This window comes from Lepidochelys kempii, chromosome 6 (genome assembly GCF_965140265.1).
Source record: "Lepidochelys kempii isolate rLepKem1 chromosome 6, rLepKem1.hap2, whole genome shotgun sequence".
Classification (NCBI taxonomy): domain Eukaryota; kingdom Metazoa; phylum Chordata; order Testudines; family Cheloniidae; genus Lepidochelys; species Lepidochelys kempii.
In genome coordinates, this window is record NC_133261.1 from 108,253,839 (window position 1) to 108,325,927 (window position 72,089).

The 72,089-nt window shown below is 40.3% G+C and overlaps 1 long non-coding RNA gene across 1 annotated transcript; it reads right to left on the reverse strand.

The window, feature by feature from the left end:
- Nucleotides 1-7,128: 7,128 nt before the first annotated feature.
- LOC140913911 (uncharacterized) lies at nucleotides 7,129-39,497 on the reverse strand. The gene is made up of 5 exons (XR_012159692.1): nucleotides 39,348-39,497; nucleotides 17,511-17,561; nucleotides 12,987-13,131; nucleotides 9,898-10,074; nucleotides 7,129-7,207 (listed from the first exon to the last, which is right to left on the reverse strand). It is a non-coding gene; the product is annotated as an uncharacterized lncRNA (long non-coding RNA).
- Between the last annotated feature and the right edge of the window lie 32,592 nt (nucleotides 39,498-72,089).

Sequence of the window (72,089 nt, forward strand, 5' to 3'; positions counted from 1 at the left end):
AATACCATGCAAATAAACACACCATGCAGCCCAATGGTTTTAAAAATTGCCATATTTGTACTGTCACCAAAAAAGTAGCTTTTTAAAGAACTAAAGAGCATGTCAAGACCGGTTAATATTAAATATTAAAGTATACTGGCTCAACTTCAAACCTAGTGTAACTCCGCTGAAGTCAATAAAGTTACATCCCAGATGATCTTTTACTAGAACTTTTTCATGACTGATAGCTCTGGGTTTTTTTTACTATGGTGGTAAGTATGGAAGCCGAATTATTCTCGTGATAAGAATGGGACTAATTTATATCTAAACCAAAGTTAGCATAGAAAAGCATAATGCTGGTTGCAATGAACCTGAGCCCTGGATAACTAGAGAACAGGATATTTCTCACTTCTCTTGGGCACTCAAATCAAAACATAATGCATGTCTCATTATTTTTAAAAGAGCTCCTACTGGAAATTCTCCATGTAGCACAGATTTGCATGCTGGGTGTAAATTTTCTAGGACATTTTCCCAGAAATCTGCATTTAGATAGAAGTATTTTACGAACTCTAAAACCTGAGATTTTATGTGTATCCTATTTTTGTGTGTGTGCTCTGGATAGGGAAAGAGAGGATGATTTTTTGTACAGTCTTAGATAAGGAAGAATCCTACAAAATTCCAGCATATTATAAAGATTGAAAAATACATAATCCTTTCTCAAACCAAAAACCCCACTAAAATGAGCCTCTGTGATCCATCAGACACATACATGATGGGGTTCCGGAAGACCCCATTCACTTGAGCCTTAAACAATTGGAAACCGTCCTCTTCTTTATCTGTACATAGACTGAGGGAAGCTAGGTTAATACATTAGTCTCTTTATGTTTAAACTCCTGATCTTTGTTACTTATACCTTTCAGGTGTTTAAAGAACTAGATCTTTCTCTGCTTAATTAGCTGCTCAGAGATTTTTGAATGCGGGAAGGTGAAAAAGGAAGGACAAATGGACCTTGATCAGAGACTTTAAAATTTAAACTTGAATCTGCTACAGCGTGTTTTCTGTGATATTATAAATATTTATCTTAAATATTGTTTTGAATTTTTATTCCAGTCCATTCCTGTTTTGAGACTCTGCCTGTTTAGCCTGCAGACATCTCAGGATTTATTTTTTTATTCTGGAATTCCTCCTGTCCCCCTTCATCTCCAACTATCAATCTTTATAGGCCCTACCTAGACTACAATATGTGAATGAACTTGAACCTTGTTAATGTCATGATTGACTTGAAACATGGTTTGTATTCACATACAACATGGTTGCTAGCAGCATGGTAAGTGTGGACAGAAATATATACCTGACAGATGACTGTGTTGTGAAAAAGGCTGGTATGTGGGTATAACTGAGCCATGTTTTGTGTAACTCTTTCAGAGGAGACTATCATGAACCAAATACAAAAACCGTGAAGACAGGTCCTTAACTAGCAGTTCAGTTCTCTGGACAGCTACAACTAGTGACTCCTCCCTGAGACACATATGTGAGATATCCGTTCCCTACAAAGCAAAAGATAACATTTTCATCAATCGATCAGCTTTTCTAAGGCACCATCAAAAAGCAAATCACTATCAAGTGGTCTATATAATAACAAATAAAAGACCTCTTTTCTCTTTATAAGCCTATATTCCTGATATACACTAAAATTGCCTTACTGTCTTCTGACATGCATCACTTTATAACTTATAAAACCATTTACTGATACTTGTGCACAAATGTATAACATCTGACCTCGCTAGGGACATGATGATGGAGGCTAATCGCCGGCCATATGTCACAGCCAAGGAGTGAGCAGCAGGGGTCTGAATATCTCATGGAGAGCTGTTGCATGATCCCGGTTATACCAGCACACATCTCTAATGCCATTGACTTCAATTTTACAATTGAAGTTAAACAATACAACTTATTTGCTATAAACCACTGTGAATCTGTGTTGAATATTTTGCTGGAAAATGAGAGACTGTTTAAAGTGCACAGGATTCTGTATGTTTAGCCTGTCAAACATTGTTAATAGCACTTTAAGATGGTAAATGTCTCTTGTAGCGTGTGCACAGCCCTCAAACTTGAGGGTGCCTAGCACCTCATAGGATTGGGCCCCCTACTTTTCAACTGTGTGACATGAAACAGCATATCAGCCTAACTGGAAGTGACTTTGCCATACGCATAATATATTTCTCTTTCAGAATGGGTTGGATATCAATGGGATTAAATGCTCTGGTTATAGACCGAAAGTCCCATGTATTTAAGCTTTTAACTGGCCCTTCAAACAATGATCAGATGTGGAAAGTTGAGATCTATTATGTGTGTGTGGCAGACTGGCTGTGACTGGACCCAGGCTTAGATTTTCTGCCTCCACTCACAGAATTTTTTTCGTAAGACTGCCAAACCCAGGCAAGTTTGGCAGCTTTGGTGGAAAGTAAAGTAGAGAATTCCGTGGGTTTTTGACATCCCCAAAGGTTTGCACTTATGAAGTGTTCCGTTGTATAATGAAGTCCATTTGTCTGATATAAGAGACTTCAACAGCATATCAATGTTGCATAAAAAACAATCAGAAATGGTTCCATTTATGTTACATACAGAGGTAGCACAGACCCTGAAAATGTTATGCTCTGTATTCTTCTGTTTATCACAAAAACATAAATAGAGTGGCAATGTAATTTAATTTGAGGTCAGCCACACAGATTATGTGAGATCTCTTAGACCTAACATATGAATAATAAACAAAATTAAAAACATCTATTGCAGTCTTTATAGCCTGCCTTTTTGTTTGGCATACTGTGTTCTGGAAAGTGCTATAAATTACAACTTTGGGAGGTCAGGTTCTTTGCACAATATTTGTTTATTGGTACTGCACAAGGGGATGGGGATGAGATGAAATTGAAAATAGAAACATTGAGGAAATCTTGCCTAATAGTGAGATCTATGCAACTATGGTTTCAAAAGGTCGCAAAATGAAATGGTAGAAGTCTCGTTGCTTCCTTCATTCAAAACTGAACTGGACAAAGTGCTCCAATTTGTAATATAGGGAACAATCCTGCACTGCTGGGATGCTAGGATAAATAGGCAAATAAACCCTTTTCACCTCTAATTTCTGCAGGCCATAATCTGTCCCCAGATCCAGGCCACTCACATGTACTTGTGAGGGTGGAACTTGACCCTGTGATTGCATGATGAAATAACAGGTGAATACATACATTGACAATGCTGAAGCATTTTAGAAAGAATAATCAAAAAGGGTGTTGTGTAGTATCTAACATTGTTCCAACTACACTAATATTCAATAATGGAATGTATATTTATTTTTTTCCATTTGGAAGGCATGTAAAATGGTTCTGAATAGCTTTATAGACTGGTAACATTATGAGGTGTGTCTCACATGCATAAATATCCCCAGACTCGGCCCCATTACCAGTGTGAAGCATTTTCTACTACTGTTTTCCTTCTGGAAGGTCAAATACTCCTACTGAAAGCCAGAAAAAACAGTTTTCTGACTAAAGTTTATTTATGAATTATAAATTTATTATAATGAACATACATTTAATCTTACAGTTAATATACTATAAATAAAATATATCTGAAGCTTACTTTTATTATTTATTAATTATTATTATTATTATTATTATTATTATTATTATTTGCACAGGAGTTACCATTTTCTCCCCTTCCCCTACCTATACCATTTTTTCCACAAGAAGAAAAAAAGGAAATCGTAGTTTATATTTCTCTTTATTATCAAGATCTACCAGAAACTTAACTGTGGATGTCTGCGCTGAACTGAGCTGTATATGAAAATCTAGCATTTTTTTCTTTTTTACATACTGGACATCACCATTCTTCCCACTATGAATCACTATGAATTCTTCTCGAGCATTTCAGGTTACACCTATGAATATTGACTAACAGTACTGTATCAACATTGTCAAAAGCCAGTCCTAATATTTGACAACATCAAAGGGAGATAGTAAGTGTTTGCTCTGATGGAGCTCGGACATGCAAAATGATATGGGGGGGAATAGAAGGAAATAAACCATTGATATCAAAATATTAACATTTAGTGTTCATTAAAAAATATAGCATTAGTATTAACTATCAGTGAAGGTGTTTTAAGTGAATCTGAATGTTCTGCACAGCTATGATGAATCTCCTAATGTGTCTGCTTAACAGAATTGGTTTGTGATATCGTTGAACTACTGCATGCAAAGAACAAATGCATTTTTTTCTTTCTTTTTTTTCTTCTTTTGAAAGAGTTGCAGAAAGCTTGGCTGGATGGTCTCTCTTAATGTAAGGCACTGATTAATAAAATGTGTTATAATAGGTGTGACATGCTCTTTAAGACTTTCAAAGCTATGTAGTCTCCCATTAATTCAAGTGCAAATTGGAATATGGTTACATTCTGTTGAAATAAAGTGACTGAGACTTCAAGGGTTCCATTTTTACTTACATTTATGAAGTTTGCGATAATTCACCACAGCCGCAGAAACTGGCAAGAACAGAGAGATTCAGTTTGCTCTCTCTCTCTCTCTCTTTCTTTTTTTTTAACTAATGCTTAATAAATTTTCCAGAAGAGAGATACATGTATTATATTCTCAGGACTGTTAGTTTAAGAAATGTATTGCTTGCTTTTTCCTTTTACAAATTAATTACAATTAAACCTTCTATTGAATTCAGAGAATAAAGTTTTATTTGTAGAAAGGTTCTTTGTATGTTACGGCCTAATCCTATGTGATTTAACTGTGGTCATGATCCTTTTTCACACTGTGGAAAACATGATTTCACTACAAAACGGCTTTTCTTCCTCCTCTACTCCTTCTATCCCCAAGCCCACCCCCTATAGTCTTTGTCTCTCTGGCAATATACAAGTCTCCAAAAGTGTTTACATTTTATCATTGTTTTTCCCTTTCTTGGCCTGATAATACTAGTATGGTGAATGACATGAAGAAGGCTCAGCTTAGGCCTGTTGAGTCTCAGAACCTTTAATCCGTCCATTGCAGGTAAATGAGTTTGTGCCCTGGCTGTTTTGTTTGTTTCTATTTGTATTTTTTCCTCATGCTTTTCTCAGTGCAATCCAATCAATGTTTAATTTCCCAGACTGGCCCTGTGAGAAGATTTACTTCATTGTATTTGTCCTGCAAACAATATTCATTCTGAAGTTTGTGCTAAAGAGCAGGCTACTGAAACGTTCTGGTGGGAAAAGAGAGAGAGAGAGAGAAAAAAAGAGAGGAGGAATCTGAAGGGATTGTTGCTTTGTCTGAAGGCTTATCCCAATATGCAAGTTAAAAAGCTCTTCAGATCCTGGGACGGGCTGAGATTCTAAAGTGGAGAAGTAGCAGTGGATTCAAAAAAGCTGGCACAACTATTGTACTAGGGAGCTTCCATCTCCATAGGCATAGCCACGTGGGGAGGAAAGAAAGAAAAATTTAAAGAAGGGGGGTATGCATAAGCCAGCAACCAGAGATTCCAGACGTGGTTGTTAGAATCATCCTGGAAAATCAGAGAGCGAGTAAGGGTGATTATGGTCTGGGCAAACAGCTTTAGCTCTGGATAATGTCTAAAACAAGAGGAAGATGTAGTAACTGGGCCAAGTTCAGACCTAGCATAATCAAGATGCATCTATCTAATTTAATGTTTATATTTCTCTACTGTGCTCATCACCCTGGTATACTCTGATCTCTGAATGTGATCAAGTGGAATTTTATTTTTGTGTATATGTATACACAAAAATAAAATTCCACTTGATCACAGAGATACTGTTTTTGTGTATATGTATATATACACAAAAATAAAATTCCACTTGATCACATTCAGAGATACTCAGATACCAGGGTGATGAGCACAGTAGAAAAATATAAACATTATATGTAGTCAACTTTTTTTAAAAAATGATAGTGTTACTTTTGTTTTTTTATTTGTATTCACTATAAAAATGCATTGCACTTATATAACAGCTGTCTTGGGAGAATCTCAAATTCTTTACAGATATTAACTTACCATGAGAGCAACCTGGTGGAATTGATATGCTTTATCCTACCCATAATGCAGATGGGTAGGTGGCATAAAAAGTTTCACATAACTTACCCAATAACACATAGTGAGTCCATGGCACAATACAGCTGCTCAAAAAAAGGCGAGGAAAATTGTGAATAATTTTTTAAAAATTCCTTTAGGAATCTTTTTGTTAAAATTTTAAACAGCTGTACAGTTGGTCACATTTTTAAAAAAATCAAAATTTGAAATTTTATTAACATTTTACAATTAGAAAAATTCACCTCACTATGGCCGGAACTGGAAACAGGATACAGGAATCCTTGTTCCCTTGCTCCAACCACTGGATAATGCTGCCTTTATATAGACTGTCTAAGAGAAATAAGGAAAATGAGCAGATCCTGTTTACCGCAAATATGAAGGATACTGCAGAGTTAGCGATTATGCCACTGTCAGAGAAATCTGTTTTCACAGAGACCTGCATTTAATAATGAGACAGTAGGGTGGAAGGGAGTGAAAAGTCAGAGCTTTCTTCATTTACATGGAAATATTTTAAGCAGCCTGTAAGCAATTATTTTATTGGGTGGGTTCATATGTAATTGCACTCAGTTGTGTTTTTTTAGCATGAAGTCTAAATAAGCCCACATGAAAGGACATAAGACCTTTTTGTTGGTTTAGGAAAAGAAACTGTTAAGCACCCAGCAGTGAAAGGGTCAAAACTGTTGTATTAATTGAACTCTCCTGAGGACAAATGTTGTTTACAGTATATGTTTAAAATAATATTCCTGGCTACTCAGCCTTTCCCTCAGGATAGTGCAATTACAACAGTAACAGAGGATTAATTAAAGATTCTCCCATAGGTGTTGCTAGAGATCTTGAATCGACCGAAGGGGGATACATTACCAACTCAGCACAGAGGTGAACAGACCAGAGCTGTTCAAAAAAATTAGTTAGGCACAAGGGCAGGGTTGAGTTTTTGCCTCATTTATATGATTTTGATTAATACTTTAATTTCATTTTTATGCAGAAGAGGAATATTAGCTTCCATTTATGTGGGAGAACTGAATGAGAAAGATCAGGCCTCTGAATCCAGAAATCAATAGAGAATGAATTTATTCTGGTCCAATGTCAAGTAGGATATCTATTTTTCACACCTGGTTTCAAGCCTTGGAGCCCTTGGGTTTCTCTTCTACTTTTTCTTTAAAAAAAAAAAATAATAATCCTGATTATACACAATAGACAGAATGATACAAAAGTATAAAAGGAAGAAACCCTGGCATTAAAGGGTATAAATGTCAATGGGAACCAGATGCTTATCTCCCCTTTATGCCTTTGAAAATCTCTCCCATCAATTCTGGTGAAGATCCTGGGCCAGATCATGCCTCTCAACCTGGCAAGGACCAAACATGGGATTACAATGTGTGATAAATATGCAAAAAGAAGGACACACAATTTTTTTTTATTCACACAGCAAACTTAAAATGATGCAAGATTCTTTCCTTTTGCACAAATGATTCTTTCTATGACCTGTGTTTCCTGGTTCTTTATTTCAGATGTAAATACTGTTTCAACAGTAAAAATGAGGAGATGGCAAATTTGTGTAGAATGTAGTGAACTTCGGGATGGAAATAAGTGAATGATTTCAGAGTAACAGCCGTGTTAGTCTGTATTCGCAAAAAGAAAAGGAGTACTTGTGGCAGCTTAGAGACATGCATCCGATGAAGTGAGCTGTAGCTCACGAAAGCTTATGCTCAAATAAATTGGTTAGTCTCTAAGGTGCCACAAGTCCTCCTTTTCTGTTTTCTATAAGTGAATGAGTGACTCACGCTGAGCTACACTTGAGAGGTATAGGCCAGATCAGTGGTGGGAGGCAAAGCTGGCTTTAAAGCTCTCACTTGCATTGTCCTAAGCCTGGGGCTCTTCTGTGTACTTCTGCTCTGAGCTGTGCTAGCGTAGTCTACCATTCAAATTATATTATGTACTGTAATTTTCCTAGAGGGAAGGAGCCCAAAAGTCTCCAAGTTGAGGATCAAGGTATATCTAGCATGTTGTAGTTTATTTAGCAAACCACAGTAAATTATATATATGGATGGAGCAGGCTAAAATCCCTACTTGAGAATTTATTGACTATTTGAGCCAAGGAACATAAAGCCAGATCCTCAGCTGGTGTAAAATGATCCCCCCCACCTCAAGATCTGGCCTGGTTTAAAAGTGGGTGATTTCTTTGGTTTACCTCCTACAAATAAATAACTTGCCTGAAAGGTGATAGAATCAGAGGGGGAAGTGAAATCCAGATTATGCAAGGTACACATTTGCTGTGTATTAAAATTTTATACGGAAACAAGTTCTTTCAGTGGCTGTGAATGTGGAGCTCATAGCAGCAAAAGATACATATCATTTATTTAAGCAGTAAAGTCGAGGGAAATGCTCAAAATGTACTGCAACTCCTTAAAGTGTCTGGGAAATAGGATGCTGTGCCTTTTAATTCCAGTGCTAGTCTGAGATAAGAAAAAATAATTCTAAAATGATATAAAAGTAGAGTTTTTGGACCAAACTCCTATAATTTCAATGGAGTCGCATTCGTGTAGCTGAGAGGAAAGGATAGTTGTATGCGTGAAGCAAGCTTTAGGAAAGTCGTAATGTCAGTTTTAGTGTATGAGAAAGCATAAACCTCCCCTCTTATTGCTACCCTGGCAGTTTCATTCAGACAGTTCAGTGTAAGGAGAAAACAAAGAATTCACTAAGAAAAACATTAGCTCAGCATCTATTGTTCCTGTAATTTTCAAAGGCAACAGTAAGTAATATGACCCTACATAGATTGTTATGTACCATCACGTCTCACAATTGCCCCTAGATACAAGAGATAGTCTTCATTGAGGATCAGAATTCATGTTTGTCCATATAAATCTACTTTTTAACTGATCTTGGAGAGTCCAATATCCTAAAAAGACACAGTTATGTCCCATTGATGAGTACTATTTTGTGCACCTTAGTAGAGCAGTGCAGAAGGCACATTCTTACTCAATAGGGTGCATGCCTCTGAGATTTTCTAAGGGCTCCATTCATATCTTTTACTTTTACGGTACATTTACACATACCCTCCAGTGCCTTGAGGCTTGGTTACACAGCTCAGTATGTGAGTAGAGTGTACTGTAATTCTGACCTACTGCCAATATTGAAAATGCATGGCAACAAGGCATTTGTAGGAAGGCTTTCAGTGATCACACCAGAACCTCAAATATGTCTCTCTTGCTTATGATTGTAGAAGGAATAGATATGAAGCCCTTGCTTACATAATTGATGCTATATCTCATTCTGCAACATGCAAAAAGATAGGGTCGAGACAGAATGTTTAGGCATTTCATTCTTTACATAAATTATTGAATTTTACTTGGTGCTATTAATGTGCTCAAAAGACTGTTAATAACTGCTGTACGTGTAAACCATCTTATACCTTCCCGGAGGTCTCTTTAGTTGTTGCCACTAGATGGCATTAGTTGTATAAGGGAGGAGGTGCTCTCTCTTCCTCTCCGTTTTTCTGAGTTATGTCTGCTCAGCATACTGGGTGTTCAGGATGGTGTGAGACTGCGACCTGCATTATGTCTTTGGAGGCTAGAGTAGCTGCAACGTCCCCTCAGGTCAACATGTCAATAAAGATGAATTAAGGAACAATCTATGATCAACAGATCTAGATTTTTCTTCTTGTTATTAATATCCTAAGAAAGAACTGGACACTGTACTACCTGCAGTATATAACAGAGGATATGTGACTGCAGGTGGATTGCTAGTGAGCAAATAAGAAGACTCCCCCTCTTGCAATATTTCTACAGAAAGATTAGGACATCATATAGAGCAGATCAACATCAGTTTTATTTGGCATTCACTCACCTTCCCCAAGAAATATATCTCTGCACAATGCTAGTTTTTAGCCTTTCCTGTCCTCCAAAATCTATTTGGGACGATCCTCTCCCTTCTTCTGGGAATCACAGCAACCTTCTGTAAATGTAGCATAGTCTGAACTGGGCACGGTTACCCAGAGAGGAAGATAGCACATTCTTGCAATTCCTATTGAAGTTACGAAACAATCACAAACTACAAAATAAGTTACAGCAAAATGGAGCTTCAGCCCTCTAATTATTATTATTTATTTTTGTTTCCGTGATACCTAGATGCCTCAAATGAGATTGAGGCCCCGTTATGCAAATATGCCATTGTTCCTTTTCTTTGATACCAAAATGTATTGTGGAAAAAATGGATTTTGACTACATTTTTGATGAGATGCTTTCTTAGGTTCAGTGTGGATGAGAAACAGAAAAAGAGAGACCCAAACCAAAAACCTGATCTTTTTGATCCGCAAATGGACTTCTCATCATTACTACTATTTCACAAAAACTTTCTAAGGATTTTGTTTTGTCCCAAATGAACAAAAATAAAATTTGAAACCTCAAAAGTTTTCACAAAATAGAACTATTTTCCATCCAGCTCTAATTATTACCCTCCTTCTACAGATCAGGATCTGTCACAGAGGGACTAAGTGACTTTCCGAGGGTCACAAATGTAGTCTGTGGCAGAGCCTAAAACTGAACCTAGATCTCCTGAATGCCAATCCAATGTATTAATCACCAAACCATCCTCCCCCGGGCCCTTTCTTTCTGTTTGCATGTAACCACCTCTCCATGAATGTCTGAGCTACAGGGCAGAGGTAACTGGAAATCTATATTTCCTTTGAAAAGAACATCAGTATATAGAACAGAAAATGGGGCATATAAGTCAATGTGCCCTAACTTATGCACTGTACAGTCACTTATTTTGTGCTTACTTGGCAACTGGCACACCTCCTCAGTTTGGCATCCCCTTGCCAACATGCACAGCAACAGTCTTCTTCTTAGTGTGTGCACAACATGCCTCAGGTGCTGGCTCGACAACCCTGATGTGCAAAGTCCTCAGCCTATCTGCAGATCAGGTACAGCCCAGGCAGCAGCAGTGTAAGCTTCCTCACAGTCCCTGCTGATGTGCCTCAAACCTGACCTGGAGGCATCATCTCTAGGATGCAGAGTAGCTCTGTCTTCCTGTACATTTAATCCTGCTGAGACTGCCAACAGGGCTGACAATTAGTGCCAGTTGTGGTGGACTTTTGAAGCTGGCCAGTAATTTAATTGCTGGTTAATAGGTACAACTTGGAAGTCTGAGAACTTTGTGGTCTCATAACTCTCCCTTTCCTCCCTGGTCTAGCCCTGCCATTTCACTGGGTGATTTCATCAAGGGAAGCAATTATATATACTGATAGCAGCTTTCTCTAAATTACTGGCAGGAAGCCAGCATTATGTTACAGAGGTGCAGTGCAGTGCATCAAGTGGTTGCACTGAGTGACGCTCTGAAATGATGTGTTGTGGCTACGTGATTAAATACTGGCTTCCTGCCGAACCTTTCTGCCTGGGAAACAACTGTCACTGTTCTTAGCATCCCTCCCAGCACCTTGAGAAGTGAGAGCTCTGTTCTCACCAAAGGAGAAGGCTCTGTTAGTTGTGGGTAACATTCTGAGGTCCTTACTCACTTTGAATTTAGTTTTTACTGTAGCCTTCCTCTGGCAAACTCCCACTAAAATCAAGGACCTCATTTGACTTTGTGGGAAGCTTGTCTTTCAGTGACACCACATACATAGTGTAAAACTGAGTGTATAAGGACCCACATTGGGATAAAATGATAATTGTGGCAACATTTGTGTTACATCAGGCAGAATCTTTTCTACTAGCTTCCTCACTGGCTCTACAATTCTCCCTTCCTCTGTTCCCCTAATGGTCCATAGCATTCTCTGCACCCCCTTTGGAAAAGGGAGAGTGGAAATGTTAATAATACTCTTACATTTCTACAGCACCTTTAATTCCAAAGGATCCGAAAGCACTATCCAAGGGGCCCCTGCTCTGCTTTGGAGGGCAAGGAACTCTCCTCTCGACACCCTCGCACCCCCACTTGCCCAAGATAACCACAGTCTATACTCCCCAGTCCCTTAAGTGGCGAGACTGCTCCTGGCCTATAGTGTTAACCACCCAAAAAGGGGCAGGGAGGGAGTAGCGCACTACCACCGTGGTACTACCAAGCAGAGCCAGCTAGCTATGGAGGTTCCTCATGAGGGGAATAATAGTGAATATAACTCCACCTCTAGTAATTTGGGGCATTAAAACCCTGGAGCTTTGTGCTGGATTTCACACTACCCCAGTGCCTTAATGGCCCCAAATTACTGAAGTGATAAAAATCTATCAACAGAAGTGTCCTCTAGTGCTTTTGCCACCACAAAAAGGATTCACAGAGCTATACATAGAAAGAAAAGTCAACCAAAAAGGTTAACAAGATACATTGTGCTACATGGGCTAGATCCTGCTCCCTGCAACTTAAGTGGCAAAACTCCCCTTGACATCAGCGGGAGCAGAATCATGCCTGAAATAGGCAATTGACTCACTTTTAAAGTGAAATAGCTAAAAATGGTTTCCTCCGTCTGGGCCCCTTCCTGCAAGGAGCTCAGGACCTCCTGCCAAGTTTTAAGAACTCTCAATTCCCACTGAAGTAGGCACCTTGCATGAACCACTCAGCTCCTCACAGGACTGGACCTCACCATATCTCTCAATACCCAAGCATAGTTAATATTATTATTGATTATTATTTGCATTACCATAGCACATAGGAGCCCTAGTCATAGATCAGGGCCCGTGGTCTGCTAGGTGCTGTACAAACACAGGCAAAAGGACAGTCTCTGCCCCAAAGAGTATCACTCTACATACAAGACAAGAGAACAGATAATTACAGACAAAGGACTGCAAGGAAATAATGTGATAATATTGGTCAGAAGGATAGACTGTGCTCAATCTTGTTGTTTTGGAAAGTTACCAGTTGCTTCAGGCAAAGCTCAGAACCCAAGTCTCGAGTGGTCAAATTATTTCCAGTCATCTTCAAATATTCCACCAAAACAGCAAAAATCTCACCTTGCATTTCCTTGCTTGTTCCTCTAAGGCTCACACAATCCCGATGTCAGGCCTGGATGGGTTCATCAGTCTCACTGCCATTCTAGCTGAAGAGGTGAAACACTTTTAGCCAAAGGAAGTCCGGATTGGCTGTGGCCATTCATCCCTATGATCAAAAAGACATGTGCCAGTGCATCCTTTTCCCTATGGCTGACTTGCAGGTTTGGTACATGCATCTTGTATTTCTTTCTAAACCAGGCACAAAATGCATGTATCCTTCTCCCTGGCCAGTGCATTAAAAGGCCCTTTCAAATCTGGATGTTTACAGGTGGGTTGTATTGACAATAAACAAGTTGGTATTTAGAGATTTGGATCTGAACTTTCCCAGTGTATGGATCCAGGGTTTTGATTTAGGCCTTGGTACAGGTATGAACTGTATCACTGCTCTGTGTAACACTTTAAGCCCCATAAGTTGGCATTCAGATTTCTAGTAGTTAATATATCTTAACCTGTACGGTGATAGCCGACATTTTCTCCCAATTCATTATTTTCTTTCCCCTTTTCTTCCAAGCACAAAAATCTCTGTTGTCTAAGACAGAAAGAAACAGAGTCTTGATAAAGGAGGAGTGCATATGTCCCAGTGTTATGCTTCATTAAAATAAAGCATACAACATTGTTTTATGAGAGTGTTTGTATAACATATGGCTTTCTGGAGACAGTACTAACTATTACCTGTTTATCTATTTAAAGCAGGATACTCTGCTATTCATTATATGCGAGCAATACATGAATACAATGGCACATTTATTGTTAAGGTCAATACAATGATAGGATTGGATTATGCTTTCCTTGTTGCTTAAGAAAAGAAAGCCAAATACTTGCAAAGGTTGCGTTAATTTTTTCTCTTTGCTTCTGACTCCAGCAGGATATGTATTTTAGTATCTAATCCTTAGTGCGCTAAGCCATCAAATAAATAAATTATGTTAGGGCAAGGAATAGAGTATCAAGGTCTGGTTTCATGTGGATCTCAACATGTTTTTCAATTTGTAAAGCTAATCAACCACATTAAAAAAAAAAAAAAACTCCACTACAGTATTGCTTGTCTGACAGACAACTCTCAACTCTAATTAACCAATATGTCTTTTCAGTCATTGTACAGCAGCTACCTATGGGATGTCGTTAGTGACTATAGAAACATGTCCATGGGTAGTACTGGCATTTCTGTTCTAGGCTCCAATTCAGGAAAGCGTCTATATTTAGGGACAATAATTAAGCATTGGTTTTACTTTTAGCAAATACTTAAATAGTGTCCTGAATAGGGATGGAGTTAATCACACGCTTATGTACTTTCCTGAATCGGTCCCTAATGCTTTTTCAATTTGACTGGCATTTCTGTAGAGAGGTAAATTGAGTAAACAAGGATGATTTCAAGCACTAGGCACATGGGTTTTCAATTTAACAACTGTTATGGGTTAAAATAACATGTATGTGCACATGGAAAAATTCCATGAAAACTAGATGAGATAACTCTGTTGATAACCATCAGGAGTATGCAACTTGTTGGATTCTGCTTTACAATGGTTTGGAAAGATCTTATCACAACACTGGTCAGCCTAGAGATCATCCTGCTCTATGGCATGAGCCTTCTTGATGCAATGTATACACTTGTTTCTCTTTTATGGCTTGATTGTGCAAGGTTCAAAGTCCCCTTAACTCCCACTGAAGGCTATGGGAGCGAAAGCACATGGCATCTCACATAAGGTACTTGGCACCAGTGGCTAAAGTGAATGGAGATAGATGTGGAAGTGTACCAATCCTTTTATTTATCACCGGTTTTGGCGTCACATATTGATGCAGCATTACAGCAGTTTCCAATGATGGGATGCAGGTAGGGAAGGAGAATGAAGACAAGTGAGAAAATGTATCTGAAAGTGGGTCATGTCTCCAAGGATGCCTTTAGACAGACACTTGCACGGCCATGTAGGGGCACATTCTTAGTGGTCTCATTCCAATTTCTATCAGTAGAGAGAATCTACATTGATGTAATGAGGGAGGCCAGAGGGTCCTCTCTCAGAGAATTTTGAAATACCTGATGTAATCTCCTTCATATTAGAAGATTTTAGGATCTTCCAGACAGACTTTATGCATAATTTGTATTGCATGTTTTATATCTCTCTTCCCCCACGCCTTGGGGGAGTAGGAGCTAGCACAGAGCAAAATCTTCCTTCAGAGGATAGGAAGTCCCTAGAGGACTCTATCTTCTTCCCTGATCGGGTGCTCTTGTTGCTCTACTCACTAGCAGTAAAGGGTGGAAATGTAGGAAATACTCAGCCTTGCACCTGCTGCTTCCACTTCAGATTCCCCTGCCTTGTGAGTCCTATTAGATCAATAGAGAAGACAAGAAACTAAGTCAGGGACTGGCATCCCCATGTTTCCAATCATCATTTCCTGGGATCTGCTAAGTGGATGTTAGAAGGAGACACATATGGCAACAAGAAGTCCAATTACACCTAATTTTGCTTTTAGTCATTACATATTTAATTTACTCATTTATTACCCTCAAACCCTATCTACCATTGACATTTTATTGCACTCATTTTGAAATTATTTCTTTAACATTTCAGTACCACTGTCACTGTTAATTTGATTTTGTGTTCTATAGGGGAAAAATGTTTGTCCTTCTGTAAGGATCATAATACTCTGTACTTGTTGTTAATTATAGACACCTGGTGGATCTTCAATCTTTGGACTTTCTCTGAAATTCCCTCCTGTATCTAAGATCTACATGCAGAGTTGCACTGATGTAATTTAGAGTGTGATTTTAAACCCATTTGGGTAAACTAGGGCAAAAGGCTGTGTGTTGACTCTCATAGTTTTGGTTTAAACCAGGCCTATTTTGGATTAATTTAAGTCTATTAAGAACAGTTTAAGCTAAACTGAATAAAACTGAAGAGTGTCTAGATTGGGGCTTGCACCAATTTAACTAAACTGTTTTAATTCAACCACTACATGTTTGTGTTTAGACAAGGCTTACGTCTGAAATCAATAAATCACATTTGATTTAAACAATATCACATATATAATTTAACAGCTTCACAGGAGAAGTACAGTTGGTCTTATATTAAGAAAGAAGTCAGATCTGCCCTGTCCCCCCATCCCCCAGGCATATTTTGGTCAGCCTGGAATGCATATACACAGAGCATGCTTTACTCATGGGTGCTACCAATGCAAAATTGTTAAATTGCCTAAAAGTTAATGCAATTACAATTTTCTACACAAAGTACTGGTGTAAATTCATTTGCCTCTAACCACTCGATTAGAGTGCTCTGTAAAATTAGAAGGTAAAGACTATGTACTGGTGTCTTTAATGTCCATTGGTTGTTCCTAAAATCTTAATGCTATTACAAGTTTTGCAAATATGTTTTAGTAAGCACATTTCATACTCATCTGATCAAATATTTGTTTTATCTTCCGCATCTGTGAATATCATGTGAAGTGATGTGCAGTTAAGTATTCCCTGTGGTGGTGGTCAGGTGTGAATGTGAAAGTTAAACGAAGGGCTATAATTTTCATTCTTACCTTTGGTAATACAACCTTCTATTAATTAAATACACTGTGGCCTTCCAATGACAGCCTTGTGTGCAGACAAACATGAATTTCAATATGTTTCCTTCTTAGGCTGCCTCAAAAATGAAATTGTAGAAATACATTCACCCTTATTCAACAAAGAATATTGAATGTAATGGAAACACTCATGCTTAAAGTATGTTGTTGAATCAGGTCCTCTGTACTAGTGTACAATTAATGAACATTTTTCCCCTGAACTTTTTGTTTTAGTTAGCTTTTTCATAGGGTTCCTCATATTTTATTTTTGAAAACATCTCAGGTGACATTATTGGAAACCTATTCTCTGCCAACTTATGTCTGGGAACACAAGCCTGGGAAGCTGAAACCGTTCTAAAACTGAGATTTTCCCTGGAGTAATTAGTTCTGCCATAGATTTTTGTTAGGCATTGTCACATACTGCTCTAGATTCACACACAGAAACCACATTGTTGTTCAGTTGGCCTTGACTTGTGCAAATGGGTTGCATAGGCAAATTCTGTCATTTGTGAACACAAGTGATAGTGGGAAATATAATGCACATATGAACAAAGGTAATTTGTTCTTTTAAAAAATTCACATTAAATTTCAAGTAAAGGTTCCCATTCCTCAACCTTGTTTCCCAAGAAGATAAGCCTTAAGGATGGAGAATGTTTTGGACAAATCAATTGTACCTGGACCTTGGAGAGATTTCTGATTTAGGTTCAATTCAGAAATGAATAACATCTCCCAAAAGAACATTTTTTTTTTGGCCAGGAAGTGAAAAGGTTCCTAATGTAAAATGTCAACCAGTTTTAAAGTGGTATGCTATTGCTGGACTTCCTTTGTTGTCTTCCTTCGTTTTGGCTGTCATCTTTTTGTTTTGTTTTTGCTGACTGGTCTCTTCATCTTCAGTTCCCAGAACCCAATTAAGCAAGGTTCTTAAACAATGGGACTACTCACATATTCAAAGTGCTGAAGAACGGGGCTGAATCGGGGCTGAAGTGTTCTAGTCTGTTGAAAGAGAAAAAAGCACTATATGAAGACTCTGAATTTAGAAAGTCTTCTGCAAGGCTGAGCCCTCCAGTGAAGTCTATTAGATTAAAATCATTGAACTTCCTCATACTTGTCTCCAGAAGTACTGGGCTCATTAAAAGTCTGTTGATTTGTGCTTTACTGACACAATAATCATTCACATATATTTTTTACACCTAATCCCCAGAGTCCTGCACCATCCTGTGCTTATGCTGAACCCCTTTAGCACTCAGGCAAATATTTAATGTATGCTGCTGTTTCCTAAAAATAACTTGCTGCACTCCTAGTCCTGTAAAAATATCTTTTTGTCAAAATAAAATGTGAACTGTCATTCTCTAAAAAAAGATTCCGCAGCATCTGGAATCCCCCTATATCCTCATGACTGGGTGGATTTCCTTAAAATCCCAAACCTCTGTACAGGAAAACAATCCCAGAGGGAATGTAATGGGGTAGTGTGCATGCCACAGTGCATCTCATTTGTCCAAAACTACACAGTCCCTATTGCTTCAGAATTGCTTATAAAAAAATAAAAGGTAATTAATATCTAACTTAACAAGCTAAATGAATTCAAAGCGGAGGTTTCTCTCATCACATGCTTTAGCAGTCTCACTGTCTGAAATCCTTTCAGCCAGGACCTCTTCTCCCAGTTCAATGTTAATTTACTTGTCCTTCAGGTATTGTTGGTGCCATGGGTAGAGAGTAAGGAAGGAGTATTTCGGGGCATCTTTTCCCCTTTCTTATAGTTCTCTTTTCTTTGAAAATCATCTCCAGCTGAGGAGACAGCCAGTACGGGGGGACAGGAACTTCCAGATGTTTCTTTGCCCAAATGTAGATTTCTCACTGACAACCTTTTTCCTGCCAAAGAATTGCCTCTTAACCAGGTGATAGTCCATTTGATTTTGTTGATACCTGGCTAAGACGTCAGTCTGCCTTTTGTCTCTGAGGAATTGATTTGTGCCTGCTTTTCTAAACTTGGAACATGTCTCAGTAATGTTATACAGTAGAATCTTATAATTTCACATACAATGTTCCCACACATACTTGACCAGGAAAATAATGATCAGAAAATTATGAGTTTTCAAATGATACCTCACAATGCATATTTTGTACAAAATTTGTCATAGGCTTGTAAAAGGGGTGAACTTAAACTATCCAAGATTCAAAAGCTATCCAAAATTAAAAAGCTGTTTGAGGGAAAGGTGTCCTGAATGTCTGAGAATCAGGAGATACTCAATTCTAATCTCAGCACAGATGCTGGCTTCCTCTGTGACGCTGGGCAAAACACTTGATCTTTCTATCTCTTTTTCACCATCTGTAAAATAGGGTTAATAATACTTACCTACAGCACAGGGGCGTTGTGAGGATTAATTAGTCAGGGGTCAACTGTGGCATTAAGCCACAGTCTGTTGAACAGAGAGTTCGGAGGAGTGCCTGGGGGCATTTCACTTCTGGAAGCTCCGGGAGGGCAAGTTGCTGTGCAACATTTGGAGAGAGTGTTGTGTATGTAGCTGCTATGCTGATCAATGCCCTGGCCCTGCCCCCAACTCCCAGAACACTGTAGCACTGTAGGCAACAGCACAGATATGTAGCAGTCCTTGCGTGCCATACTGTTGTTTTGTCTGGCCCCTTCATGCATTCCGAAAGTGAGGAAGACTTATATTGCTCCTTTGCACAGGAGACATTAATGTTTATAAAATCATTGAAGATAAAAGACCATCATTGCTATCATTAGAGATTCTGTGCTTAGTGGAGAATTAGGAGAAGTAGATCTTTGATTTCTGTTTAGCTTTGTTTATTTATAAAGTGGTATAAGGTGGCCTTAGTGTAAAGGAGGATCAGGCCCATTTATTTCAATGTGATCCGCTCTATATTTTTCTTGGTGAGTTTAAAAACAAAGTGGTGGATTTATGACAGAGGGAAAATGATGAATGAAAAAGAAATCTGAAAGGTCCACAAGAGCAGTACTTTCTCTCTGCTGTCTGCTTCAGTAGCCAAAATCCTTCAGCTTAAACATGTATTAATACCAACATTAGAGGTGACGTATCTCCAGGCCTGGGAACCCAAACTTCCTATACATAATTGGCATGTCAACAATGCATTACCACTGAAAATGCTAGTTTGGTTTCTGGTTATCTTTTCTGTTCCCTTTTTCACTTTACCTCTCTCCCTGGAGAGAAGATTAAAACCCAGTTTGGTTTTTGGGGGCTGTGCTGGCAGCAACTGGAGGATGAATGTTATACTAAAGTTACTACTTATTCCAGCTGCTTTCTGCATAAAACAAAACACTGATAAGTAGGCCCAGGGCCCACCCATTATAGAAAAGCCCAACAACAACAAGGTAAACTCCTTTTTCTTGGAGAAAGAGAACACTGCAGGGAGGGTTGAGTCGGCATATGCTGTCTAATATATGAGAAATCTTGGAGCCCTGATATCCTTAATCCCCACCACATAAGTGTATAAAATTTCACAGCTAAACTGCCAGAAAAGCCAAGACCACACCAGGAAAGCCGTCTGCTTACAAGAAGATACCTGCCAGGTCTTGTCTGCCAAAACCTGGACTAATGAATGAATACACAATATCCCAATCAATCAAACTGGATTTGTCTTTGCCCCAGGTCTAGGTGAGGTCTGGTATGAGGTGACCATAACTGTCAAGCATGCAGTAGTTGTGGCCAAGAAACTGTCTGTACATTTATGCATTTATCAAGGCAGAAATGAATAGAAGGCTTTATTTTTTAATCAACTGTATTATATACACACGCATACACTGTGTATATCTACATATACACGTATAGTTATACGCAGAGAGTTATATGTACACACACATGTATATAAATGCACACCGCACAAACATTTTATAGATGATTCCATGCAGATGAATACACATACATACATAAAATATACATCACACACACACACAGCTATTCCTTTGTCTTCTTTCTCCAACTTGTTCTTGTTCAGAGGGATTTTAGTCTGGAATACGATTTTAATACAGGCACAAGGAATATGGTGACATTAAGTATTGAGAAACAACAAACCACAGCTTTCTTTTTTTAACTGAAGTGGGAACGTTTGTGTCTAGAGTATTAATTCTCCATCCTAGTCACTACAGTCTGTCAGGTAAATAGACTGTGTTTTAATAGAGGTGTAAATACTTATTTGAATGACAGAGTGCAAAGGAAAAGTGGCAGAGAGGTAAAAATAGGGTAAAATTTACATAGTATCTACAGTCACATTAGAGATTCTAATGGCTATTGTAATGATGAAGGAGTCAACCCCACAAACACCAGCAAGTATAATGCTTACTACTATCCCATTATGACTGCACCCAGCAGTAAGCACAACATTTGACAATAAGAGGATCTGGCCCATAGGTGGTACATTTTATCTTCAGAACAAAAGTTTCCATAGGCTGAGTACTGCTCCACACTTCACAAGCAGCACTGCATTCTGGGTGCAGTTCAGGGAGCAGGGTGAGTCAGAGATTGGACTGAGGAAGGATAATTGATCATAGATTGGAATATGTCCTCGGCCTCCAGGAAGACCAGTGAACTGAAAGCCCCCCTGAAATGGAGTTGGATAGCACAGAGGATGGACAAAGTATCTTTTACCTCTCATGTAAGTTCAAAACTAGCTTAGGTCTTTGTGTCTAGGTCCTGTGTGTAACAACGATACAGTACACAGCACAAAATGGCTGATTTGGTGTTGACATTAACAGTAGCGATTTATGGCACAAAGCTTTGGGGATGCAGTACCCACTGACTCCTAGTTACTGCCTTTTGAAGATTCCTTTGTGGTTGCATCTATCAGGCCATACCTTTTCCACCACCTCTATTGGCAGGAATGGATCCTGGCATGTTGAATTTGATCTCCTTTGAAATTGGATGGTGAGTTCACTCCCTGTTTACTGTGAATGCAAAAGCTCAATGTAATGGCCCAAACACCTTGCACATTTAGGGGATTTTCAAAAGTGCTCAGTGTTGAGCCTAACTCTGCTCCCTGTTGAAGTCAATGGGAGTTCTACCACTGATTTTAATTGTAGCAGTTTGCCCAGCGCTAAGCACTTCTGAAAATCCCATCCATAGTCCTTAAGACAAAATTTTCAAGCATTGTTTTACAATGCTTATATAAAATATTGATGATTAAAAATATACTTAAATCAATGCCTAAAACTGTCTTCAATCTTTAATGCTGCATTAATCCTACAGAGACTATCCTGCCCTACATGGCAAATTCCATTGAATAACACTGAGTTCCTGTAAAATGAACACCATCTTTCTTCAACAGACATGGACGTTTAAGGAGATAGGGGAATATGGCTATTCCAGTGGCTAGCAAACTGGGTTAGAATTTAGGATATGTGGGTTCAATTCTCTGCTCTTCCAAATAGTCCTCTGTGATCTCGGGCAAGTCACTTTGTCTCTCGGTGAGTCAATTTCCCATCTACAGAATGGGGATAATAGAATTCCCTGCCTCACAGGGTGCTGTGGGTATAAATATGTTTAAAAATGTGATCTGGTCAGATACTACCACAAGGCAGTGGGCTGTATAAAAGTGCCCTTGATAGATTCATATTCTTAAAGTGTACACTGCATTTCTTAGAGCAGGGATAGGCAAACTTTTTGGCCCGAGGACCACACTGGGGTTGCGAAACTGTACGGAGGGCTGGGTAGGAAAGGCTGTGCCTCCCCAAAGAGCCTGGCCCCTGCCCGCTATCAGAACTCCCAACCCATCCAACGCTCCTTGTCCCCTGACCACCCCCTCCTGGGACCCCGGCCCCTAACCACCCCCCGGGACCCTACCCCCTATCCAAGCCCCCCTTCTCCCTGTCACCTGAGTGCCCCGACCCCTATCTACACCCCCGCCCGCAGAGAGGGCCCCCCCCAGAACTTCCACACCTATCCAACCCCCCCTTCTCCCTGTCCCCAGACTGCCCCAACCCCTATCCACACCCCCACCCCTAGAGAGGCCCCCCTGGGACTCCCACGGCTATCCAACCCCCCCTGCTCCCTGTCCCCTGACTGCCCCCTGGGACATTTTGCCCCTTATCCAATCCCCACCCTTACCATGCTGCTCAGAGCAGCAAAGCCCTGCCATCCGGCCAGAGCCAGATACACTGCTGCCGCGCTGCCTAGCAGGAGCTGCGGGCCAGCGTGCTGTGGGCTGTAGGGAAGGGGGGACAGTGGGGGAGGGGCCGGGGGCTAGCCTCCTGGGCCGGGAGCTCAGGGGCCGAGCAAGATGGTCCCGCGGGCCGGATGTGGCCCACGGGCCGTAGTTTGCCCACCTCTGTCTTCGAGCAGTACATTTCTTACATACACTATGTATAGCACACAATATCACTTTGACTTCATTGGCCATTTGAACACTAATGCCTGGATTATACTAGCTTCTTTGACATTGTATTGGATCCCAAAGCTCCCGTGGAATCATCTGAGATCATGCTTTCATATTAAACAGAGGGTCTGTTCTCCCCTAACTATTCACGTGTAACTGCTATTAACATTAATGAGAGTTATGCATATGCATCAAAGGGAGGATAGACCCTTAGGGCATCATATGGATGGTCCTGCAATGTTTCCTGAGTTTCAGAGGGAGTTTGTACAGTATGGCACACATTCTAATGGTTCCATTGACTTTGTATCATTTAGGTTGCTGGCTCTAATATGATGTTAATAGAAACTGTCTCATAACAAGATCCTAATTGTGTGTGTGTGTGATATTGATGCATACACTATATCTTACATATCTCTGCTCCCAAACCACTATCATGCACTCTCTTAGGAACAATATAGCAGTGACCATATCAGATGACCTCTGCTTCATATTAGCAGTACTCATAAATCCTAACCTGGCAAATTCAAGCTCTGTTGGCACCAGAAGTACATTTTAAATCTAGATGCTGCAATCCTGGGTCTCAGAGAGAAGAGTATTAATGTAGCGCTGATACAACTATCAGATCAAATACACTTTTTGTGATTCTGCCTGGGACGGATTAAAACGTAGGACCCTGTGATCAAAGGGCAGGGAATGAAAGCGATAGACTTGTCTGTGTCCTCTAGCTGCATAAACTCAATGTGTTTGCATCTTTCTTTTCTCAGAGTGCACTGTCTAACACACTGTGTTTGGGACTGCAGGTGACGCTTCCAAAATTACCTGTATTATGCAGATGACCTGCTAAAACAACTAAAGCATCTGATCATTTTCAGTGTGAAAATGGAACAATGAAAACTATAGAAGCTGAGAGGCAAAGCAGTTCCCTGCAATTATCTGTCTGGAAGGAATCCATTGATTTGACATTCCTAAGAAGTCACAGACATCGGATTTCATAATATAATTTGTGGAAGTAAAAAAAAAAAAGCAAGTTAAACATTTGCCTAAGCACATCATGTTTACATGTGTTCAAAGAACTTTCTAAAAACTTTGTAGTCTCACCCAACTGCATCATCTTTAAGGCTTGTTCATTGTCATGGGTTTGTCGACAAACTCTCAAGCACATTCAAACTTAGCTTGCTTTGCTTTTGGGGATCTGTTCATAGGTCAACACTTTTTCTCTGGATGTTTAATGAACATACAGATGCAAAAAAAGGACAAAAATAGATTTTCTCCCACAGGACACATGAATAAAGAATTAAGCAAAGTCATTTTTTGCATGTATCCTCAAAGCTACATGAACGTAAAATAGATACAATCTGCGTTTCTGCAGTGTATCAGTTCATTTTGTAGAGAGGGGAGCAAATCATTTGCAACAAATAAATCATCCAATGAACTTATTTTCTTTTTTGGCTCATCAAATATCAACAAGCAAAACTCAATTTTCACAAAGATTTTTTTTATTAAAATTATTCATTTCAGACTTCTGATCACATCCCCCCTCATGCCCTCCACTTCTCCAGTAATGCCATCCTCAATGCCTTGTTCATCCACTCTTCCACAACTGCATCCTTAGACAAGCCCCCAGTTCATGCATGGAAGGGCCTCCTAAGTCCTCCCATGGAGCCACTAGTCTCTTCTCACTCAAATTCCTTCTTCAGACTCTTTTTCTTTCCTTTTGCCCACAAGAATTGAGTCCAAGATACAACTAAAGTACTGTAATTATTCTTACTATGGGATTCCCACTTTGTCCTGCCTATTATATAGTTGCTTTCTTAGAGTATAAGATCTTCAGAGAATGCACAATGTACAACAAGCAAGCACATGCACAGTTTGCAGCATGTCAGTGATCCCACTGAACTCAATGGAAACAATCACATGTTCCAAGTTATGTCTGAGCCTAAATACCTTGCTGAATCAAGGCCAAAATGAAGAAGGTAAATTTTCTTTAGCTCTCTCTGGGTTGATTATGAACAGTTTTCCCCAAAGTCACAATTAAGGATTCAAGATGTACGATTTATTTATGATTGCTTAGATAAGTCACCTGGTATTGTTTCTCAATGGTCAGGCAAGCATTTCCTAGTCATGCACACTCATGCATGCAAATAGATGCACGTGACTTTGAAATTCATTTTCCACATTCATGCTAGTAAAGTTCAGATGCGTGAATGTTTGCAGAATCTGAACACAAGAGTGGGTGTGAGCATAGCCAAAGAGATTGCATTGAAGAATGTCAGTGAATATCTGTGATCATTTTTTCAAAATATTCACCCAGCATTAAACATATGCCTTATATAGGCCAAGCCATAGAGTCTCCAGCTTTAGAGTGTAAATGGGTCAACTGGACTTTTTAGCAACACCCATTGTTTTAAAATTTTACACCTCAGAGTTGGGGGTGGACCAAAAGAGTTCAGAAAACCAAAAAGTAAATAATAATACTTCATTGCATTTTCATTTTTAAAGCACTTTAGAAACCTTATGTGATGTACCATAATTTGTATTATCCCCATTTTGGAGAAGGGGAGACTGAGGCAGAAGAGCTTTGCAAGGCTACAGAGGGAGGAGTAAGCATCAGCACTGGGATTAGAATGTAGGAGTTCCTGGGCACTAGAATTATGCTCTGCTCTGCGTGTCCTCTCAAATATCTATGGGTAGCATGGATACGTTAATTTGTATTATAATGTCATTGTCATAAATATAAAGGGAAGGATAAACACCTTTAAATCCCTCCTGGCCAGAGGAAAAACCCTTTCACCTGTAAAGGGTTAAGAAGCTAGGATAACCTTGCTGGCACCTGACCAAAATGACCAATGAGGAGACAAGATACTTTCAAAACTGGAGGGGGAAGAAACAAAGGCTCTCTCTGTCTGTGTGATGCTTTAGCCGGGAACAGAAAAGGAATGGAGTCTTAGAACTTAGTAAGTAATCTAGCTAGATATGCGTTAGATTCTGTTTTGTTTAAATGGCTGATAAAATAGCTGTGCTGAATGGAATGTATATTCCTGTTTTTGTGTCTTTTTGTAATTTAAGGTTTTGCCTAGAGGGATTCTCTATGTTTTGAATCTGATTACCCTGTAAGGTATTTACCATCCTGATTTTACAGAGGTGATTCTTTTACTTTTTTTCTTCAATTAAAATTCTTCTTTTAAGAACCTGATTGCTTTTTCATTGTTCTTAAGATCCAAGGGTTTGGGTCTGTGTTCACCTATGCAAAGTGGTGAGAATTTTTATCAAGCCTTCCCCAGGAAAGGAGGTGTAGGGCTTGGGGAGGATTTTGGGGGGAAAGACGTTTCCAAGTGGGCTCTTTCCCAGTTATATATCTGTTAGACGCTTGGTGGTGGCAGCAATAAAGTACAAGGGCAAAAGGTAAAATAGTTTGTACCTTGGGGAAGTTTTAACTTAAGCTGGTAAAAATAAGCTTAGGGGGTTTTCATGCAGGTCCCCACATCTTTACCCTAGAGTTCAGAGTGGGGAAGGAACCTTGACAGTCATCATACGCTAACAAAAGACTCCCTCTTGCCAAATCTTCAGTCATGTGACTTCCAACCATTGCCAATAGCTATTTGGATCAATTGTCATTTGGACTTTAGACATGAGTTTGGGGTAGAAACTGCACTGGCTAATGAATGGATGAAAATAGAGAGTCCATGCTCATTTTAACAGAGCTGTCAGCAACCTTTGACACCACTGACCATGAGCTTTTGTTGGTACTTTTGAAACCAGTAGGAGTGAAGGGAGTTGCTCTAAATTTATCTCTTGGCAGTCTCAAGGGTGGTTTGGGGCAACTTCTCCTATGCCCTGGAGGCTCTTTCACGTGGGCAAGGATCCATTTAATTACACCTTTGTCTATGAGACAGAGAGAGAGATCATGGGACAATGTGTGTAGCTTTTGAGGCAGAAACACTATCTTCTTCTGAGCTAATCTTCTCCAGGGTTAAATTGTTTTAACAACCTGATTAAATTGTTCAAGCAGTCGGTTGATGGGCAGTAAAATATTCCTCCCACACATAGGAAGCTAGCAGTGTCCAAGTGTTCAGAAGAATCCAGAGTTTTCCAAACTGATTCAGCCCTTCTCTTTTTTCCAGTGTCTTCAGTAACATGCTGGGAAAGCAGTGAGATGGCAAACCAAAGAGAGAACTGCTGCAATTAAATATAATTTTAAATGGCATGAAATTAAGTAAACCAGAATGAGAAAATAAACAGAGGACCCAAATTTTGATTGGAGCAACTCTCCTGACTTCAGCAGACTTATACAAAAAAGATATTTGTCTCAGTCTCCCTTTGCCTGAATTCTTGCTGTTAGCTTTAAAGTGTGTGTGTGTGTGTGTGTGTGTGTGAGAGAGAGAGAGAGAGAGAGAGAGAGAGAGAGAGAGAGAGAGAGAGAGAGAGAGAGAGAGAGAGAGAAAAGTGTATGGAAATCAATGTTTCAGCTTTCACAAATTGACATTTAATGAAGAGTTTGAAAAGAACCAACCTTTCATGCCCCACAGAATTACTGAAAAAGATCTTCTGTGTTTGCAACCTTGTTGGCAGTTGGGCTGCCTTGGGCAGCAATAATTTTCAGTGAGAGGACTGCCATAAAAGCCTGAAAACCCACAGAACTAATAGAAACCAGGCAGAGAAAGTAAAGACTAAACCAGGAATTCATAGGCAGAGGCTTCCAGCTTGGTTCAGCTGTGTGAGGTCTGGCTGAGTCACGCACTGCCACAGCTTGGACTGGTGCATATAGCTTTGCACCAGACTGAAGGACTTGGCCTGTGTCGACTAAGTCTAGGCTCCAAACACTTTCCTGGTGTGTTTTCATCCAAGGGCGCATATTTGCCAGCAGTCTCCCTGCCGGCTAAGGAACATCCCTGTTTTTAATTCTCTGCCCCTCTACGTTTAAGTTCCCATAAATATCATGGGAATTAATTTGTGCGTGTCCCTGTTCTAAACTGAGGTAGTGCTATGTATGATATATCTTTATGCTTTCGGAGTCTTTATAGTGTATAAATCTAGCAGGTAAACCTTTAGGGAATGCTGCAAGAAGAGTAGTGAAAGAAGACATGCTGGGAAATGCGGGGAAGGACACAGGTCTGATTGCATTAACATATAAACGTGGACCGAGAATAATACCAGTATGAGTCACTTGCCAGGAGAAAACAGTTCTGGACATTGGCCTCTAGGTTTTTTGTCTTTGTAGACAAATGTTGATAGATATTTTACATTAAATACTATTAATCTGTCAGGAAGAGGGGAAAAAAAAACAAAAGAAAAAAAAACTGATGTTGTAGCTTATTAAAAGACCAGAGAAGCCCTGTTCATTTAATTCTTTGCAGTTAGATCATATTTTGTCTGTTCTTAGAAATGGATCTAATTAAGTTTCTCACACAAGGCTAAAACCAAATGGGATGGGTAACTCACAATTTTTGAGGTTACACAATTATCTCCAGCCAAAACTTCACTTTTGACCACCAGCCTGTGAGCTTGATTCTGCAGTCCTTACTCAGGCAACAGTCCCATTGGAGTAAGAGCTGTAGGAGCAGGCAATGTTTGCTAGTGGACCAGCCAGCTGTTCTCCGTCATTGTCTGAGGCCCAGGTGAGTGCTGCATGATTCTCAGTCCTCCACGCATGATTTAGCACTCTCAAATCTCTGCAGTAACAACAGGATGAAATATATGAGTGGAAAAAATAAATGAGATAAATATGTATGTTTGTGAACTCTGTACATGCACGTGCAGAAGGAAACCATTTAACTAGGAGGGCATCTGAAAGAGGATTTTATATCCATCTCTATATATAGCTACACACACACACACACACACACACACACAGCTTGAATATAAAAGAAACAAATGAATACAGTCAGCTTTACCTGAAGACATTTTCAATTAGTGTATATTAGGAAGACAGGGTGTGGGTTTTTTACCCTGATGCAAGATGTAGCCTGATAAAAGGCTGGACCAGGAGCCAGGGAAGGAGCTGGAAGCTTAAGTTTGGCTCTGCTACTGACTCACATGGTAGCCTCAGGCATATTTCTTAAACTTGTTGTGTCTCAGTCTCTTAATCTGTAAAACTGGGGTGATAATAATTTGCATACCTACCTCACAGGGATATTGTGAGGATAGGTTCTAATTAGGCACAGATGGATGAAAGAGAGTGTAAGATGCTCTCCTCCTCTTAGCACATCTGTGGCAGGTAAGAAGTAGCCAGGGACCTGCTGCTTTATTAACCCACTGGTGAGTGTTTGTTACATGTGTCCCTCCCCTGTGCTGATCCACACAGGATAGGAATTGCCAAAGCTAATGAGTCATGGTTCTTTAGCTCAAGCTGTAGCATCTTAAACTCTTTAACTCTGGAAGTCCCTGGTTCAATCCCCAGAGTGTCAGCCAAGATGGTGACAATCACATTTACACTCCATGGGCACAAGAAGAGGTAGAGTTTGAGCACCAGACACTCCAAAGGGGTGAAACAGAGAAAAAGAGCATATGCAATACTCCCCTAAAAAGAGATGGAAGGACCCACCTTTGTCCATGCTCCTGCCACTCCACTGAAAACGTTATACCCTCCTTGTATGCTTCACAGGTACAATGCCTCTGGGGAACTTTCCTTGGTACAGTGACACCTCTACCCAACCCTCCTTTTTCTTAGGGTAGCTGTGGCCCATAATGCAACAATAGAGCCCTTAGTGTTTCTATAGCTCTTTGAAAATAGAAGGTGTTATATAAGGCCCTGAACCAAAGGGAGTCCACCCATTGACTTGAATGGATTTTGGATCAAGCCCGAAGTGCTCAGTATTATTAATGAACAGAAAAGGCTCACACTGATTCCACTTAGTTACCCCATTGGCATTGTTACAGTTTTTTCATGTGATCCTAGTAAACATTTCTCACCAGCCTATTGTGATTTTCAGTTGCAATTCACCAATGGACAGATGGACTGGTGAAAAAATCTCCTAAAATCAATAAGCCCATTGTTGTAGATTATTGGGAGAAATTAGAGATGGACCCAAACCGAAAACCCAGATCTGAACTTTCTGTGAAACTTTGGGGAAGTCTGGATGCAGATACTGACCTGAAATTTTTCGCTGACTCCTATCTATCTGACTATCTCCTATACCTACAGTAGGCTCAAGTAAAATTGCAGACCCAAGCACCCTTGAGATTTGGGAATGCTTGAGATCCCAATTCAAATTGCATCATTTACCTTCATCTCCAGTAATAAACATAGAATTTAAGAAGTTAAACTGTTTTCTTTTAGTTTCAAAACAGCAACAGAAAAAGCCAGGGTAATTACTTCAGCATCTTTTATGTCTGCTATAATTTACAAACCTCAGAAAAAGCTGAGTGGAAGGAATGACCATCTCTGGGAGAGAGAAGATGAATAAAAAGAATGCCAATATTTCACATAGATTTAAGAAGAAAAAGCAAATCTGAAACCTTCTAAAAACTGATGAAGGGTAAACCTTGAAAGTTTGGAGTTTTTGGAAATTCAGTTTAGATAAGAACCCAAAATTTCAGCTTGTCAAAATGGATGCTCCAAAGCATGTGTGATTTTAAAAACTAAATAGGCATTGCAGAGCTTTCCAGGCTTGCTAGGACTCTGGGATATTAACAACATTGGAAAATCTAGTTATGGCCAAACCAGATTTTGCTTGGATCAGTTACAGGGAGTTTATATTAGTTAGAGTCATAGACTTTAAGGCCAGAAGGGACCATTAGATCATCTAGTCTGACCTCCTGTATATCACAGGCCACCAACACCACTCAGTGCCCACACGCTAAACTCAACAACAGAAATGAGACTAAAGTATTACAGACCACAGAAGAATAGGCAATTGTGTGCCACTGGCAGAGAATAGGAGGGGCTGAGGTGCACCACTGCTCAAGGCCCCAGCAATGGCAGGGAAATAATTAAATAAGATATACCCAGATAATTCTGGCAAGTTACCCATACCCACATGCACAGAGGAAGGTGAACCCTCCACAAAGTCACTGCCAATCTGATCTGGGGAAAATTCTTTCTCTACTCCACATATGGCCATCAGCTAGACTTGAGCATGTGGGTAAGAACCAGACAGCCAAGCACCTGAGAAAGAATGCTTAGTTCTACCTCTAAGCCTTGTTCCACCCCACTCAATGTGCCATCTCCAGCCATGGCCATGCCTGATGCTTCAGAAGAAGGAGGTAAAACAAACAAACAAAAAATCCTCCCAGAATACACTAGAGGGGAAAAAAAATCTCTTCCTGACCTCTGCTAGTGGCCAGCTGAGACCCTGAAGCTTGAGCTTTAGGAATAAAGGATTGGGTTAATTTTGGTATTTGGACTGATTCTTTGCTTATTTGGCCACCCTTATGAAGAATGCACTTACAATTCATTCTGTACAGCTGAGAACTCTGGGGCTTCCCTGAGGATCAGGGTGGCATGGTGGTCTCTATTTGTCTGGTATGCCCACATTATTTTTCAGGGTAGTTTGCAATTCAGCACAGAAGACTTCTTACACAAGTGAGAAAACTCCAAAATCAGCAGAGGGCTTTTTACCAAAGTCAATCCAAGTATTGAGGACTTGTGTTCTTTTCTAGTTCCAGATCTTTTAAAACTCTGTTTAAAAGTGGTTTCAACCTTTTTCCATCTTTTTATATTCTTTCACTTTGGAGCATCACAGATGCAAACAGCAGAGTCAAGCTGAATATCAAGCATGTGGGAGTTTTTAGAGTTAATTTTTTTCAGAGGGAAGGGGTGATTTTGCTGGGCGTTGGTCACTTGTAGGGCAAAGAACTTAATAACAAGACAGTACAGTGCATATTACATTCCTGAAGGTGAAATAGTTCTAAAAGACAATGAAGTTAATAATGCTAAACTGAGCCAGGTTAGTATCTGGACGGATATTTGGGATGGTTCTTATTTTGTCTGGACATCCAACCTTAAGGTAAAACTTGTGCCACTCTTTGGAGCTAGCTGGCTGCGACACTGTCCAATACAAAGGAAAGGGACAGGTGATTTCCCTATACTCTTCCTTCCTCTCTTGTCCCTGTTTGAGTGACTAGCCCCATGTAGCATTTGTGGCTACATGAGTACAAAGACTGCAGTTGCACCTGGCCCCTGCATGGATAAGAAAATGGGAAGGAAGAGGCTGCATGTGTCCTCCCCAACTCTACACACAGGGGCAAGCACAAACTTGACTCATGTTTACCTGACTATTCTGGGTCCATTGAGAAGAAAAAGCCTGCAGTGGTTTATTCTGGTGACTTTAACACACACTATGTTAAACCCAATGGGATTTTTTTCCCCAGGAAGTTTCATGGTTAAAAAATGAAAACAAAAAACTGCTTGGTCCCACAGACTTGAGAACCAAGATATTCACACACAGTATAGGCCAAATCTTGAAGAGCTATATGACACATTTCTGCTGCCTGAGGATGCCCGAACATCTACACACACACTGCACAGAAAACCTCTGTGGCAGCTGCAGGGAGTTGGTAAGACAGGGATATTTTCGGGCCGTAGCCAGTGTCTTTGAAAAGAACACGAAAACACAAGTGCCAGAGAAGTAATGGAGAGTAATGGGCAATGTCCACTACCCCTCCCTCAGTGCCCTGCGGTGAGCTAGCTAGAGGCCAGGTTTGTGGCTTTGAATGCCTTGGAGCTCTTGGGATCAAGGATTCCTTTCCTTTGGCTTGTGGTGCGTCAGAGCATTTTCCACAAAGCAAATCTCTTTTACACAGGCTTTGCTCCGCATCTCAGGATTTTATCCTATACTGATTAGAAGACAATTTTCCCTGTGAGAGAAAAATACATCTGAGTTTTTTTTTCTCTAGACATAATTTTTGTTTTTAAACCAATACAAAACCGTTTCAGAGTTTTGCACACATTCACATTTCAGTGGCATGAGTGTAAATAAAGCAGAAAGCTTGCGCAAGTCCAGCAGCATTAACTTCTTACTTACACTCAACTGGGCATTTTAAAATGAAAAGTTTGGGTGTCTTTCACAATAGCAAAACCTTTTAGTGGCACGAGAGAGGCAGGGGAACTTCACCAGATAACTAAATCCATTGATCTCTAATCCTTTGGGCCATACTTACTCTGGAAGAGTTGCATGAATGGCTTCGATCCAGAACCGCACACTGCCAAAAAAACGCTTAGTACGTTAGCAGCCAGCAAAAATGTAAGAGGTCTGCTCGGCATGTGGGAACAACATAAAAAGAAGGGGCTTTTTAGCTTAGTCTGACAAACGTCAGCATAGAACGCTGATATTAAAATGAAATGGCAGAAATTCTCAATCATATCTTGGATGCAGGGGGACTTACGTGTGCTAATTAAAAGGGATGGGGTGGCACTCTAGGCTGCTCTATTGTAAGTTTCTTCTCAAGTACTCCAGTTGAAAACCTTCCTCAGGGAAGAAGCTGCTATTAATGTGCATTTCTTGCAGGCTGAAACATTAAAATTAGAGTTCCATTGAAGGCAGATGCATTTCTTCTGTTTAGGCACAAATACAACAGTCATTCATATCAAACATCAATTATTCTCTTTCTCAGTGGCAACTGGATATTAAGGAACTATGAAAAAATTATTCAAATATATTTATGGGTCTATATTAGTACCCATATACAGACATATCTGAATGTATTTCACTCCTTCTTTATAAGTATCACTATAATATAGATAGGAACTAGCATCAGAAATAGGAATATGTTAAATAAATGCTAATAAGGTGCATTATATATACATTGATAATCTTATAGAAGAAAAGGCAGCAGCTCTTAAATGTAGTGTTTTCAAAGCACCAGCTGTTAAACTGTTGTTAAATAATAACATTAGCACTTGGTATTTTTTCTGTTACTTTTTTGTACTACTGTATATCTATTACATATGAAGTAGTTGCTATATTTCAATTTACTATAGTATTATAGATGTGTATGCACACACACAAACATATATCAAGTATACACGATATATAAATTACTTTAACTTTCAGTTTATTGCATTTGTATTCTTTGAGGCAAATTCTAAGTTTGTGACAACAGTCTTGCAAACAAAATTATTTACAGCCAGAAAAGTCAGTGAGCCAGATTTTCAGCTACAGCTGAAGAAAACCCAGCACAAGTCAAACATGGATGTGTGTATCCCATTGGTGTGGCATAAAGATCCCCTTTGCACATCCCCAGTCCTCAGGCCATAGTGTTCAGGGCTGAATAAATTACCGCCGTGTCAGGGTTGGTCTATGCTATGCTCATTGTCACTGGCATCACGTGATCAAAACTAGAGGTAGGGATCGAGAATGTTTAGGGGTGTCTTGGACACCTCACGCCCAGCAACACCCCGTAATGTGGCAGCAGTGGAAGGCGACATAGTCTTTCAAATGGTTCTATGCTGCTAAAGAGTCCTGCTTACACTGGGGTGACCTCAGAAGACCACACACACTGACTCTTCAGATAAAGTGGCTATACCACACTGGAGGATTTGATCCAGAATTTGTGGAAGCAAATGGCCCTTGCATGTGCAAACCATCTGTTTGTAGGCACAAATGCTGTCTGTGGAGCTAATTTAGGGGCCACAATCGGGGGTGCCTTGGAAAATTCTACTCTGCATATGAGTTTGTTAGCTGAAGTGAATTCAATGGAAGTTAATCCTCTCAACACATCACAGGATGCTTTCAGCAACTTGCAGCGTGGGCTCTACTGGTGTGATTTTCAGACATGCAGAGCACCCACAAAACACACTGAAGTCAGTAGGAACTGTAAGCACCTTTGAGAAAGAGGCCATCTACCTGTACTTCATTGGGATTAAAGACCATGCACAATGTAAATGTAAAATATTAATAGCCCATATATAGAATAACTGCATGTACTTATTTTTCTGCACTATTGAAAAACCAGACAACAATCTCCAATCTTATTCTACCAGCTTCCTTTTTTTAGTTTACGCTAATGAGATATTACAATATGCTCTGTAAATCAGAGGCAGTGATAGAATGCGCTCCAGCTCTTCATGTTCTCCCATAACAGAGTACAATGGAACACTGGCACCAGGAATCAAGTACATTCAATTGTGTAATATCTTCCCAGAGCCAAGTCCTGCTTCTCTTACTCATGAAAAAATCCTATTTAATTCAATGGGCATTTTGCCTGAGAGAAAGGAACAACAGAGAGCCCGCACTGGTACTCACCATGTATTTCCCTGCAGAGAGGCCAGAACATATAAAATGCTGAGTTCCTGCTCATCTACCTGATGCCTATAGGTCTACCCCCTTGTAGGGGAAATTTGATTATGTGAAGAAAAATTAAACAGGTAATAAAGAGCATTGTGCAAAGGATTTTTGATGAGCCTTTTTTCTGCTTAGCAGTTAGAAGTGTTAAACATAGAGCTTCAACCAAAACACGTCCTTTTATAAACTGGGTTTTATTTTTAAACAAGGTTTTATTGAGCTTCATTAAATAATATTAGATGCTCATGAAAGTAGAATATGTAGAAGCAACATAGGCCAATCTACTTTGGTTGCCCAAAACGTACACGTTCCCAGGAAGGCTTTTCTCTATACAGCAGTGTGTCTGATTTGCAGACCTTTGGAGCAATCTGCCCTTTCCTGTCTAAGATGAGATTTTAGTTGATCAAGTGAATGAGAGCAATAGTTGTTTTGGGGGGTTTTTTTTAGCTCTTTAACAACGCTTCAGGGGTATCAGACTGGCCTCTTGGAAATGTTGGGGATTTTCACTCCTTTCTTCTGATTATTAATCTAATCACAGTCCACATGGCTTGTTTGAACAGTTATTATTGCTGTTCTAATAAAATCCAAGTGCATCTATTAAGGCATGAATTCTAGATAATGATCCACCAGCCTTTGCTTTTTTGGACCCCAAGAACTGGCCTGTCGAGCAGACATTGATTTTGAATGGTAGAATAACTTATCAGATTTCTGGCAGAGGCCCAGAGATGAAGCTCCTGATTACGCTATGGACTCAACACACCTGAGTGCACAGCCAGTGACAACCCCCAGAGAACTTTCTTATGTTTTCACAGGTGGGCTTCAGCTAAATTAGTAATGGGATCATGTCTCTGATTCCTTTTTCCCTTCTGGCTTACCCAAAACACTGACATGGTATATTTGTCACTTTAGAAACTTTATTTTATATTTTCTGGAGTCCTGTTAGAATGACTGCCATATCTTTGCTGCCCTCTGCTCATGCAAGAACCAAAGGATTGACAGCTGACCATAAACATGTTGGTTTCCCATTAGCTGGTGGAATTTTAAAGCTGAAGAGTCCTCCTACTTCCTCGCACCCCCTCCCGCCCTACCCCCACCCCCCCAAAAAAAAAAGTTTTTAAATTGAGCTTTCAAAAGGTCACACTGCAGACATATTAATGCCAATGCACTTTTCAACTCACGTTCCTTTAGGAATTATGGATGGTTCTTTTCACCTAATGATTTTTTCCACCAAATAAAACAGTGTAAAATCTATAGGCTTCAAGGAAGATTTCTGGTCAGAGTTCTTCGCAATAGATCTGGTCCTTCTGCAGTGGGGATGCCAATATGCATCCCTGTTGGACCTGACCCCACATGCCAGCTGAATGCTGGTTCAGAGATACAAAAAATAGCATTCTACCCCTAGAGGATCTATCTATGACTCTGGAAGGAATAAAGAGTAGACAACTTTTATTTGGAGAATTTGAATTAATAAATAATATTCTTCCTCTTTATCTACTTTCAAGTTTAAATGGATAGGTCCGTGGTAATAATAACCTAATTTCTGTATTTATAGACTACAGGCATGTACCATAGCATCACATTTTGATGTAAATAAAGTGACCCATTTTTATAAAAAAATCAAATACTATCACTAAAGCTATTCATTTGCATTCAGAAGTAATTAAATATCAGCCAGGATTGCCATCTACTTGCTCAAATTACACAGACAAAAGTCTGAATGTTCCATTTTGTTTAGTGAAGGTGGGAGATATATGGGCTGCATCCTCTGAGCTCTGCTACAACCGGCTAACAGGAAAAATATTGGTCAGGCAGAAATGTCTAGTTTTGTAGTCAATTTCCAAAAAGATTTTTAATATTTATGCAGTCAATGTTCAGGTGGTGATACCATTATAAAATCAGTGTTCGTGAATTCAGCACCACCAGCTTCACGTATGACTATGCTGTTAAACAGCCAACTAAATCCTAACCCCAGGTTTCAGAGTAGCAGCGGTGTTAGTCTGTATTCGCAAAAAGAAAAGGAGGACTTGTGGCACCTTAGAGACTAACCAATTTATTTGAGCATGAGCTTTCGTGAGCTACAGCTCACTTCATCGGATGGTTGGTATTCTTAATTTCCACAAGGGAGTATAATAATAAATTCTTCATTTTTTTCCTCTAAACTGGTGAACTGTGACAGAGTTATTTTGCAACTTAACAACTCTGCAAATTATTCTCATTTCCACTCTAGCATTACTCCTCCCTGAGCCCATTTAACTAGTGTTAAGTGTAAAACACTTTAGCAAGGTAAGGTTTGTGTATCCACAAAGCTAGATTAATGCACAAGAATAATTTCTGGCACTGGTTAAACATCTCTAGCACTGAACTTCAGGAAAGTAGGATTGATGAGTTGAACTATTAGGTGCTGAAGTGTAGAGCAAGAAGAGATGGCGTCTTTCTTGTGATAATTGAAATCATTTCAATTCATTTCCTTCTTGGTTGGACAGAAACATGTTTTCAATAGTGAAGAAATCTTGAGGGAATCCATTGACCTAACCAGTCATATAATGCAAGAAGTTAATGGACAAAAATGATATTCATCTTCAGTTTATAACAGCATTTTATTTCACAGAACTTAAACTCTACACAGGCAAAGTGTATTATAAGAGCAACCAACACACGGGTAGATATGTGACCTTTGTTTTATGTAACAATTATTGTGTCTGTGGCAAAATAAAATAAAAAAAAACTAACATAAATTTTGACGCCAAGATAATAAATTATAAATTATGAAAATCTAAAGAACCAAACAACTTGTAAGCAACAGTCCTGTCTCTTAGCAACGAGCCAGGGAAAGCAGCTTGTTGATAGGAATAGAGCAGACAGGATTGTTTTGCAATGATTACCACCAAGGAACCAGGAACAACATTTTAACACCTGCCTCAGGGCACTTCTCCACCTAGCTATCCATCTCTCCAGTGGCCCACAAAGCCTGGGCTGTGTGCCAAAAGGCTTCTGAGGCCTACCTCTTTACCAGAGCAGGCCCACTGGAAAAAACAAAACAAAAAAACCACACACAAAAAAAACCCCGACCCCAGAGGAAAGATCAAAGAGGTGGAGTTCAGGTGTGTTGCACACTTGTGCCATGATTCTACTCCTTTAAATGCTTTTCTATAAACAATGTGTGATCATCAGTGTAAATGTTTATTTCCCCCATCTCTGTCCTTTTAGTGTTGTGTGTCTCATTTAAAGTCAGTGTTATGAATGAATGTGGACAAGTATTTGATATTGTGCCAACTTTTTGTTGTTGTTTTATTCTTAAAAATCCAGCATTAAAATCTGGAGTAAATGTTGTTTTCAAGAGCATAAAATTATTGTTTCATTGGCATACTGATCATAGCTGATTTCAATGATGTGCAAAATGAATATCTCCAAAAATACAATGCAAGCACATGAAAGGTTTAAAGGGGTCTGGGTTGTAATAGACCTCAGGCCCAACCTCTGAGGTGGCTCATTCTCCCAGGTGGAGTGACCTAGCCAGTGCAGAGAGGCTGTGGGGGGAAAGGGCAAAAGATAAGGAGGAAAGAAGAGGGAAATGTGGAACCCTGGGAGAGGATGGGTTAAGATGCAGAAGGAGAGAGAAAACAATGGACACAAAGGAAAGAAAATAAAACAGTGTGAAGATAAAAAAGAGAATGAAAATGGGAGATGCAAGGAGAAAAAGGAATGGAGACGTGGAAAAATAGAAAGAAAAAAAATCAGTAAGCAAATTTTATTTCCCCTGCAGAAACGAATGCAGCACAGAATGGCTAAAAGGATCATTTAATTCTGATCAGCTGAAAACCTGTCACTGATTTGTGAGACCCAGTGCTTCTTTCACTCTAAGTCCCAAGTGAGTCTGTGCATTGATCAAAGTCTGCAAGCCAGCTTAGCCCCTAACCCTCTCTATTCCACAATATACCTGAATTTGTTAGGTGACAGGATAGCGTTAAACATACTTCCATCAACCTACCTCTACCACTGTTGGCTGTAACACTTATTGGACCAAAGTGCCCAAACTTGCTAGGAATATGTGGAGCTGAATGGTAAGGCATTCATTTGGCAAGAAATTGTGGCCTAGAAGTCAAACTCCATTTTTAATTTGTCCCCTAGATAAACTGATTTCACCTACATTGCTGAATGTACATTCCTGCTACTATACAGCAACATTAAACAAATATCTGGGTTAACCCACCTCAATTTTTTTTTTGTTGTTGTTGTTCTTCCTTAAACAAAATCCTGATGGAATTGGTCACTGTGTTCTCTAAGACTTTGAGGCTCACCAGGCAAAAGTGGGCTTTCTCCTTCACTTTTCTTTTGGTTGATTGAAGATGGAGTCCTGCTCACTACACATCCCAATGTGAGAGAGTTTAACACAGTACCTCCTGGCTGTACAGTCCCAGCATGCAGTGCAGCACACTGGCAGCAGTTCAGCTGAAGACTAAAAATTTGGCTCAGTGACAGCAGAGCTGCCAAGAGTTGGCAACAAGAGACTCAGGGAAGCAGCAGGCTGCTAAACCCTTTCACATTTTTAATTAGATCCACACACCCATGTCTTTGAGCTATCATAAATATACAGATGACATAGAGAGTATTATTTGGGGTAAAAAAGAAAAAGAAAACTCTACTGTGGTATAGCTTACCTTATTAAAATAATTTACCTACAGCTAGTCTTTGGAGCAGAGGGGGAAAAAGAAAAGGGAATAGTGACATTTAGCTCAGATAACAGTCTCTCTTTAACTACAGTAAATTCACGCCACACACTGTAAACTCAGGTCCCAGGGATGACTTGACACGCAGACTTATTTGCAATAGCATCACCAGGAGAGGGCATTATCGGCAACTACTGCAACATGTAATTTCCCAGCCGAGCTATACATTGAAGCCATAAGTATTCTTATGTGTATATCTTGCTATGATGTTTGTTGTTAAAACTATTTGTTTTCTTTCCCTTGTGCTGTGCTTACTATTTTCCAAATACCTTGGTACATTCAAAGCCCCTCCTCCCCTCTTAACTCCATAAAGAGGCTTTTCTCATTCAATTCTTCTTTACCTTCTGACTTTCTTCTGCTCCTGTTCTCAAAATAATTACCACAGTTGGTTGGTTTGTTTAATCCTTTTTAAAGACTATTTTAACAGAACACTCTCGCCCATAGCTTGGTACTTTCATAGATTGGTTTACACCTTGCTTTTCTGATTTGACATTGGTGTGAGTTTACAACAGTAAAAGCTCACTTCAAATACAATGTATCAGTAACTGATGTCATCCTAAAGGGACAGTCCCACTTGTAGTGTCCAAGGCAATTGACATATGGAGCAATAGTTCACATCTCCATTATTTTGTACTCTTAATATTTTACTCAGAATATAAACTGGCTGTATTATCAACCTGCAGCATGAAAACACGTCCAAAGAATGTTTGCAACTGACCCCAAGGGCTATTGACTTCTTCTTGTATTTCTCTTAATTTTAAACAAAATCTAACAGGGAAATTAAATGCTTTTAATGCTGCAGAGAGAAAGAAAAGGAATTGGGTGTCCTGTGAGCTCAAATGTTATAAATAGATACTAACACAAACATCAAAGAAATTGCTGCACAGAGAAATCAACAGGTCATGTATATTTTACATTGCCCACCTATTCTGAACTGTTAGCCGCACATTGCTGGTTAACTCTGAATGTACAAGCCAAATGCTGTCCATTTTGGATGTCTGGAAAATTATTTGTTTCCTCTTTCCTCACAATTTTTTTCAGTGCCCATTAAATATGATCCTATCTTACTTCTCTACATTCTTGTCTGTACTTTGCCATAAGCTGAGAACATGGACAAACCTGAAATGACTCATTTCAGTTACACAGGGGATGAGTATGCATTTCAACAGACACAAAAATCATGAATATCATCAGCAACCTGCTGTATGGTCATTCCTTAGCAGCCTTATGTCTTCCTCACTCTGGACTCAGTTGTGCCTTTAGGGGCTAATACAGTGTGAAAGGCTCCCATGAAATGGAAATTGGGAAGTGCCTTTTAGGTGCAGCCTGGCATTCCGGCTGTGCAGAGCCACACTACCCCAGGCAGAATTCCTCCCTTATCTACTTGAAGTGTAGGGGAAGTGCTTCTTGGCCTTGCCTTCTGTGCTGTTTGTGTCATCTTATGCCCTGGGGTGGAGGGGAAGGTGGGTGCAATGTCTGCACTCCAGGAAATGCAGAGATTGCAACTGTGCCCTGTGCAGGATTGGGGGAGCGATAGCAAAGGGAGTTCATAGTGCCTTCCTCTCCCTGAACATATGGGACATGATTCAATGGGAGTCCTTCCATTACTGACGTCATTTGGAATTGAATCAGGCCTCCACAGAGCTTTAGGACAGAATCTGGACCTCTAGCTCTATATAGATTGTCTTTGCCATACCAGGCCCAGGACCATTGCAAGTTTGATTCATAGACTCAAATAGTAAAATGGAACCGTAGAAATCAGAGATGGAAAATGACTATTAGGTGAGCTAGTCCATTTCTATACCAGTGCAGTTCTCTTCCTTCAAGTATTATATACATATGGGGCTCAACTGTGCTGTTTGGGAGGGGACTGTGGACCCACAAGGAGCATCTGAATCCTCAGTGCATCTGAATCCCTTCTGTGGAAGGTGGGATGGACAGATTCGTCCCTGTCTCCTCCCCTTTGCAGTGCTGTGCCCCTCTTGAGTGTACAAAAGGCCTGATCCAAAGTTCATTGAAGTCAATGAGAATCTTTCCATTTACTTCAATGAACGTTGGGTCAGTTCTAAAGGGAGTTGTCTCTTTGCTCCCTCAAATGCAAGGGCTGTGTTGGTCTCTGGCTCTTGTGCCTCCCCTGCACAATCCTCACATCATCACATCCATGCAACGGCCAGGGATTATCTAGCCCATAGTTACTGTGTTTGCTGTCTGTGACAAAATCTTTGCATCATTCTGAGAAAATGACCAGATGCATTCCCAAGGCCAAAGTCTGGAGGTCAGAGGTGGAGGGAAAGCAGACAAAAGGGAGCTTAAGCCTCCTTTACATGTACTGAAATTTGGGCCAACGATGCCCCAAATTGCTCTGGCTTGTAACAGCCCTCTCTGTGGGCCTTTACACTAATGTTAAATAGCTGAAGTCCAGTGAGCCCTATTGCCCTGCATCTCATTCCCTCTCTAACCTGGCCCAACTTTGATACACCCTGCTACACCAGGGCTGGGAGGGGAGATAGTATACAACCACTACACAAGCTATTGCAATGGAGGCATTCTGCAGGGGACACTGAGTCCCCTTCACCCTCCCTTTATGCTACTGGAGTGGAATACAGAACCTATTTCATCATATTTCACCATGCAGTTTGGTCCATCAAGTGTGGAGAAGGTTACATTTGTGTTCTACAAGTTTGGTGAACTATGCAATTAGAAGAATAACCCAAATTCGACCCTAAGAGTCCCTGGGGTGTTACTATCCATTGCCTCACAACACTAGGTTCCAGGGAACAGTCTTCAGCTTTGAAAATTTGAGCTACATTTTGTTTTTGTTTTCCTGAGCTGCTCCACCTAAAAAAGTCATATGCAGCAAATATTAATTGTAAAATAAGTAAAGAAGCAGCTTTCATAGTCTCTCTCATCTTTTAATGAGACACAAAAATACACTATTTTATATATACAGCATTGAATCTAATTAAAATACATTAGAAATTATATCTGCTTTACTGTCAGACTTTACAGATGCCTGGTGTCTTACAGACAAAAAAAATCTGAATGCATTTGCCTAGCAACATAAAATAATTTAAATATTAACGTTTGTTCATTTTCTTATAAAAATTCTTTCTTTTTAATTACTAACTTATAAGAATATAAGAACGGCCATACTGGGTAAGACCAATGGTCCACCTAGCTCAGTATCCTGTCTTCCAACAGTGGCCAGTGCCAGATGCTTCAGAGGCAATGAACAGAACAGGGCAATTATTGAGTGATCCATCCCCTGTCATTCAGTTTCATCTTTTAGCAGTCAGAGGTTTAGGGACATCCAGAGCATGGTATTGTCTCCCAGACTATCTTGGCTACTAGCCACTGATGGACCTATCCTCCATGAACTTCTCCAGTTCTCTTTTGAACCAAGTTATACTTTTGGACTTCACAACATCCCCTGACAACAAGTTCCACTGGTTGACTCTGTATTGTCTGATGAGGTACTTCTTATGTTTGTTTTAAACCTGCTGCCTATTAATTTCATTGGGTGATCCCTGGTTCTTGGGTTATGTGAAGGGGCAAATAACACTTTCTTATTGAAGTACTCCCCACCATTCATGATTTTATAGACCTCTATCAAATCCCCTCCTAGTCATCTCTTTTCCAAGCTGAAAAGTCCCAGTCTTTTTAATCTCTCCTCATATGGAAGTTGTTCCATACCCCTCATCATTTTTTTTTGCATTTCTCTGTACCTTTTCTAATTCTAATATATCTTTTTCTGAGATTGGGTGACCATAACTGCATGCAGTATTCAAGGTGTGACCATACCATGGATTTATATAGTGGCATGATGACATTTTTCTGTTTTATTATTTGTCCCTTTCTGAATGGTTCCTTTAACATTCTGTTAGCTTTTTTGACTGCTACTGCACATTGAGCAGATGTTTTTTTAGAACTATCCATGATGAGTCCAAGATCTCTTTCTTGAGTGGTAACAGCTAATATAGACCCCATCATTTTGTATGGATAGCTGGGATTATGTTTTCCAATGCACATTACTTTGCATTTATCAACACTGAATTTCATCTGCCATTTTGTTGTCCAGTCACCCAGTTTTGTGAGATTCATTTGTAACTCTTCGCAGTCAGTTTTGGATTTAACTACCTTGAGTAATTTTGTATCATCTGCAAACTTTGCCACCTCACCGTTTACCCCTTTTCCCAGATAATTTATGAATATATTGAACAGCACTTGTCACAGTACAGATCCTTTGGGAGGCCCTGCTATTTACCTCTTTCCATTGTGAAAACTGACCATTTATTCCTATCCTTTGTTTCCTATCTTTTAATCAGCTGCTGATGCATTAGAGGACCTTCCCTCTTACTTCATGACTGGTTTCTTTGCTTAAGAGCCTTTGGTGATAAACCATTTAAAGCACAGGGTCAAATATTGTATTAGCATTTTTTTCCTCCTGTGCTCAGAAAAAAAATACTTAAAATTAATTTGTGCAAAAGTGGCTGAGTGCAGCATGACTTGCATATACGTTCCAAAAAGACCCTTATTTTGGGGTTTTCATTTTGAAAATACATCCTGGGTTTTTTTCCTTATAAATTAGAGCTGCAATGGATTTATTCAGGAGGCCAGGTCTAATTGGGAATCCATCTATTTTTAAACTAGTAACTCCACAACATTCTACCCGCAAGGTGAAACTACATTGTGTGTGTGTCAAAACCTGTCTTCACTGAAGTCAATTGGAGTTATACCACTGACTTCAATGGGGCCAGAATTGCACCCTTTTTATACATCCAAGGATTGCATTAGCCCTTATGGCTACAGAATCACACTGGGAGCTCATGTATAAGCTTTTCCACCCCTCCCCCATTTTATCATCTTTTAAAACTAAGTTTAGAAGAGTGAAGGAGGGAGGAGTCCATCACTAGGGAGAGGGATTAGTTTGTTCAGAGGTCAGAGCACTGACCTTTACTACAAATCTATCCACTGATGAAATACAGCTGAGTTCAAAAGAAAGTCGAGCTGGAAGGCTTGGACTTTTCCCCGTTAGAAGAGTTTTTTGCAATTGTCAGAAGTTGTCAATCTCCACGGTGTACTGTAAGTGCGGGGCCTCTGGCGGAAGTGACGGATTTGTCTCTTCTGGTCACTTCGGCCAATCACACCAGCCCGCGGGGGGCCCCCAAAGCGCGGGGCCCGGAGCAGTCGCCCCAATTCATCCTACCCAAGGGACAGCTCTGACTGTAGGATTGCATAGCTGTGGAGCACACACTGATGTTTCTGTATAGGCCTCAGTGGGTCAGGTGTGCAACTCATTACCAGAAAGTCAAAGCAGCAGCTTTATTTACACCACACAAACATTAATGATTGCAATGACAGTAGACTGAATGGGCAGAATTTTAGCCTGGTGCTTAGCAGCAGGCAAAAATCACATCCCACTCCCATCCCATTCAGAAGGTACCTAACCTTCCCAGCTGTACTTTCTCAGATCTCTCTCTCTGGCCCTGATCCAAAGCTTATTGAATCCAGTGGAACTCTTTCTTGCCCCCTACCCTGTCTTCAGCAAGTCCAACTAATAATAAGTCAGCTTCTAACCACCCACAGAGGTAGGTTCCCTCATCTATGAAGTGCCCAGAACAAGGGATGATATTTTCATTCCTTCTTTCCCTGACAAAGCCCCAGCCACAAGTAGCAACAGGCATATAAAGGTTGATACGCAATCTACCAAACCTAATTCCAACATTCTTCTCTCATCATGGGACAGGTCAGATATATGGTCAAAACATCTATGATGCTGCTGCAGTCCCTTAAGTAGCAGATTATTAGAGATTATGCTTGATCTCCATGGTACCAATTTTACTGGTTTATACTCTGCTCCAGCCATTTACTGGACTAACTACCTCTCTCTTTGGCTTCACCTTTTCTAACCATTGGTCACTTCAAACAAAGAAAACAGGCTATTTACAAATATTTTCATGGTACAAATGTCACATGATTTCTTTGAAAAAACAGAACTTGTCAGTGATTCATTAGAAACTGGAGCCCAGGCTTTGTCAAAATCAGGAACCTTAAAGAAGCTTTCCAATGGATCTGAGCTGTAAGTTTTGAACAAAACATGAAATTAGATGTGTTTCATATGATTTGGGTTTTCAATGTGGACATTTTGCCTAGCTCTGATCCCTACATCTACTAATGCAGATCTGTCACAGATATAGTAATATATTCTATATTAAAAATCTCCAAACGTCTTAAAGACTTTCAGTTGATCCTGACACAAAGGCTTTAGAAATGTATTTGAAAACACAATGAATTCTGCTCTGTTCTCTCATACTTCCATACTGAGCTCCTGCATTCATCTAGGGCCAGAGTCTGATACCCTTATTCTGGTGTAATAGCAGCATAGCCAGTATATAGGGCACTAGCGTTGGTGTCAGTCAGGAGACTTGCCTCTGCCACTGACCTGCTCTGCGACTTTGGGCCAGTCTCATCACCTCTCTATGCTCCTGTTTCACATTCCACCCTTTGCCTGTCTTGGCTGAAGCCTTTAGGCTCTACTGTAATAGAAATAATAAATAATGATAATGCCCCCTAATCCACGAGTAATGCCATTAACTTTAATGGGAATACTCACGTCAGGTACTATTTACTCTGAGTGAGGCCCCTAATGAAGAACAGCTCTTTTCATCAGTCTAGCCTCTCGTTTTTGTGTGTGAGAGATTTAAAGGAGGGGGGAAAATCACTAAACCCATTGTTATTGCAGAGTTGAAAATTCATCCAGGAGGTTCATTATGTTGCTGTCCACAGAAGGAAAGTTAGTGGGGCACATATAATATGTTATGAAGAAACATGAACAACCCAGCAGGGCCTCTGTCCCCCCTTGAGGGTCAGTAATTACTTCACAGGCCATTTCAGCGGCTGTTTATGTTGGAAGAGGTGTGTGTACCTGTGACCTAGATGAACAGCAGTGGGATTAGCCTCCCTCAAATCAGATGCAATATTGAAAGCATCCGATGAGACAGGGCTATGTCTACAGGGCACAACAGTAGCCTCAGTGGTAAAAGCTCTGCTCTTTTCATGGTTTAGCCAATTAATTGGCAACAGAGGTGCCCAGTCACTTAGTGAATGTCTTGCACATTGTCATCTCCACAGAGAATTCTTATAAGCTTATGTTAGATTGTTCTGCTGGCCTGCAGCAACATGCGCTACCCGGTGGATAACCAGGGCTCAGGACCTATTGGGACAGGAATGGTGCTGAGAGGGGTGTGCTTGGAAACCAAGGGTGTTCACAGCAATTTTGAGGGAAGCTGGCATCTTCCAGGATAAAAGCTATTGCTGCATTGGCTAGTAAAAAGGCAAAGTGATACATGATGATGGATGTGTAAAAATGACATCCCAAACCAAAACACTACATTGCAAACAAAATTTTCCCTCTGGGGAGAGGATGAAAAAGGGAACAAACCACATGAGACAGATATTAGTCATGCTACTGCAAGGTGCTCAGATTCTACAGTGATGTGGGCAGATTAAGAACCTACATAGACCAGAAAAGACAAGTGATGGAACAGGTAAAAACTTGAAGTATATGGGCCAGATCTTCAGGATTGTCCAACTGACACCCAGAAATGTTATGAGCCAACTTTGCAATACATGATACTTATCTGCCAGGCGGTTGGAAGAGCAACTTAGAGCACTTCTACATCTGCTCTAAGTTACATCAACTACAACAGTGGGCAAGACAGCATGCTGGCAGGCAGAGGTCACTGGAGTTTAGGGATACTCCAGGCTAGGGCTTCTTGGGAATTTTCCAATGAAACATTTTTGATTTTTATATGTCAGAAAATGCTGATTCATTGACATTGAAACGATTTTGACAAATCTCCCAATTCCCAAACTTTTTTGAAGTTTTGAAATTGTTTAAAATATCCAGTTTTAACATTTTCAAAACAATCAGTTTTGTTTTGTGGTTTTAAATGACCTTTCATTTTGAAATTTTAGATAATTTATATTAAAAGGGTTGGTTTTTTTTTAAAGATTGTAATAAAAGAAAAATGCTTAGAAATGATCTAAATGAATATTTTGATTCACCTGATCTGAACAATTTTTCAGATTATTAGTCTGCAGCATTTTCAAGATTTCTACTTTTCATCCTGATTCAAGAAAAAATTACAAAATCTTGAAAATTCGCATGGGATGGAAAAAACATTGCTACCCCAGCTCTACTCCAGACACTCACTCACCTGTCCCTAGCCATGCTCCCTTATTAGAAGCTGCAGAGGGAAGGGATGGTAGCACAGAGGTGACTGTTGGCTCTGCACTGATGGAGGATTCAGAGACACAAGGTGAATTCACAGCTATGTCTGTTCCAAGCTGCTAGATGCACTGCATACCGAATGGGCCTGAACATCTAATTCCTTGTCTGGATCCAGTTTTGAACAATACACCACAGAGGCACAGGACCATACCAAGCCCCACGAAGGGGGACTGTTGTAATAATTGAAGAAAGTATATATAAAGCTTATGGTAAACATTAGTTTGAAACTGAAGGAATAAGCCATTTAAAACTCCAAACCCTCATAATTTCTGATCCACAAAATGGAAAACCTGACTTGGAGCTCAGTTCAGCCAAGGCATGGGTCAGATACAATGGCAAAGCAGCTTTTTTCACAATGCTCTGCCCCCTTCCCCCACAAATGCCCTGTTTGGGTGGTAAAAGGAGAGTGCAAAATGCAAGACGTGAGTGCCTGCTTCTTTTAAGCTCTGCAGCTTTAAAGGGGAATGGTAAGTTGAACTGCTTTAAGTATCACAATGGTATTTGAGAGCAGTTGCATACAGAGAAATGGAATAAATGCTGGGTGTTTGTTGTAGAGCATTAACCATATTACTTTCAATACAAATAAACACAGGGAAACAATATGAGGCAATCAGGTCTGAAATATAACCTTCCTTTATTAGATAAAGGTCAACTCTCAGGGCACACATTATCTGTTTTATTTAAACTGATATAATCTACAGCCCTGGATGGTATTTATTCACCTTTTCTCTTTTTCTTTTGTCACTTTATTTTGGGGCCCTGGCAACCTTCCTCTTCCAGGCATTGCCACCCTCCCCTGCCCCAAAAGAAAAGAGCAAACTGGAAAGCTGAAAATTTCTGTTCAACCATCTCCAACCTTAAATGAACCTTCTGGTACTTTGCAGGAAAAATAAAGGGCCAGGCAATCTTTAAACGATCTTACTTGCCCTCTGAGTATAGCAGTACCCTCAGGAGACGTGATCCTAACTTGGCGGTAAATCACACTCCTCCTATACACATGGACCTTACAGGCTACTGATTTTAACATCCCCATCCTAATGAACAGGCTGTGTAAGTGCCTATCATTCTGGCAAAAGTGACTAAGAATCTTAGGAAAAATTAGGTTACTTTAGAGTAAAGAATAGGGTCGGAGAAAACAGTAATTATCCCTCTATGACTCTTTTTTCCATGCCCCAATCTCTCAACCCCCTTCCAATCTATCTCTTTTGCCGCCCCGTCCTCCCACCACTGGGCCTAAAACCTGACACTGTGCAAAGGAAACATCTAACAATTTCAAGTCAGATTGTTTTGGTAATAAGAAGCAGTGTAGCTAACTTCCCAGCAAGAGAGTTCAATAATGTAACATGCAGTTCCAGTACAGAAGGAGTGCTGGTTAATTGCATAACAGTCTGGGTGTTGGAGAATTCAAACGAGAGCTATCTTCATGGATTGGAAGCGCCTTTCTTGCACCATTTCCAGGTTTGTTGTCACTCATAATATTTGAAGAAATGCTTCATGAACCAATAATGCAGCTGTCCCAAACTGTTCCACAGGAGCTGTCAACCACCCTATTAACACATTTACTGACATTGGCCACAGCTGACTGTCTTTAGACACACCAGTCTTAAAGTAAAAAATTGTTTTATTGAAGGATTTACTGGGCATACTTCAATATTAAAATACTAAATAAATAATGTCATGTTTCACTTTAAAATATTAAAATGCAACTATATCTATCTGGACTCAGTTTGGAGACATGCATTCATCTATTTAGATGCCACAATTGGAAATCTGGCTCAGCACTTGCCAGTAATGTGCATCTCCTAATGAACAGGGAATGATCACATTCCATATTTTCAATTGCTAATGTGCATTAAAGCTACAGTACGTATTAAGTATAAACGGTTTAAAAAAAAGAAGTATATGCTATTCCCCTCCCCCGTTTGGGTTTATAATAAATGTTGTTTGAAAGCCATTGACTAGAAATATGCTGTACTGCATTGTCTGATATACTGACTTTTGTATACGTATTGTATCTCTATGTGCAAATATGCATTTATATGGCTTTTAAAATGTTACTGTATGAACACCTTCCAAAATTCAAATGGGGCCATCTTGTAGTCTCACTCCTCCTTGCCTAGATGTGAAGTTAGGTTTATTTTTAATATAGTATCATTTTTACTCCTATTGTTACTATTTATAAGCTATGATGAACAGATAAATTTTCCATTTCACCATGAAGGCAGTGAGGATGGTGACCAATTTAATCTCTCATGGAAGGGAGATCCTGGGTCATGGGATGCAAAAGGCAAGCCACCAAGAAAGCTCTGATAGCCTGATCTCATTAGTCTCACCGTTGCAATTGTTCACTCCATTTTACCTAGGGTTCAAAGTCATAAAAGGTCATGGTCACGGAGAGACAGCGTGTGTGTAAAGTTGTCTAGGTTCAACCCATTTCTTCATAGCGTATGCGCAACATGCCTCAGGTGGCACATGACCAGGGTTCATCATCGAATTTGGTCCACTGGTTGGATCATTTGCTTCCCCGGTGTAGGCCGGGTACTGAAGGTTCGGACCAGAATTTTGAATTTAATAAGGCACTCTATAGGGAACATTTACATTATCCAGAACAGTGGCATGATGTTTGCAGATTGTTCTGTATTGCTTAGCATTTGAGTGCATCATGATGAATCAAGATTTTTAGGTGCTGTTGTTGCAACTGCCAGGTACAGTGCAAGGCTGGAGGTCACAAATGCCAGGATCACTACAGATTTAAGGTTCTGAGGGTAGAACCCCTAGAGTGACAGCAGTGATGGGATTTGGCAAATGAGTCTTCACACTAACATCCTGTCCATCTTGCCTAGGTTTAGCTTCAGCTTGCGTTCTTCCTACAGACACTGATGTCATTTAGGCCTTGGGACAGCTGGGAGGTAATACTGTTATTATTTTATATGAGTAGCTGAAGACTAGAATGGCAAGCATTATGCAACCTCAGCTCCAACAGATGCTCCTGTTCCTGCTGTAATATATTTTAAAATGTATCATTTTAATAGTGCCTTTCATCTCTAAGGATCCCATCATGCTTTAAAAAGTTTATACATATAGCACCACTGAAATGCAGCCACTTATTTTGACTTTGGACACCAGAGCAAATTTCTCCTCTTATGAAATGTGCCACAGAATCTTTAATGTCCTGTCCAGGCCAAATAGAGATGACATCATTTTTCAGGCGTTCACAGAACTCAGTTTCTCTACTCCATGAGGATTAAGAATTCAAGTGAATTGACTCCACTGGAATTTGAATTAGTGGATCCAGGAATCCTGGGTGCTTCAAACCTGTTATGTAGATCACTAATCCCACTCTAGGGAGGCCCAGACATTTAAGGATGGTCTGTTCTTCTTGTCCCTCCATCCTGAACAATGTTGGGAACCAAGATAGTTGTGACACCACTCTTTAGCCATGCCTCATTATATCAAGGCAATTCAAACAGGGTCATGGGTCTTTGATCTACAGTATTGCTTCCTTCTTGTTTGAAACTGCCAAATCTTTCCCACATTCCCATAACTCATGACAACAAAAGCAGCAGCTGTCCACTCTGCTTCTTAACTAATAACTTCTGTTCAGAGTGGGTGGAAAAAGTAGCTTTGTATTAGTGCAAGATTTTCTGTTAGAAGTGCTTACTTCATGTTTAGCCCATTCCTTCACTCCTAAACCGAGAATACTCTCTTTCTCTCTCTCCTCCGTTTTCCCTCTTTTTTCCCTTCTCCTTTTCTGGGCATAAGTAAGAAGCAGAACTTTGCTGCCTTTGTCATTATTAGCAACATGGGGTTCATACTGATTAGTCCTAGCAGCACAAGGTTAATGAGTTAAGTGCACTTATTCAATTAAGCCACCTCTTTGCTTCAGCTTACATAAATTTTAACCTGATCACTTCAACATTACCTTTGGCACTATTTAGTAATAGAATAAATTGGATTATAAGAAAAATGAATGTCTTCTTGGGTTCTTAAGCACGTGTGTATTTCATTTGCCCTCAGTAAAATAAACAAATGGAGATTTTGGAGCGGCGATTGCCTGTGTGCAGTTTATAGCATTGTCTGTTATGGATTGTATGGAATCCTGTTGGGTCTCAACAAGCCTAATGCTTCCTTCCAATTGGATCTATTAGCAACTTCAGTCTGTTTTCAGTGTGCGTTATTTATTAACACCCAATTGCAGATAATATCACACCTCAGAATGCCCAGAGAATATGGCACTTTTAAAGTTGTTGCTTGAATACATACAGTAGAAAGGAACATGCTACCTTGCCCCGATAGAGATGTATGTTTTTCTCAGCTCAGTTGCAAAATATGGCAATTTTCTTTTTTCAAAACTGTAAAGCAGGCATGGTATTTTCCTATAACAAATCACCGTGCTACATGGAAGAGTGACTGACGGGTGCAGTTTACAACATCATTTTGCAAAGTAGAACAAAGAAACATGAGAGAGGTTGGGACCAAATATTGGCTTTTTGCTGAAAAAAATTCTTGGTCCCGCAGTTTTAGTGACCTGTATTTCTGTGCAATGAATCACTGACACTAAAAACATGTCCTCTGCTGGATGCCAAGTGATTCTATTTCATTGCAAGCATTATGTATGAATCTACTTAATTAAAAGGTGGACTTTTTGAGTGGTACTACTCATAAGCATAGCTAGCAGTATGACATTTATACACACACTGGCTGATAAGTAACTAACCACATGCAGTATATCCATCATTTAATAGGATAGACATACTCTTACGCATGATCAAATAACAAACAGAAGTGGTAAGTATGATAACAGATATACGCTGGGTATATTACAGTCAGAAGACGGTGGATGAAGAATAAAGAAAAACAAAGAGTAATGTCATAACAATTGTTTTACCTATTAATTAAAAACTGCATGGCATAGCATGGCATTCCTGGTATATACCTTGCTAGACCTACTGTATGTGGGTGTCCTTATTAAAGATATGAGTGTCACAATTCAGGTACAACTGTGCCTGTATCCCCCCTTTGTGGTCCTTCAGGGCACCCACTCTAGGCTCCTAGCCCCTCAGCCACCACCTCTCTTGGAAAGAGACACATGTCTCTCTCCATCTTGACCAGGGTTTTTCCAGGCTGCGTAGTTCCCTTCCTACACTGTGATATACCCAGAAAGCCAGACTGCCTTAACAGGCCAGCGTCTGTGCATTGCTTTCTTTCCAGAGGTTATGAGTAATATAATGGCCCACAATTATAATTTACCCTCACAGCCAAATAAGCAAGCACATTTATACTTAAGTTGAACGCATTACAGAGAACACATATTAAAAACAATAAAAGAACCTACAGGCATGCTGGAAAGCTTATCAAAGGTCACTCTCAGGCTCTGATCTAAACCCACAACTGTTTTTCCCCATGGTTACAAGTTCATAACTATCTCAGATTCAGAACCAGAACAATCATGAATAGTTCAGTCTTTCCTTTATACAGCTTGGGCCTGTGATCTTGGCCTCATGTAATAGGTAATCAGCAGACAATGGCTCAGTCCTCAGGGGGTAGCTACTAAAGGCGGGGTTTTTGCATAACTGGAGGTGGGGAATTTGCATTCACTTCCCTCTAGATATATCCAAGGAAATCCTCCTCATACGCATTGTCCCAAAAGTCCATTCTTGTGTAGCACATTGTTGTTCAATATAGTGCTTTGATCATCCAGGCTTTACACCACATCTCTCCCTAGTGCGGTTGCATACAGTCCTGGTCCACAATAATACATAAAATTTGCATTTACTACAATAAACCCCAAAGATGCTAACACTTAATTCAATAAGGATTTCCAAGCAAATGGCAGGAAATTACTATATCTGTAACAAAGACCCTATATGGTTTTGATGGGTGGAGTACCTAGTACTGTGTAGCAGCAATGCTCACTTGAAAAGAAGCCAGTCAGTGGCAAAATAGCTTAAAATCTCCATATATGGAGAATGATTTTATTCTACCATTTGCTGTGTATGCCTGATACAAAGTATCTTATGGGTTGTGGTGGTTATACTCTAAAACTGTCTATCAGTTTTCATAGTTCCTTCCTTTAAAATCTACGGGTGAAATCCTAGGCAGGTACTTCTAACTTTATTAAAACTTTGCCCATTGCTGACCTCTAGCTATTGAGAGTGTCACCCAATATTCTACAAACTGCTCTCCTCATATTGCATATTACTATCTTTCCTTTTAAGCCTTCATTCTCCCTAATTACATTTCTTTGACTCAGTCTTTAGCCTGTCCTCACTAGGGCTCAAACAGCTAACCTTCCACAATTCATGTTTTCTTCAAAGGGAGCCAAATAGATATTTTCATTTGTTAATTTTCTATAGGAAGAATCAAAACAGCATTACTTTAAAGTCTTACATAGAATGAGTTCAAATTAAAATGGACCTCAAGTTCCCATTCACATTTGGCAGGTTGATCTCATCTAGGATCTTGATACATATCTTTACTTGCTGATCTATCTTTGTTCAGATCTCCTAGAATCAAGATCTTCAAACTTCACTTTGTTCAGACACCTTGGCAGCACACATAGAAAGTACATCCCTCTTGTACTATCTCCACTGCACCAGCCTCTAGTTCTGAATTACAACTTCTAGCACATGTTGGCTCTGGTTTACTAGGCTTTAAAAGGTAGCTCTTGCTTATTGTACTTTATTAACTGTTTTCCCTTCTGTCATTGGGACTAGTTTTGAAGTTTACTGTACCAACTTATAAAAATTCTTTCTTGGCACGTGTAACCTCTCTGTGAAACTGGCTACTGTGCAACTGAGACACAAGTGTATGGCAAGTGTCAAGTTGCAGGTTGACCGTGCTCTCACCTGCTAATTCAGCTTGTGGAAACTTGTGCATCACACACTTTTATAAGTAGACACAACATGCATCCTTTGGTTAAGGCCTATTTTTAATTAATAATTTGGCACAGATTGGTGTATTGTTCATAGAAAATACTGTGGACACCTGATATTTTTACTTTTTTAAAAGCCAAAGGATGTTCCATTCCTCTTCTCTATTTTACTAATAAAACTCAGATTTTTGAAACTGGATTTCACTTTATTTTGAACTTTTATAATAAAAAACTGTTTTTTCTTGTTGGTAACAATTGATTTCGAAGTCACATTCGCATTCTCTTGTAGTATGCTCATGAAAACACCAAGATTCAATTCCACAGTGTCTGGATCTTGATTTAGTTATACGTTATCACAAACATCTGTAGCAGTGAAAATAGATGCCCTATTAAATTTAGATCAAAAAAGATTACCTTTGATTTAAAGAATAGATAATTCTGTTCATTTTAAAGGAATGACAGTACAATAATTTTCACATATCGGCTTGCAACTTGCCCTTTAAATGGCAGCAAGTGGGCAGAACTAAGTTTCACACCTAAAAGAAAGTGGTGCAGTCACTGACCCTTATAAATAGACCTTGCCTTCCCCTCCTATTTGATATTTAGACAGATACTAAGAAAGACAAGGACACTTGTAATATAGCAAATTGTTTTAATGTTCTCAACAGGGAATAGCTAAATACAGTATGTTAGATGCATATTAACATATCATGTGCTATAATCAGAAGAGACCTTATGTCTGTGTATATTCAATTATTGAGCCAAACGCGTTTTGCAAAATGCAGCTCCTGTGTATCTTGGAGCCAGACAAAATCCAGTAAATTATTTCCAAAACTGGAGTATCGCCGCCAGCAATGGTCAGAAAGGAAAGCTCCTTTAGATTTTCCAGTAGAATATCCTAAAAGCAGATACCTCAGCAGAATTAGTAAGAGGAGACCTGTATCTTACTTTAGGTTCTGACTCAAAACCCAGGTTTTCTGAATGAGACTTTCTTTAAAAGGGAAGATGAAGAAAACATAACTTTGGGCAATCGAGAAGAATTTTACTGCCATTGTCCTGTGTCAGAAGCAAATGGAGCGGGCTGCCAGAAAAGAAGTCTGCAGAAGTACACGAGGTCTCAGCCTCATTGAGGTCTTTTATAACTGGCCCTTTTCCTGAAGAGGTAGCTGGATGGGAAAGTCAAATACAAAGTGATATGTCCTATGCAGAGAAAATCCACAAAGTATGTGGAGCTGCAGGCTGCTTCTCTATCAGGCCAGTCTCAAGGTAGGATTCTTGTGAAAGCCAGTGAAGAAGGGAAGATATGCCCTATTTCGAGGGGTCTATGACTTCTTTTGGTTGCCAAAAATTAGCTCCGCTAAGCTGATGGGATGTAAAGGATTAATGTTTTATAACAGTATATTGATCGCCCGTTTGTAAACAAAACTGCAACTTCATTTCACAGTTTAGAACTATCAAAACATCTGCAATGAAAGGGTTACATTTAATCTTTTAGGGCTTAAGGGTAAGAGAGATGGTTGAAGGTAGTCAGGGTCATATGCATCAGACTAAAGTTTGCATACACACAGGCACTGACTCTAGAGGAACAGAACTGAGATCCCTTGTTACTGGGAAAATATGCTGCATTTTTATTTAGAAGAGATTCAGTGTAACTGCACTGGTGAAGCTGGAAGCTTTTCTGTGAGTTTTGCTTTCCCATGCAGCTCTCTCTAATAAGAGTGAGGGGGAGGGGATTGATATATTACCCCACTGTATCACAGTGTATATTATTACGTATTTGCTATAAATGGCAAAGTTGGAGAACAGAGATATCCCTGTAAAGTGCCATGCAAACTGTGAATAATATTAGGATAATTTGGAGACTTGTAAAGAATCAAAGGCTTTGAGTGGTTCACAAATATAATGGTACTTTCAGAATATTCACGTGCTGACTCCAATCTTAATGATTCAGCGGTGCTGGGAAGGAAACAAAGTGAAGGGGAGCAGATAAAAGTGAACACCCTCTCCTCTCATTTTCTCTATTTTCTCTTCACTCTTATTATTTGTGTATTTTGCACTAATGCCTAGAGGTCCCAATATGGGATCAAGTCCCCACTTGGCTAAAAATGACCTCTGCCCCATAGATTGAGACACAACTGGTAGTTACAAAGTGGGAATCAGGAGTAGGGTGACCAGATGTCCCCATGTTATAAGGACAATTCCAATATTTGGGGCTTTGTCTTACGTTGACTCCTATTACCCCTCACCCCTGTCCCGATTTTTCACACTTGCTGTGTGGTCACCTTAATCAGGAGGAGGGTATAAAGCAGGGATTGGCAACCTTTGGCATGCGGCCCGCCAGGGCTGGTTTGTTTACCTGCCACATCTGCAATTTTGCAGATCGTAGCTCCCACTGGCCATGGTTCACTGCTCCAGGCTAATGGGGGCTGTGGGAAGAGGCGGCCAACACATCCAGCCCCCGTTGGCCTGGAGCGACGAACCACAGCCAGTGGGAGCTGCGATTGGCCAAACCTGGGCTTACTCTGGCAGGCCACAGGCCAACGGTTGCTGATCTCTGATATAAGGTATCAATGAGATGATTATGTAAGCACCCAGAGCACATCAATTACCTTGCCGTTAGCCACCCTTCTTTTTAGAATACAGTACTTTTGATGGCCTTTCTGGAAATAGCCAGCTATATCTTCAGCCGTTACAAACTTGTGGGGTATCCAGAAACAACAATCTTCTCTAGAACTGGTTGGTTTTTGTTGGTTTGTTTTTTTCTGCAGGAAAACAAAAGACTCACATTAATAAATTCATAGATTTTTATGGCCAGAAGGGACCAACAGGTCATCTAGTCCAACCTCCTGCATATCACAGGCCATTAAATTTCACTTAGTTACCCGTGTATTGAGACCATACCTCGTTTTTCACTAAAGCATGTCTTCAAGAAAGGTATATAGTCTTGACCTGAAGACATGAAGAGATGGAGAATCCACCACTCCCCGTTGTAGTTTGTTTCGATGGTTCCTCACTCTCACTGTTAAAAGTCTGTGTCTTATTTCTAACTTTAATTTGTCTGGTTTCTGCTTCTGACCATCGGTTCTTGTTATTCCCTTCTCCATTAGCAAAAGCCCTTTCGTACCTGGTATTTTCTTCCAGTGAAGATACTTACACACTGTAATCAAGTCACCTCTCAATCTCCTTTTTGATAAACTAAACAGATTGAGCTCTTTCAGTCTCTCACTGTGAGGCATTTCCGTCAGCTCTTGAATCATTTTTGTGCCTCTTTTCTGGACCACAATTTTTCAACATCCTTTTAAAAATGTTGACACCAGAACTGTATACAATATTCTAGTATCAGTCTCACCAGTTCTGCATACAGAGGCAAAATCATGTCCCTGCTCCTACTCACTACTCCCCTGTTTATACATCCAAGGATCACACTAGCCCTTTTCTGCCGCAGCATCACACTGGCAGCTCATGTTCACTATATTCCCCAAAATCCCTTTCAGACTCACGGCTTTCCAGGATACTATCCCCCATTACACAGATATGGCCTGTATTTCCTAGGTGTATATTGCAATTGGCGGTATTAAAAAGCATCGTTTGAATGGGCCTAGTTTACCAAGCAATCCAGATCGCTCTGTATGACTGCCCTATCCTCATCATTAATAATCCCTCGAGCAATCTTCTGATCATCAGCAAGTTTTATCACCAGTGATTTTATATTTACTTCAAGATCATTGATAAAAATGTTGAATTGCACATTCTTAATCCATTTAACATGTTCTTTATTTTATAGTATAAAATAAATAGCATTTTACAGTGCTAATAATATAATCTATCATAATAAATAATAGCACTGCCTAGTGCTAATTTTTTAATCAGAGTGTTGTGTGGTACTAAGTCAAACAACTTACAAAATCTTAAGTATATTACATATATGAAGGTACCTTTATCAACCAAACCTGCAATCTCATCAAAATATAAAATCAGGTTTGTTTGACACTAACCATGGCTACTTTCACTCAACGTGATTCAATGAAGATTAAGAAAACATCAAAACAAAAAAAGAACAGAAGTAAGATATCCATGACTGTTCCCAGTGTGTGTCTCCTCTGACAACCTGAATTAAAGTGAACACAAAATGGCAGCCTGTCTTGCGGACAGCACAGCCCTTACATGTTTAAAGGTGCAATACCCAGAAAACAAAGGGATATTGGTTACACTGTTACATACACCACAGCTGGATGGAGAAATTCCAGGAACCACCTGATGAAAGAAGAAACTAATGCCCCCAGCACTGGGTAATATTTTCGCTTCTTCAAAAAAATATGAGTGTTCTTTACTTTGTACAAACATGTCAGATGGGTTGCTATAGGCCTCTATCTGATGTATAAATTTATTTATCTGCACCTGTTGGGAAAGTAGAAAGGCCAAAGATAAGAGCTTCTACTAGATCACTAAGGATTGCCTGCTCCAAACTAGGGCCCCATTTCTGCCACTGCATGCACACAAATGAACTTTCATCAGGGATCCGTCATTATAGTATTGGGGCATAAGTTAAGACCTCCTGCAACCTAGACTATAGCTTGCTTCACAGTGAAGTAAGTTCTGCTCCACACTTCCAGATCAACAACAACAACAACAAAACCCACCAAAACAACCAACCAAAGTTTTTCTGGGAAATAAATGAACTTTTTCAGCCCCTTTTATGAATGAGTCTCTGGCATGTGCTGCATACTTTCCCTATTTTCCTCAGAACCAGGAGGAAAAGTCTTCTATTGAAATGCTAATGGAGGAGTAAACTGTATAATAAGACTGCATCCCCTCTGGGCCTACATATAATTTACACATAAAATGAAATTGCACATGGCCTTGTTTCATAGCATATTTATTTAATTATCATTCTTAAAAAGCTTTTTTCAATTAATTTTCAATATTTAAAAAAGGAATAAAAATGTCAATTTATCTGTGTACCTGATAATTAAATATAGTTTGGGGAATAATTACATTATCTAATAGCAGAAATTTGTCCGGCTCTAATAACTAACGGTTCGCAATGATTTTGCTAATTTCTTTCTTCTCTGAGGACTCTAATTCACTAGAAGTTCAGACTCTGCAGGTGTCAGTCACTCTACTCTCGTGGTACCATATCTCGAGTCAGAAATGGCTGTCTCTTCCCTGAAAAGGAAAGCTCTCCTTGTTATACCCATCTCCATCTTTGTAAGCAGATCCATGCCGTCCTGCCGTCCTCTCAGCAGGTCACCTATGCAAGATGGGCAGTTCTGGCTCTCATGGTACACAGGGCACACAGCTCTATTGCATGGGTAAAAAAGTGATACTTTATTGAGATTGCTGGATATAGCTCTCCCTGACATAGCTCGCAGACTAACTTGGCATAACCTGTGATACCTATTGTCACCACAAGGGGGCCCAAATGAAACTGTGTTGTCTCATCTCTTGCCCAGTGTCTCCATTTAAGTCGTAGCTTGGACCAAACCGTAGTGGAATGGACTTCTGACCTCAGTAGACTTCTCTAGCATCTCGAGTTTGGAGCAGAAGGAGTGGTCTGATGCTAACAGACCACTGCTAGAAAGAGTAATACGTATTTCAAAAGTGCTATTATATCCTCCTAATGTGACACAGCTGCCCAGCTGTTTAGGCATTCAATCAAGCGTATGTGTGGTTAAATGGATTGTGGGCTCAACCCCATCTTGTAACGAAGGAAGCAGTCTGGGTAGATAAAACTAAACAAGTTCCTGTTTGACTATCTAATGAGAGGCAGTTTGTGTTTATCACAGCTAGCCTAGAGCACCCAATTTTTATGGATGAGGCTGTATGTAGTAAAGCAAACAGGGAAGAAGTAGTATAATGCATTTTCCCCTTCATGGAAAGACTGAGTACAGTATGCTTTGGGGCAATCAGAGAGCCTAAGGGAAAAGGGATATTGACAGATCAATGGCAATGCTTCTCAGTAGGTTTTCCTTGAATCATAGTTATTGGTTTCAAGTTACAGGCCAGTCTCTTGCTGCCTCTTGCTAGGCACAAAATTGGGATAATAGGGTTTCAGGTAATGCACTTAAGTAAATGTGTTCCCTCAAGTATCTAGCAAGGTAAAGCTCAGACTTTCCTCAGCCCACCGAATTTCTCAAAGCAAAAGCTTAATTCCCAGCCAATGCTTCCCAACAGGAATGTGAGGTTTGTCTAAGACAAAGTTCTTAAAAAGAAATGCTATAGCGTCTTTCCCTCAGACACTTAGGGAGGAAGCCTACACTCGGCAAGTCTTTTTCTCCTTGCTCCTTCCCTGCTTCTGGTTTATATCACTTCACCCTCTACTTAATTAGACCTGTGCTGACAATTAAGCTTGTTAATATTCTCCTCATAGAAGGCCTGCTGTCCAATTAGACTGGTTGTCCCATTACAAACAGCCAGAAGATAAAGTGGCTGTTCCCCTCTTCAGTCTCAACAATCTCTACGGGGATGCCTAGTAGTAAAGGGTTTAGGGTTTTTAACTCCTCGGCTGCTAGGGATTACAGAACAAATCACTTCCAACACTCATACTGTCAGGCAAGATTGCAGGCCAACCAGGAAGAGGAAGAAAGAGAGTCACTTACCTGGCCAGATAGACTGGTATCCAGAGGAGAGTGGAAATTTTACAACTCTGTTGCTACTGTGAAAGTTGGAAGGTGGTGACCAACAACCTCCACATCAGAGATGTCACAGGAAGAAGAAGCAGAGGCTGCCAGAGGTGGTGTGTGTGTCATGCACCCTGTCATAAAACCATAGATCAGCCCAATCAGGAGTTAGGGCCCAGCTCCTCAAAAGTATTTAGGCTCCGAAATTCCATTGAAATTACTGGAAGTTAGGAGTCTAAATACCTTTGAGAATCTAGGCCTAGGCTTCTAATCAGTTAAGGGACTCTTGAAAATCCCAGCAGGAACCTATCTATAACTTTAGGTGCCCAAATGCCTTTGAAAATCTGGCCCTAACTACTTTGTGTGACAGTGAGCCATGTTAAGTCTCTGTTGCTCATGTGAGCAGTATTTAGCATGGGTGTGGAAGCCATAGGCACCCAGTGTGGAACAAATGACAGGCAATATAGCTAGGTACTTAATTTACCAGGAACACTGTCCAATGGTAAGTAAAAGCTGCAATAATGTCTCAGAAATAAATGTAGCTCCGGCATTTGTAAGACAAACTGCATTTAATTGTTAAGAGATTAGATGTGCAGTGCCGTACAAAGTACTATATTAATTATGGGTGAACCTCAAAAGTTTCTAATGCACCAAAATGCAGAGGGGTTTTGTTTCTCTGTTTACCTCACACCTCCAAAGAATGGTGCCCAATGGTTAACACTTTATATTGTTTTAAAATGAGTTATATTTTAGATTTAGGGAAGCAACAAGGTAAGAAAGAGCAAAAACTAAAGCCTCCATAAAACAGCACAGTTTGTCTCTATAACATGCTGCATCCACTTTGCATCATAAAATGGTAGCTTCCCTCTGTATTCTGCAGATCTCTGGACGTTTAAAGGTCCATTACAAACATAAGGTAATAGTTACATACTGAAGCTACATACATCACCTGCCCTAATCCCAATTCAGCTCATCTAATTGCCTCAACTATAGCAGAGTTATATACCCAAGGTCTTAATTCCAGCAGCAACCATGTCAAAGCCAATTGCTGCATCCAACCATCCACTGGGTGAGCCTGCATACGTCAATTCATTTCTCTGTGTCCGTTTCACTTCATTCCCCTTGTCTGAGACTCTACTTATATTTGGGTCACTAATTGTTATTATTTTCAATACTGCTAAACTGGATGATCTGCTTATGGAATTCTATATGGTAGTATGGATGGTATTTCATTTCTTAACAGCACAGACCTGAATCTAGAGGAAAAAGTCATGGTTGAATAAACCATGGAGAAGGAAGGTGGCCTGGGCTGGTTTGTCTCACTATGTGAGTGTCCCATAATTAGTTTAGGAATAAAATAGACACCAATGCATGGGAAATGTATTAGGATGTGTTACTAGAGGCAAAAACTTGTCTGCTCTGTGCCTCAGTTTCCCCATCTGTAACATAGTTTTAAATGTTGAGCTGATTAAAAAATGTTGCAAATAAAAAAAATCAAATACTTTCAACTAGCTCTTGTTATAGTGATTCTTACTCATCTGAGTACAGTGTTGTGAGCAGTACAGTTGAAAAGTACTGAACTGATGCTCAATATTACCATCTGTCATCAGTGACACAAAGCAGGTTCTGCCAGATATTACTGAAAAGAATTCACATTGATTTTCAGAGAGTATTTGGGGTATTTATTAATTTTATGCATTATTAATTGTGATTTAGGGCCTGAGCCTGCTCTCAGAGAAGTCAGTGCCAAAATTCCCATTTACTTCCGTGGCATAAGATCAAATGCTTAGATTAAATGGGGCATGGAGAATGTCTCCGTCTGGATTTGTACAGTACCAAGCACACTGTCAGTGCTTAACAGTTTAAAACATAAACCATCACCTATTCTCATTGTGATTAGCACAGCACAACAATAGGTCCCAATCCTGTAAACATTTACATACATGCTTAACTTTACTCTCACATTAAAGCCAATGGCACTCTTCTGCTTAAAGTTAAACACGTGCCTAAGTCTTTGCAGGATTGGGATCTTATTAAAAACATAATAAATTGTTATGGAGTCATCGATTCCAAGGCCAAAAGGAACCATGTGATCATATAGTCTGACCTCCTGTATGACACAGGCCATAGAACTTCCCCAAAATAATTCCTAGAGCAGATCTTTTAGAAAAAACACTCAGGCTTGATTTAAAAATGGTCAGTGATGGAGAATCCACCACGACCCCAGGTAAATTGTTCTAATGGTTAATTACTTTCACAGTTAAAAATGTATGCCTTATTTTCTGAATTTGCCTACCTTCAACTTCCAGCCATTGGATCGTGTTATACCTTTCTCCAATAGATTAAAGAGCCCATTATTAAATATTTGTTCCCCATTTAGATACTTATAGACTGTAACCAAGTCACCCCTTAACCTTCTCTTTGTTAAGCTAAATAGACTGAGCTCCTTCAATCTATCACTATCAGGCATGTTTTCGAATCCTTTAGTCATTCTTGTAGTTCTTCTCTGAACCCTCTCCAATTTATTAACATCCTTCTTGGACTGTGGATACCAGAACTGGACACAGTATTGCAGCAGCAGTCACACCAGTGCCAAATAGAGAGGTAAAATAGCCTCTCCACTCGTACATGAGATTTGATTGTTTATGCATCCAAGGTTCACACTAGCACTTTTGGCCAGAGTGACATACTGGGAGCTCATGTTCAGCTGATTATCCACTATGATCGCCCAAATCTTTTTCAGAGTCACTGTTTCCAAGATAGTTCCCCATTGTGTATGTCTGACCGCTGTTCTTTGTTCCTAGATGTATACATCTACATTTCTTATATTGTCTGCTTGCATCCAGTTTGATCATATTCTGTATTTTAATAAGAAAATGACCATAAATACCCTCCTTAAAATTCAAAGAGAATATAACTAACGTAGGTGTATATGTTTATTTCTGTGAACTACTGAAAATATCTAAGCATGTCTATTATATAATGTTCTTCACACATTGAGGGTATGTCTACACTGCAATTGGAAGTGTGATGCAGCATGTGTAGATGTACCTGAATTAGGTTTGATCTAGCTAGCATGAGTACTAATAGCAGGGAAGCTGGTATTCCCTCAGGTGGCTAGCCCATGATGAAATCCAAGCTGTGGTATCTTCATTGATGTTGGTACTCGCACTAGCTAGATTAAAGCTAGCTTGAGTATGTCTACATATACTGAAATCCCATCTCTGACTGCAGTGTAGACATATGCAGATAAACTGTTGTAATTTATCAGGGATCTGTTCACAGAAATGATTGATTATTGAATTATACACAAACATAAGGACATCAATTATCTTCCATGCTGTCTGAGACTGATTGTGTGTCACTTTCACAGAAAGGCATTGGAAGAGTGTTCATAACGAAGCCAAAGTAGACACTCTTTAGCTTTGTTTGACTAACTTGAACCTCAGCAATTCTCTGTCCTTTGTGGAGTAGTAGCAATAGTTACAATACTGCCTTGAACGAATTAAAATGTAAGGACAGCTATTCTAGTACATCTTCCCAGAGGGTTATCTCCTAATAATGTTTCATCGAAACTATGTTTTAATCTTGACGCTTGTTAAAAATAAAATATTGAGTACTGTTTTGGCTCTTAAAGCTATGCTACATTAAAAGTCCATCTAAATGCAATCAGTTTGATTAGCTCCTATAAAAATTAAATTTACTCCAACTAGCATAACACAATTCTGTAGTCTAGCTTTATCTTTAGGAACTACAACACCACTGCCAGGTGTCAGTTGACATTATTGATGGAAGACTTGAGGTTGATTCTGCATGGTTAATACAGAAGAGAGAAAAATAAACAATCACCTAGCATCAGGCAAGAATAGATGACCCTTCCTTTCCCCTTGTCCCCATCCCTACCCCGTCTCCACTGCAGATTGGCAGATCAGTGCAGAGTGCAGAAGATAGAAAAATGATGTGCGTGGGAGAGTTGAGATGCGGAAGGAGGAGGATGTGCCGAGAAGCAGAGAATGATGGTTTTGAGGAGGTTTAGAGTTAAGAAATGTCCTAAGGTGGGAAAAAGCGGAAAGGGTTTTCTAGGACAGCAGATCAGAAATGTGTTGATGAAACCTTTTTTTGAATGTAAAATGGCTTTTGATAGAACAGCAATTTTTGTGACAAAATTCCTATTTTTTGAACATTTGAGGCTTTTCACTGACAAAAAGAAAAAACAAAACTCTCTGGTGCTGAAAACTTGAAAAAGAAAATTTTGCAGTTGCAGGATGTTCAAAATTTTTTTTTGAAAAAATAAATAATTTGTCAAAATTTTTCATGCATGGAAAAATAAAACAATTTCCTGACCATCTCTAGTATTGAGATGTGAGAAGAAAGGGGAAGGGTGATGAGGGAGGGAAGGAGAGAAAAAAGAATTGGGGCACAAAAGGAAGGAGAGAAAAAGAAGCTAAAAGGAAGGGATACAAGAGAACTGTGAAAGAGAAGAAAGCAAGGGATAAGAAGTAAAGGACTGAGAGAAGAAAAAGGATGAATAAACAATATGCGGAAGCAAAAATAGAAAATGGAAGAAGGGAGAGGATGGGACAAAGAAACATTTTAGGGGAAAAGAAGGCTTCTTTGGCCTGGCCTAATGGCAAAAGTCACAGGAATTTCCATGTTTATTGGCTCGTCAAGAAATTTTAGATCCTTTGCTCCTCTGGCTTTGGGAATCAATTCACTTGAGTTATGCTCATCCTCCTGGTGGTGTAATTGCATAGCTTTGGAGCTTTCTTTGGAGCCAATAAAAAGCATTAACAATGATATGTAAAGTGGGAAGAGGGAAAAGAATGCCATTGTGCCCCTTCAGCTTGCTGCACCAGTTGCCCTGGGAGTTCAAGTCAGAAATTCATCATGCCTCCCCACCCGCACAGAATGGTGAGGAGAGGGGAGATGCAAGAGGGGTCTTTTATTTTGACTCCAAAGTAATGGACAACAAAGAGGAGGCTCCAGCTATGAGCTGCTTTCTGTCCCCTCAGCCCCTTGTGCTTGCGTCCCCACAGCTCCTCTGCTCTGCCCCATCCCCAGCAAAGCTCCCCTGTGTTCCCCCAGCTCTGTCCTCCCTGTGCTATCCTCTATCCTCTTCCCCCCAGCTCCCCTGTGCTCTCTCAGCTCTGCCCCCACTTCTGCTCCCCTGTGCTCTCCCAGGGCTTTCCCCACCACTACCAAGGGCTCTCCCAGTTCCAGCCTTCCCACAGCTTCTCTGTGCACACCCAACTCTTCCCCCACCCCACCCCCCTGCTCCCGCCCCCCATGTGCTCCCAGCTTTGGCTTCTCCTGCTCCCAGGGGTGCCATTTCAGATTTTGGTTGGGGTGGGGGCAACTTTAACCATGACTCCTGGGGCTATTAGGCACTTGAAAACTCTAGTTTTTTGGCAGAGAACTGAGCAATTAGCTGACAGGAGCCCTGTATCTAATTCTTTTATAAATGAAAGAAAATTAAATAAATATTAGACCCACTCAGCTCTAATAACAACATGTTTTGACATCATTTGGCAAGTCACTTAAGGGACACTGTCTAGGTTTAAAATTTTACTGTATATTCTTACCTTATTACTAACTCTGTGGCGAGAGAGACCCCGTTAGGACTCCTGGGTTCTATCCCAGCTCTGGGAGGAGAGCGGGGTCTAGTGGGTTACAGCGGGGAGCAGATACAGCTGGGTTCTGTATAAGAACATCAGAATGGCCCTACTGGGTCAGACCAATGGTCCATCTAGTCATGTATCCTGTCTTCCAACAGTGGCCAATGCCAGGTGCCCCAGGGGAAATGAACAGAACAGCTAATCATCAAGTTGTCCTGTTGCCCACTCCCAGCTTCTGGCAAACAGAGGCGAGGGACATGCAGAACATTGTGTTGGATCCCTACCCACCCTGGCTAATAGCTATTGCTGGACCTATCCTACATGAACTTATCTAGTTCTTATTGGAACCCTGTTATAGTTTTGAGCTTCACCCTGGCAAAAAGTTTCACATATTGACTGTGAAGAAATACTTTTTTTTGGTTTGTTTTAAATCTGGTGCCTATTAATTTCATTTGGTGACCCCTAGTTCTTGTGTTATGTGAAGGAGTAAATAAACACTTCCTGATTCAATATTTCCGCACCATTCATGATTTTATAGATCTCTATCATATGCCCCCTTAGTCATCTCTTTGCCAAGCTGAAAAGTGCCAGTCTTTTTAATCTCTCCTCATACAGAAGCTGTTCCATACCCCTAATCATTTCTGTTGCCCTTCTCTGTACCTTTTCCAAATCCAATGTATCTTTTAGAGATGGGGTGACCAAATCTACATCACTATTCAATATGTTGGCGTACCATGGATTTATATTGAGGAAATACGATATTTTTCTCTTATTATTATCCCTTTCCTAATGATTTCCAATATTCTGTTAGCTTTGTAAATTGCCATTGCACATTGAGCAGATATTTTCGGAGAACTATCCACAATGACTCCAAGATCTCTTTATGGATGGTTTCAGAGTAGCAGCCCTGTTAGTCTGTAGTCGCAAAAAAAGGAGGAGGCACCTTACAGACTTGTGGCACCTTAGAGACTAACCAATTCATGTGAGCATAAGCTTTCGTGAGCTACAACTCACTTCATTGGATGGTTTCAGCTAATTTTGACTCCATCATTTTGTATGTATTGTTGGGATTATATTTTGCCAAGTGCATTATTTTGCGTTTATCAACATTGAATTTCTTCTGCTATCACCTGGTTCTGTGAGATCCCTTTTCAGAGTAACAGCCGTGTTAGTCTGTATTCGCAAAAAGAAAAGGAGTACTTGTGGCACCTTAGAGACTAACCAATTTATTTGAGCATGAGCTTTCGTGAGCTACAGCACAGCTCACGAAAGCTAATGCTCAAATAAATTGGTTAGTCTCTAAGGTGCCACAAGTACTCCTTTTCTTTTTGAGATCCCTTTGTAACTCTTCACAGTCTGCTTTGGACTTAACTACCTTGAGTAATTTTGTATCATCTGCAAATTTTACCACCTCGCTGTGTACCCCTTTCTCCAGATCATTTATGAATATGGTGAACAGGACTGGGCCCAGTACAGGCCCCCGAGGCTGGGACACCACTATTTACCTCACTCCATTCTCACCTTTTTTTCCTACCCTTTGTTTCCTATCTTTTAACTGAAGTTCCTGTCAGTGCTTTCAGGATCATCTAATGATACTTAATTTACTTTAATGACAAGCCTTTTGTTATCTTAATCACCCTGCCTCTGTTTACAAACAAACTCCCTGCCACAAAGGCTGTGCTTCTCCCATCTTAGGAACCCACCACACATCACCCTCAAGCTCAGGGGTGGGCAAACTTTTTGGCCAGAGGGACACATCTGAGTATGCAAACTATATGGCGGGCCATGAATGTTCATAAAATCGGGGTTGGGGTGCAGGAGGGGGCTCCGGGATGGGGTAGGGGGTTAGGGTGCGGGGGGTGGGATGTGGGTGGGTGAGGGCTCCAGATGGAGGTGCGAGCTCTGGTGTGGGGCTGGGGATGAGGGGTTGGGGATGCAGGAGGGTGCTCCGGGCTGGGATTGAGGGGTTCAGATGGGGCAGGGGGTTGGGGTACAGGAGCTGCTCAGTGCAGATGGGTTCAGATGGGGTGCAGGCTCTGGTTGGCGCTTACCTCAAGTAGCTACTGGAAGCAACAGCCTAACCCCCCTCCGGCTCCTATGCAGAGCCGTGGCCTGGCGGGTCTGCAGGCACTGCCATGTCTGCAGGCGCTGCCCCTGCAGCTCCCATTGGCCACAGTTCCTGGCCAATGGGAGCTATGGGTGTGGCTCTTGGGGTGGGGGGCAGCGTTCAGAGCCCCCTGGTTGCCCCTACATGTAGGAGCCAGAGGGAGTACACGCTGCTGCTTCTGGGAGCCACGCAGAGCAGTGGCACACGTGCACAGAGCTGCACCAGACCCCGCTCCCCAGCTGGAGTGCGGGAGCAGGGCAAGCTGCAGACCCCGCTCCTCAGTGGGAGCTTGAGGGACAGATTAAATCAGCTGGTGGGCTGGATGTGGTCTGCCTCTGTAGTTTGCCCACCTCTTGTCAAGCTGTTGCAGCTAAGAGCTCCGTCTAGGATGAGTAGGTCTCCACTACGAAACTCGGGGGGGGGCAGGGTAGAGCCCTCCCCTGTCCCCCCTAGATGGCACCCCTATCTGCTTCCTGGTACTCTCCCAGCTCTGTCACTCCGGCACCGCCCCACAGCTCCCCTGTGCGCTCTCAGCTCTACCTTATCCATTCTGCTGGCCCTCTATCACTTGGAGAGCCCCTCTGAGCTGAAGAAAGCAATGTAACAGGGTTGGAATGCTGTCCAGAATTGGGACTACTCCTGGAAGAAAGGCATTCATCCAGTAGTAAGAGTTTGCAGGATCAGGTCCTGGCCAGTATTGATTTCACTATCAGCCTGTTATAACACAGACCTGTTTTGTGTCTCCTGCATAAAGCGGACTGTGGCTACTTTTAAAAACACAAGCCTTTGTACTGTATTTATTTGCACAGTATGCTTTTAGTTGCCTACACTCTGAAAAAGAGGAAATAATGTTTGTAACAAATATAATTTAGCAACTAAAATGAGACATATGAGGCTAAGCATTTCTCTTAGCTGGAAACTTTAGATGTACACGACAGCAAAATACAGGCTACTAACACAAGGGAGGAGCCACTGTAATTGCCTTTTGCTCTGATCTCTAGGTTTTCAATTGAAAGGATCATGTCTAGGGTTCTATGCTAGTTCTTTTCTCATAAACTCTCAGTACTTAGAAGTCTTTTCTTCCATTCTTAATTTGCCTGGAGCAAGGCTTTTATCTAGACTTTTAGCCAAGAGGCACCTGCTGAAATATTCATTGTCAGAAATCGTGCCATGGGTGTTTTTCCCCATTTGTCCAGTTCTATGTCATTAAAATAAGGTTGAGTGGGATGAAAATAGGATTTGACACAGAAGACTGGCATTCTTTCAAAACTTTATGTAATAGGCAATTAACCCTTTTCAGTGCAAGAATTTCAATACTGAAGACTGTTGAATAGTAGCCCTTTGTCAATGGTCATATCCCTTCTACATCACTTCAAAAATGGATTTTAGTATTATAACTCCACTTTGTGGGGGACTCAAATATCCATTTTGATGGGTTTAAAAAGAAGAGACTAATTGATCTTTACCTAAAGGTGAGGGGCATCAGAGACCAGAAAATGGAGTCTTTAGAATTTCATCAAGTACACCCCAAGTGTGTGTGGTTTTTTAAATAGAGAAGATATAATGTTCCGATGATGGTTTAGATGATTCAAATGAAATTTATGGTTTGGAGTTTGGCCTAGAAGTCAATACTGAAGCTTTTTAAAATCTCAGGAGATTACAATAAGATTGAATCAAACAGAACCACAGAAAAATAAAATTTAATCTGTGTTTTTGTGTTATACCATCATAATAATATACCTAGATACCCAATTTGCAACAGAGGGAACAGTATTTCTTTGCAGGGGGGAGGTGGGGAGAATAGTAAATCTCTACTTCAAATCAGTTTTGCATCGTAGCAGGTGAAATTCTGATCTTATTGAAGTCAATGGAAGTTTTGGGGTCAGGATTTCATCCAATATATTTAGAGGACTAATTTTAGGCCTAATCAAGTAGTGTTTACATACATGTAAATCCAAATGACTAATGGAGTTTTCCTTGCAGGATTCTATTATCTGGGAAAGAGTAAAATAGTAACAATTATACTTAGTAATTTTTTGAAAACTTCCCTCCAAGGATCTGAAAGTAGCATGGCCAGGTGCCTGGTTTTCAACTGGAAAGTCTGGTTGAAAAGGGAACCTGACAGTGTCCAGTCAGATCTACTGACCGGACACCTAAAGTCCAGTTACCATCCACGGGGGGGAGAAGGGGGCACTGGGTCATCACCCACCCCAGCCTCCTACATGCAGCTCCCAGCCCCGGCAAAGCGGGTGAGTCCCTTCTGACCCAGGAGGAGAGAGTGAGAGGGGAAAAGCAGTGAGTGAGGGGGGGAAGAGGGAAGAAGAGTGTATGGGGTGGAGCCTTGAGGGAAATGGCAGGGCAGGGATGGGTTCTTGGGGGAAAGAGGTGGAGCAGGGGAGGTCCTGGCACTCCTGCTGGAGTGTCCGGTTTTTAGATATTACCAAGTTGGCAACTCTATTTCAAAGTGCTTTACAAACATTAATGAATGAAGCTTTATAACGCTCTCATAATAAAGTACCACTGTCCCTAATTCACAGATGGGGAAACTGAAGTACAAAGAGATGAAGGAATTTGACCAAGGTTATTAGTCTGTGAAAAACTTAAGAGTAAAACCTCGGAGTGATATTCTGTGCTGTAACTCTAAAAGGCACACAATAAAACCTGCAGTCCACAATTAGCAGGGGTTACAGTGGCTTTAAATTGCCTTTGCACCCTC